General features: G+C 44.0%; 5 protein-coding genes, 1 non-coding gene and 1 pseudogene across 7 annotated transcripts; 4 read left to right on the forward strand and 3 right to left on the reverse strand.

Annotated features, from left to right (window-relative positions):
* Positions 1–5372: 5372 nt before the first annotated feature.
* LOC133923332 (U2 spliceosomal RNA) lies at positions 5373–5569 on the forward strand. Its single transcript, XR_009910590.1, has one exon. It is a non-coding gene; the product is annotated as a U2 spliceosomal RNA (small nuclear RNA).
* Positions 5570–5881: 312 nt separating this feature from the next.
* On the forward strand, positions 5882–10380 carry LOC133922639 (protein SCO1 homolog 1, mitochondrial-like). 2 transcript variants are annotated; one of them, XM_062368048.1, is made up of 7 exons: positions 5882–6291; positions 6399–6605; positions 6852–6942; positions 8555–8767; positions 9132–9221; positions 9363–9495; positions 10001–10380. In XM_062368048.1, exons 1-7 carry the CDS (start codon positions 6205–6207, stop codon positions 10104–10106), a joined length of 927 nt encoding a protein of 308 aa, XP_062224032.1. In that variant the 5' UTR covers positions 5882–6204; the 3' UTR covers positions 10107–10380. The 2 variants fall into 2 exon arrangements, with proteins under 2 accessions (XP_062224032.1, XP_062224033.1); XM_062368049.1 differs by having other exon boundaries at positions 5885–6291; positions 6402–6605.
* Positions 10381–18563: 8183 nt separating this feature from the next.
* LOC133922640 (uncharacterized) lies at positions 18564–22925 on the reverse strand. Its single transcript, XM_062368050.1, has 6 exons — positions 22538–22925; positions 22124–22256; positions 21763–21866; positions 20819–20963; positions 20595–20735; positions 18564–20491 (listed from the first exon to the last, which is right to left on the reverse strand). The coding sequence occupies exons 1-6, from the start codon at positions 22576–22578 to the stop codon at positions 18908–18910; spliced, it is 2148 nt and encodes a 715-aa protein (XP_062224034.1). The 5' UTR covers positions 22579–22925; the 3' UTR covers positions 18564–18907.
* Positions 22926–27621: 4696 nt separating this feature from the next.
* Positions 27622–29083, reverse strand: LOC133922641 (SNF1-related protein kinase regulatory subunit gamma-like PV42a). Its single transcript, XM_062368051.1, has 3 exons — positions 28877–29083; positions 28461–28800; positions 27622–28388 (listed from the first exon to the last, which is right to left on the reverse strand). Exons 1-3 carry the CDS (start codon positions 29041–29043, stop codon positions 27957–27959), a joined length of 939 nt encoding a protein of 312 aa, XP_062224035.1. The 5' UTR covers positions 29044–29083; the 3' UTR covers positions 27622–27956.
* A 12871-nt stretch (positions 29084–41954) lies between these two features.
* LOC133923254 (protein PECTIC ARABINOGALACTAN SYNTHESIS-RELATED-like) lies at positions 41955–46870 on the reverse strand (annotated as a pseudogene).
* A 132-nt stretch (positions 46871–47002) lies between these two features.
* LOC133922643 (uncharacterized) lies at positions 47003–51361 on the forward strand. Its single transcript, XM_062368053.1, has 2 exons — positions 47003–47303; positions 50810–51361. The coding sequence occupies exons 1-2, from the start codon at positions 47151–47153 to the stop codon at positions 51173–51175; spliced, it is 519 nt and encodes a 172-aa protein (XP_062224037.1). The 5' UTR covers positions 47003–47150; the 3' UTR covers positions 51176–51361.
* A 140-nt stretch (positions 51362–51501) lies between these two features.
* LOC133922642 (protein IRREGULAR XYLEM 15-like) lies at positions 51502–54058 on the forward strand. The gene is made up of 3 exons (XM_062368052.1): positions 51502–52022; positions 52099–53479; positions 53586–54058. The coding sequence occupies exons 2-3, from the start codon at positions 52758–52760 to the stop codon at positions 53842–53844; spliced, it is 981 nt and encodes a 326-aa protein (XP_062224036.1). The 5' UTR covers positions 51502–52022; positions 52099–52757; the 3' UTR covers positions 53845–54058.
* Positions 54059–69755: the final 15697 nt, after the last annotated feature.

Below are 69755 nucleotides of genomic sequence, written 5' to 3' on the forward strand. Positions count from 1 at the left end.
AGCAGCATGCGGCGACGGGAACTCGGGCACGACGGCGCTCTCGTCGGAGAGAGGTGGAGATCTCATCGTCGGGGCACAAGGGGTGACGATGAGTGGCGGAAAAGAAAGGAGGGGGCACGACAAACTCGTTTGAGTGCATACCTCGGGCGATGGGGCACGGGATGACGGTCGGCGGTGGGGTAGACGGCTGTGGTGCTCGGGTGCATGCCGGGGAGGGGCTCTAGTGGTTGGTGGGCGACAAGGAAGGGTCGACGACCTTGCTCTCGAGCTTGCGAAGCCGGAGAGCCAGTCGATGAGGGTGGAGTGGCGACGACACAAGCTTTGGCGAGCTCGGCTGTGGAGGTGACGACGGTGAGCTAGGGTTGCGAAAATAGATAAAACGAAGGAGGTGCAAACCTTTATTTAGGTGGGGATGACGCAGATCTTGCGGATAAACCAAGGGTTGGTTGGGATTCAGGCTCGAGAGAGGGGGCGGCGCTCGTATCCAACACGGACTTGGCTGGCTCGGTCTCGGGCGCAGCGGCGCAAGGAAGGAGACGGCTCGGGGGCGCTATGCATGGGCAAAGGCGAAGTCGGCCAGGGGCACCTACAGGGAGGGCGACAACGCGCAGCTGGGCCTGGCCTTTGGCTAGCCCAAGTGGGAAGGTGGGGTGAAGGGAAGGGTGAAGCGGGCTCGGCTTGGGAAAGGAAAGGAAACGAGCCAAAAGAAAAAAAAAGGAAGATAAAGAGAGGGGAAAAAGGAAATTCGACCCAAAGGAAAGAAAATGGGTTTTCTTTTATAAAAACATTTTCTAACCTTTCCAAAGTTCAAACGACGCTCCTCAAGATTTTCAAATTTCATTTTTCACTTCATAAAAACTCTAATGCATCTATTCTAGCATGAATGCAACACACTTTAATATAACCTAAATTAATTATTTAATTTAGAAAGTAAAATTTTCACCTAGGATTTTGAGACAAAGGCTAACACCTAATCTAAAGGAGAGATATTTTATTACAATTTCAAAAAATGGAAATTAGGGTGTTACATCCGCCTTGTTTCCTTTTTCACTCCTCGGCTGCCGTTCACACGGCCCCTCTCCTCTTCCATTTTCTTCCTCTTTCCTTTTATTCTGCTCATTCACACCCTTTTCAATGCGTGCTAATATTACGAAAAAGCATGAAGTGCCTTCTTTCCTGCTCTAATTTCCCGCTTGTTTCCGAGGGGATCTTCCATTTTTCCTTGATCCATGTGTTTGGTCAAATTGAGATAACTGTCGTCGGCCATAGTCGCTTAACTCCAAATGTAGAATAGCCGGTCCGGTCTATCCCGGTCTTTTTGTGGCTAGTTGGGGTGAAATGATAGTTGGAGAATTGAGCCTTGATCGGCTGAGTTGTGACTGAGCAAGAGTTGAGATCGGCCAGGGATGTTCTTATCCAACGAAATACGACGTATTATAGTGCCTAAAGCATTGGTCTAGTAAAAAATAAGGTCATAGATCATCTCCAAATTGGCTTGGCTTCAACCCTAGCTTAACCTAACTACAAGGGCGGATCAAAAGAGTAAAAACAAATAGCCTAAATCTGCAAACAATCACAACAATTTCACGACTACACCGAAATAGAAAGAAAAATAAAACAATTAGCCTAAAACTGCAAGCGATCACACCAATTTGATCCACGTCGAGTATAGTAATCCCTTCCCTTTTTTCTCATAACAAGAGTCGAGCATATATATGAAAAAGAAAAGACAACATAATGACTTACCATATAATCGACATGAGGATTCACGCGCTAGCGGCCGATGAGGACATCTCTATCAAATCAGCAACTACCGGATATTATGCGCTGATTAGGGTTCCTTTGAGTTCCTCGACTTCTAAAGAAGATATAGGAACTGTATAAGTGTGGGAAGGGATCAAATGGTACACGAAAAATCTAGGTGGGACCATATTTGAGAAGATGGTAATGTGCAAGATAGAATGATGAGGAGGCATAGGCAATCGAGGAATGAGATGGTGTAATTGGCGTGAATTGTGATACATCCTCGGACTTCGGAAGGAATGAATGGGTACTTATAGTTGGCTAGGAGACAAGCAGGCCATAGGATCTTAGATCTAATGGTTCCAGTGTGTTCATCCTTTACTGACAAAGACACAAGAAAAGTTTACTAGCAACATCTTTTTTCGCTTGGAGCTCCGACCACTTTTCATCTGGTTCTTTCTCCTTTTCTCTCCCAAAATTTCTTTCTCTCTCCCTTTCTATTCTGTTTTGCATTGGAAAAGTTCTTTAAAACCTTCGTAAGTCACATGATTTTCAATTCACCAGTATCCATCTCACTTTGCATAGTACTCTCTACAACATAATGTAACAAGCAAATACTTCTATGCCAAAATTTGACAATGTTTTTCTCTCTCTCTCTCTCTCTTAAAGTATACCATGAGAACGAAGGAGGTAGCTTCTATGGCGTGTTACTCGACGGCATCCTCTACCAACCAAGCAAGCGGTCGCTTCCTGACATTATTTCTCATCATTTTTTATTTTTATAATAGTGAAAAAGTTTCAAAAATGACTTGATGAGCCGACCGACTGTCTGATCTCGGATGGAAATGGTACCTGACGGCTTAATGACTCTATGTACAACAATGAACTAGATTTTCCAAACTCCTCCAGTCCACGTTGCTCACTGTTTTAGTGACCACACTGTCACAGGGAAGGACCCATCTGCCTCTCCCCGTCCCCGGCCGTCAAATTGTGCGACGCCTTTCATGCAAGGTGCTACAAGATTGTGCAGCTAATAGGTTGGTGAATTCTCACCTGAAACCAAGCCTAGCTTTAGTCTAGCCATGCCTTGTACCATCATATGCTATGTTGCTGCTACTCCAGTGGTTGAACATATGAAGTGTGAAAGTAACTACATCTTAGAATCTGCATGATTTGTATTCTTAGATGATATGAAAGGTCCAATTTGGAACGTGGGAAGAATTTTTCTGTTCCTACAAGAGTTAAATTGTTTCTGCGAAATTTGATTGTGCGAGCATTGAAATTAATACCCACGTTACTGAATTCTGAACAAGAATTACACACATGAAGACAGCAACAAGCCACTGCAGCGAGGCTTCCATACGTGGCATGTTCAAATCCAGCAGTTGCCTCTATGCCGTCTGTCCCTGTCGATCTTGGCCTTGGCCCTGCGCTGCCCGGGCCTTGTAATCCTTCTTCCACGAGCGGAAATTGGCCTCATTGGAACCATCTCTAACTCCAAAATTGGCTCAAGCCAAAAAGAGGTTAGATTTTGATTCCCCCACCCCCACTCTTGGTGCTTCAGTGCTTTTCAGATTTTGATCCCCCCACCCCCACCTTTGGTACGTCAGGGTTTTCCAAGAATTCCTCTTACGATACATGCTAAGAATCTCAATTGCATTTTCTCAGAAGTTGGAAGACATGTTTCAAGGACCTTTTGGTCTTGTGTGTTTCTTTGTATTAGGCTTCATGATATAGCAATCAGATTAGGAAAGCTCCAAGCAGAGTTCAAGGTGCCCGTGGATCCTGAGGAGTATGCACGTGATAATCTTAAGTTTGGCCTGGTTGAGGTTGTCTACGAGTGAGCAAAGGTATACACATCCTCATGGGAACTCATCTCCAAGATGAATGAAGGATTATAACGCTACTATTTAATATTTGTTACATCGATGTAGGAACGCTGTCGATGGACATATGCGACAAGTGACGGATCCAGAGCTACGAAGTAAGAGACTCTCTATCTTTTTCTTCCTTGTTCTCCTCCTCCTCTTCCTTTTTCATGCTAAAAAAATTGAAGAGAGGCTTGGGAGCTCGCAAGTGCTCCCGGGGCGTAGGGGGGCTCATGACCTCTTGATGGATCCGTCGCTGTATGTGAGCTGACAGTTGTATCTGAAGGGCTCATTGTAAGAACAATCGTGCGGCTGCATGAATCATGCAGGGAATTCAGGAATGCAGCTTTAATAATGGGGAACTCGGCGTTGTACAAGAAGATGGAGATAAGCGTGACATCGTGTTTGCGGCAAGCTTGTACGTCACAAGAATTTGATACCCGTAAGCTTGTAGCCTAGACATTTGCGCTGTTAGGGGATGTTGCTAAAGCTATTTGCACGTAGAGAAATTCTTGTGTTGGATGTCTAATTTGTTGGCGCAAGGCTGATCTCAGCAAGCACTCGAGAACTCGATACCATTGACGAGCATGCTGTTGTCATGATTGGTGAAACCGGAACCTGACGTGTGTGATTGGTAATACCACATCCTGTTGACTGAACATCGCACGATAGTAACATCAACCAGTGGCTTGTGGTAGGGATTTCAATTTCATTTTATATTTTTTTTGTTTACCAATGAAAAGATTGAAATTTGCATATTTTTATTGTAATTTTGATCATTTATCGTCATCTGTTTTGTGGGCCTCACATATCAATATAGAAAAATTCTGGAAAAAGATATTTTGTTTCCCTCTAAAATTTCCATAATTCCCGTAATTCGTGAAATTTTAATCCCTAGCTTGTAACAAGGTTGTTGGAAAAAAACGACGAAGACTATCCAAAGCTACACAAACCAGAAAATTGCCAAAGTTAGGAACCGGTTGCATAAACAAAAGTTCTCGATTTTATAATGTTTAGCTCTCTTCAGGCCCAAGAAGAAAAATAAAACTATATTTAGCCATCTTTCCCAGACTCTAGCAAATCTCATGTGCAACTCCTAGACATCGCTCATTCGCTCTCCTTCAATTGCTCATGTTTTTTTTTCCTTCACAAAAAAATCAAAACTATAGCTCCTGATTGCTCTCACTCTAGTCCTTTGTTTCGCAAGGAATGCTCTCAATGCCTGTCCTTGAAATTAGAGGACAAGATAGAAGAAATCCCGAGCAGCCAAGCAATGAAGCAATATATTACTTGCTGTATGTATGTTGCCTACATATGCTTGGATTTTTTATTTTCAAATTTAGTAATTTTAGGTATCCGTTTGAAAAAATAGCAACTATAGGCGTCTGTCTCCCGTTTGAATTTTTTTTTGGTGTAGACGATATCCGTGCTATTCTTTCAAAAAAAATACAAACGGGTGACATAAGTCTATTCGTGCTATTTTTTCCACGGACATTTAAAATTGCTAAGTTTGAAAATTTAAAATGTAAAAATAAAAAAATCACAAATGCCTGACCTTGACCCCTTAGTAGCTGGGCTGTCCGAGTACGTGGACCACTACCTCTTTACTGGGCCATCGGGGAAACATCTAAGGCCGAAGGGCAAGGGAGCCGCTGCGATGCGCCCCGCTTCTGGCTTCCTGGATAGTACCATACCGCTAGCTGAAGGAGGAGAGGCAGTCGCGCGAGCTATAAAACAAGGCGCAGGGCTCCGTCACAAATCATACCTTTCTCGGCCTTTTGGCTAAGATCAAGTGTAGTATCTGTTCTTATCAGTTTAATATCTGATATGTGGACCATGTGTTCACTTCGATATTAAATTTATTTATTGTGGGGGAGGGTCCACTACAGTGGCTTGCCACTGGGGCCCTCGCGCGTCGCCCGGTCGTTGCACTGCTGCTCGGGCCTGGCGCACCCCAACCAATACCAAAATAAAAATTTAAGTCTAAAGATTTATCTAGATAATTTATCTAGATATATATTACGCAGCTTGACCTTACTAATTACATTTATGCATTATCATCAATTGGTACTATAGTTTATTTGCGTGTAGTAAACTACGAAGGAAATCTATTTATTTTTATTGGAGATTAATTAGAGTCTTCTTCATAGAACTAACGATTAGCCCTCCGTTGGGATTTGCGAAACGTTTTTGCATTAGCAAAGCAAATTAGTAATGGATGGAAACCCCCCTCCAGAACCAACGGCGCCGCCGCAGCCACGACCACGAGGCGACGGCACCCCCTACTAATTACATTTATGCGTAGCCATCAAATGATTCTATAGTTTATTTGCGTGTAGTAAACTACGAACGAAATTTTATCTATTTTTATTGGAGGTTAATTAGAGTTTTCTTTATGGAACTAACGATTAGCCCTGCGTTGCGTTTCGTGAAACGTTCTTCTTGCGCCGGAAGCAAAGCAATTTAGCAAACCACTCGGTGGAAGGAAAACCCCCCTCAAAACCCACGGCGCCGCCGCAGCCACGACCACGAGGCGACGGAGCCGAGCACCCCCTTCCCCTACCCGCATACGAAGCAGTCCCCGATCCGGACGATGAGGGCGCGCGCGTCCCACCTCCGCGCGCTCCTCTCGCGGGCGCTCTCTCCCAGCCTCGCCCCTCCTGCTCGCCCTCGTGCTCAGGTACCCAAGCGTCTCTTCGCCCCTGCGTCCGCCGAAGCGCTGGATCTTCTCTCGTCGTCCTGCGAGTGACTGACGCCAAGGCGGCCTGATTGGGTTTTGTGTCGCAGCAGATCACTGGACCGTGTGGTGCGTCTCGGTTCGGGGCCGCGTTCCTGGGGCGCGCGCGCTTCTTCTCTAGCGACGCCTCGGCTCCGGCGCAGGGCGGGTCGAAGCCCCCCGCGGCGGCGGCGGACGGTGCTGGCGGCGGCGGAGGGGGTGATGGGCAGTCCGGGAAATCTGAGCAAGCGGACGCCGGGAAGCCCGTCCGAGGAGGGGTGAGTTATGACTTGTAACACCAAGTGTTTCTGGATTCTTATGCAGGGGGAAATCAACATAATTGCTCCGAAATGGTTAATTTGACACGAATTAGTTGAAATATTTAGTGCCCAGCTAGACGATTTCTCATTTCATCAGGGCATTCCCTCGTTTCTGGCCTGTTATGCCATGTCTGCGTGCTAATTGAGAAGCATTATGTTCTATAAGAAATTTGCTTCATCAACGGAATTGTTACTTCTTTGCAGCCGGTGTCGTGGCTCAGTTTTCTCCTGCTGCTCGTGACTGGAGGAGGGATAATTGTGTACTACGACAAAGAAAAGAAGCGTCACATTGAAGGTAGATTACTATGGTGAGTTGGGTGTTTTTGTTTGCTGTGTAGGAATGCGTCTAGCGATGAATCAAAATATCCTCATGGTGTTCTTAGCTGTACCAAGTCATACAACGGAGATAACAGCAAATAGCTGTTTACCAAATTTGAAGAGGTTATGTTGAGCCAAACAGCCAAAGGTGGGTTTTGCATAGGTCACAGGGGTTCAGTTAGATGACTTGAATCATCAAATATTTTTGATTTTTTTAAAAGTAGCAGTAATTTAGCCTAGTATATACCTCCGTTATACCATATTTGCACCTCAAGATAAATATCAAACTGTCTAATCCTGCATTTCTATGCGTCAACCCCATCTCAAAATTTGTGGCTACGCTGTGATGCTGGTGATGACCTGATGAGTTTAAAATGACATTGAAATTGTAGGAGATGTAGATTTTATTGGCCTTTCAGTCTTACTGATTCCTGATATTAATAGCTTCGGATTCCTAGCATGAGTACTGCACCTTGTATATACCTGATCACAAAAATGCGATGCCTTTGAAATGCATTATTAACAATATCAACACAATTTCTTGTGTTCATTTTTATGTCCACTTTATTTTGAGTGCTGTACTAGGAATTACAACCTTTATTTATTCTTCCTGAACCTAATTTTACATGTCTAGCAGTGTATTAATCTTTATTTCAGCATTTTATACACGTTCTATAAAAACTGTGTAGAGCATATACATCTGTTAAGCTGGAAAGTTTTTTTCTTTTAGCTATCAAATGAAACCATCATTAAGGGAAGTGATACCTTACTGAATTTGTGACAGCTATGGTGGAGCAAGCTAAGAAGTATCTATTTATGATTTCATACATTCTTTTTGGTTTCAACATGAAATGATTAATTTACATGGTTACATCTAAACAGAACCATCAAAGAAAATTAGAACTCTCTTCAACGCTTTCAGCATCACTGTATGTAAAATGGAGAATTATAGCCCCACCAGCTGTCTAAGCTTCCCCCACCCTACAAACTGGTTTGCCTTTAACAGCAACTTGACTACACAGTCTACACTAATGTGAAAATAAGTTGAAGAGCAATGATTTATTTACATTTTCTCTTTTAGCCACCATGCTGGCATTTTTGTAGCTGTTGTTTGCTTGTTTGTAAATACATATGATTAAGTTTCAAGTACATGCATGTTACAAAAGTTGAACAAGCCACTAAACTCGTTAAACTAACAGTATAAGGTGGTTGTTGCATCATGCTTCCTCACGACATCGGCGAAAAACCAAAAAGCCTTATATGGCCAGTGGAAACAATGTCAAGACACTTTGTGCAAATCATATCTGATATAATCTATTCCATTATCTAAAAAAAATATCTGATATAACAGCCTTATATTTTATTTTGACACTATTGCACTCTGACAAACTCCTTACCCAGGTTCAGAATCAGCTCTCCATTTACTATTGTATCAAACATTGCAAACATGTCCTTACTTTTACAAATGTAGACTAGTGCCTTTTGGAAGTGTTATCTGCATAGTAGGAAGGTATCAGCTCCTTGTAATCCCGTCAGCTGTTTAATTTCCCATGTTTGATTTTTTTTGGTTCCCGTTCAATCTTCCCCAGAATTGAAGAATAAAACAAGTGCTGCAAAGCCAGGATTAACAGTTGGCACTGCAGCCATTGGCAGTCCATTCAAGCTTCTGAATCATGATGGGAAGCCCGTCACCGAAAAGGATTTCTTGGGCAAATGGACTCTGTTTTATTTTGGATTCACACACTGCCCTGACATTTGTCCAGATGAGCTCCAGAAAATGGCTGCAGCAATTGATAAAATTAGTAAGTTAATTTGATTCTCTGGTTCCTTGCATACAATTATCTTGATAAATCATTTTTTGTCTGCTTATTGTCATTCAGTACATCTTCTTGTTTCATGCTATGTATAACAACGCTGTTATCTTTCATTAGATTTGTCGTCTAGAAATTAGAAGGCATCCTATTATACCAAAATGATATGGTACATGGGTATGCCAGAGTGAAATGTACACAAAAGTTATTTCTTTTTTTTTAGCTGAACTTGGTTAAAATTTCCACTGGAAGTGTATAATTTCCTTTCGTTGAAAGCTGATATGTCTTACTGGAGCTAGTAGACAGTTTCACTTAACACATTTTCAGTCATCATAAAATTCGTTATTATATGCAGAGGAGAAGGCAAAATTGGATGTTGTGCCAGTTTTCATTACAGTTGATCCTGAAAGAGATACCGTTGAGCAAGTTGGTGACTACGTTAAAGGTGTGTGTTTGTTCACTTATGTCCCTCAAATCTTAATGCTTATCATCTCTTAAAATTTGATGCGCTTTGAACTTTTCTTTAGCTTGCAGCATCTTTTTTATTTGATCGTCCATTGTTGATGAATTTGTTTGTGTTTCGCAGAGTTTCATCCAGATCTGATAGGACTAACAGGCACGACAGATGAGATAAGACAGGTTGCACGTGCTTACCGAGTTTACTATATGAAGACAGAGGAGGAGGGTTCTGACTATCTCGTTGATCACTCAATTGTCATGTATGCTATTCTTAATCTGTCCCCTCTTTGCACAATGACTTTGGTTAATTTTGATTTTGCTAATGTTGTGCAATTGAGATGGTCTAGTTTTAGTCATTTCTTCATTGTATGATATGGCATATCTACAACATGCAACCCAAAATGAAGAAATCTGTTACTTTGGCTTGGTTGCAAAAAACAAGAACCGTTAGTTTGGCCATTCCCCCCCCCCCCCCCCCCAACCTTTCTAAGTATTATCTCGTACCACTCCAGCAGGGATTTTCAATAGGAACTTTTGATGATATGCTCATTTTGATACTTTAGAGAAACTGTGGTTGATCTATTTTCTGAGGAAATACATGGAATGTCTCAACTCTCAACCCAAATTAAGAGACTGGCTGGCAGTTATATACCCTTTGGAAGCTTCTGATTTGTTAGTGCTGCTGTCATGTGCCATTACTGTGATAGTGTGAAAAATACACCTATGTCCTGTCAAAATACTGACTGGTTGCTCATCCACTTTCAGGTACTTGATGAATCCAAAGATGGAGTTTGTCAAGTTTTATGGCAAGAACTATGATACAGATTCGCTTGCTGAAGGTATCATTAAGGAAATTAAAGGGCATGTGTAAACAGTAGTTGAAATGCCACTTTTCAATTGGCAGTCTAGTTTCCGATTTTTTTTTAAGAATATGTCCATGTAAACAGAGACCAAATGACTCTCAAGGTCATATGGCCATTAGCTGCTGTTTGTTCATTCCTGAGGATTAGGATATTATGGTCTCGAGGCAGTTTATTTCAGCAGATTTTGGTGCACGTGTTACAATTTCGAGGCAAAAACTATCCAACACAAATAAAGAAGTATGCACATTTGCTACTGTTAATTATTATTATTATTGCAATAAAGATAGTGCTTAATTGATTACTCAGGAACACTATTACAATCTATTTGTTTGTTATTTTGTTATAGTAAAGTTCTGCGTTGATCACTTGCAATGTTCATTGCAGAATGTCATTCACTGGAGAAGTGTTACACTTCAAAAAAAAAAAAAACATTTAAAATAATTTACCTATTCCAGGTTGCTTTGACCTCATGCTTGACAGCACCTGCTGCTTAGAGCTTGTTAGCATTAGACTAAACTAAACCGCAAGGATCAAATAGCCTAAAACATGGACACTTGGAAATAATGTGGAATTAGGTTCATCTAACCGTTGTTGGGAGAAGCCATTGTGATGATCTCGGTCGCTTGGGGAACAATAGCGATAGGGATCAATATTGTGTTGATGTAGCCTCGCGTTGGTGATGCAGTGTTGAGGGCAAACTCTGGGTTCGCCCCGGCGGTGGCGGTGACAGCTTTTGTGTCATAACAACGACCTCATGAATTGGACCTTTAGGGCTTTGGGAGTGTCGGGGTGAGGCTGACCTCACGGGCGATCAAGTCAATCGTGGGGTGGCTGACTTCCCTTTTATTTGTGGCGCTGGCGACTTGGGATCGAAATCAATCGATGATTTTCATCTCCGATCAAGGCGTCTTCGTTAGCAAAACGTGAGTTGTAGTGGGTCCCAACCCCACGGTCATCTCGGTTTGTTGGTCGAGATAACAATATTTTAAATTTTGGCTACAAATTACTCTTTATATATTAAGTTTTAATATTTGAAAACGATAATGGTAGATTTGTCTCAAAAATAGTTTAATAATAATATAACTTTACTATGTTATATAATATATTATACTAAAAAGTAGCAATCAAATATGTGTTTTGTGGACCCAGTTGATGTCTAAAATGATATTTATTTGTGACTAGAGGAACTAGTTTCTTTGGAAGAGTAAATGTTTTTAGAGAGTTATTACAGTGTACACATGATGCACTTTACACAGGGTCACAATAGTGAGCAGCTACACGTGTTCCCTCTCGAGGAAAAAGCCATGTCGCCGGCAAGTCATCGTCGTCTCGTGTCATCATTGGTAGGAGCGAGTAGGCGCGGCAACCATGCTTTTCACTGCTGTTGATCGCTAGCTCCATCTTCCAGGAAGAAGATAAGAGCCGCACCTTTACGATGCTCGTCTGGCAAGCTGACAGCTCTGGAGCACCACCGCCATAAGTAGAAACTATATAAACCCATGTCTAGCAAGCTAAATTTTAAATTCGTGCACATAACCATTATCCCTGATATGATAAGAAATGACATCCGTATCCGTCACCCCTAGGCACGCCCATCGCCCCGCGCAATACAACTTCCTTATGTGGTGGTGCAATGTGGGGGCGTGGCAGATTTACCTGATAGCAGTGCGGCTTAGGTGTCCGGAGAGGTGGGGCAAAGGTGGGACGGATGGGGACGGTGAAGGGAGCGGACGGGGATGACGGTGCGACTCCGGTGTCTAGCGAGATGGGATGGACAGGCAAGGCGACGAGCGGCCAGCAGAGGGTGATGTGCTTGGTGGGTGGGGTGTGTTGTGGGCTATCGGCTGGGTCTAGGTGGGGGTTATGATGGGAATGAGATGAGAAAAACCCTAAGGACAATAGTTTATATACTACTAAATGATGTTTGGAGCAGGTACATGGGCGAAACGGATAAAGATTAGACTATTTCATGCATATGTCTCTACCCGTTGGTTTTAATATCAAATCCGCACCTAGATCCATAGGCGAAGAATACATACTAAACCTGTGCCTATTAAGGTTTTTGCCCGTGAACCCGTTGCCATCCCTAGGCACGACGTTCGCTCCTTGCGTGGCTGTGGTGCCATCCTTCAACGCGTCTAATCGATAGATGCTTAGGGAGGGAAGGCCCAGCGCCATCAAGTTCAAGCACATTTCACAATACAAATGATGATGCCGCCGAAGCCTGATGATCTGTTGCATCGCTTTACCAAGAGGGGCGCAATAGCCATTGAGCTGTCTCTCGTGGGCACCATCGAAGCACACAAACCACCACTGCAGTGCTCACCAACGCGGGGCATAACAGAATATGGGCTGTGTAGGGATCGGTGACGCTCTAAGAGGGGAGGTGAATTAGAGCACTTAGAAACTAATGGTTTTAAAAACTTTAAAATATAAACATATCTCAATTTCTATCTAAATGTGATATAGGTTTATCTAGTGTGTCTACTCTACCGCTCAAGAGGATTATAACCTACTCTCGTAAGGTAAATTGCAAATATACAAATGCGAAAACGTAAATAGGGTAGAGAGACAAACTCGGCACAAATGATTTTTATCTCATAGTATCAGTGGCACACAAGCCACCCCTAATCTACGTTGGTACTCCACAAATGATATGCTTCCCATCGCCAAGTCTCTTCCGATCACAACTCTTGAGCTATCAAGTCATCAAGATAAGGTCTCAAGCATGATGAGCCATCAAGCCACCAAGGCGAGATCTCACCACTAACCTCTCTTCCGGTCACTTGTACGTTGTCTTCACTCTGGAGTTTTAGTCACAAAGATAAGGGTCTCTGCGTCCACGCATAAACTTCTTACCGCACTCCACACCAAATCGGAGGGTCAACAAGTTACTGGCGAGTCACCAAGACTCTAAAACGTCGGCGTACCTCTCGATACATGGTTGGATCACTTCTTGATCCACTCTCTATATTGCAATACCTATTAACACCTCTCTTTAGGCCTATAAGTACTAATTACTCTTTAATGATGTGCTTAATTGTCTTGAATGAACATTTTTACCATTTTGATGGCTTGAATATCTTCTCAAGTGTATATAAGCTTCTCTGAACTCCAACAGCTTCAAATGACAGAGTGAGTGGGTATTTATGGTTTCAAACCCGTCAAATAGCCATTGCTCCAATGACTCAACTTTACTATGAACACCGGAAGATCCGATAATAATAGTAGTACACACATCGGACCATCCGGTGAGTACAACATCAGTAACTAGCCATTGGAACCTCACTCAAATATATTCTGAACACATGATTGTCCGGTGTATCTTTCACTTTCATTACCGGACTATCCGGTGTGTTGTCTTGTGCCAAACCAAGCCACTTCTTCTTTGTGCAATTATTCTAGTGTGTTAAACTCCTTAACAACGGACCATCCGATAACTTGAACTTTATTTTCTCTAAAAAAAAATCTAATGTTCTGTTAAATACTCCGGCATTCTTATTCTTCTAGCATCGGATCATCCGATGCACTTAACTTCCCTTCTGTTAAATACTCCGGTGTGCTTTTAGCTTCTATCAGCAGACCATCCCGCGGAGTCTTCTTATATCTGCACAAAACATAAAATTGCTCTGGTGTGTATAGCCCCCTGAGCGTCAAACCTTTCGGTGAATATAATACACCCAAGAAGAATATTCCGGTGTATACAAAGTCCTAAGTCTCGAACTATTTGGTGTAGTCATTTTTTCTAGATATTATTCAATTCAGCCCAAATTTTATCCCGACTTTAATATTTCTTTTTATGTATTGCATCCATAACAACTCATAATATATATTCTTGACAAACATATTAGTCTCAATAATTATATTATTATTAATCATTAAAATTATAATCATATACTAATAGGATCATTTTTCGGAACACACTGACTTTGAGGAGAGCTCCCCCGCATGCGGGTCCATCCTATCATGCCAGAAATGAGGTTGCCTTCCAAGTCCCAGACGACCTAGGCGATAAGAGCATTAAGGAGATTCGAGGCGCGACGCGCAAGCTAGAGAAAGTAGCTTGCTCGATTTGTAAGGGAACGAAAGGCTCTGTGGTGCTCGATTTGGGCGGAGAGATCGAAGGGAAAAGAGGAAGGGCATGCCTGTCTCGCAGGCGCTTCAGAAAGAGGAGAGGATTTTGTTCGATGAAGAAGAAGACGGAGGGGTGACTTGGAGCTGGAGCCGGTGGGCAGGGCTGAGCCCTTCGCATGGTGAGCATGCCACAAAACAAATCTAGTATGCCACAAAACAAACGGATACATGTCCGAAATCTAGTATTTACCAAAACAATTACCTCCCGCTATTTTCTGAAAAAGAGAAACTAAAAGAAAACATGCTGTAACACTCATCATATATAGAACTGCTGCTACACTCTTCTTCTTCACAGAAGAATCGCAGAAGCACTATCTCATTTCTTGCCGCTCTTCTTGAGCCCGGCGCCTCCAAGGGGGCCCTTCTGCGCCGCCTTGGCCCTCAGCTCCTTGAGCGCCTTCTCATCCGCTTTCTTCTTCTTCAGGTTCTCCAGATCAGCCTGCGGAGAAAAGAAAACGAGAACTGTCAGTACTAGTTGCTGCAACTCACACGTTTTCAACTTATAATTACATCACCACCGTACGTAGGTCCGTATGCAGACATAAAGTTTATAATCTGAACTTCTCAAGAACTACCTTAAGATGCAAATGTGCTTCCACCTACGTTACTTTGTTTAAAATATGGCAAATTTATGATGTTTCAGATTTCTTGTAGAACTAAAACTTTACGCTTGGTACGTTTACAGCGTGCTAACTGGCTTTTTCGAGGATACATACGCATAAGAGCTACATATTTTTTATTAAGAAGAAAAATTGTTACATAAAATCTACAGTCGCGAACTCATGTGGAGTCGCCTACTAATGGTTGCATCAGGAGTGGATTATACGTATGTAAGACACAGCCACAACGCTGGAAAGGACTAAACTACGATCAGTCTGGCAATCAGCATGATCAACGTGCCCAGGACGGCGTGCTAATATAACTGGCAACATCCAGTGCATGAACATCTGAAACAGCAACTATCAGAAATAGCTCTATTTGGTATCTGGCATCAACTATGATCAACCTTAGCAATCCAGACTCCAGTGTCCAGATAAATAAACAATAACGCTCAATACAACAAGAATTCCCTCGTAGCAATCATGCAAACCAAAAGAACATGCGTATCGACTATGCAATATCATCAGATTGATCTAGATTTATTTGATCTGTAGCGATCAACTAGAGTAATGGATGCCAATGCAGAGATGCGCAGAGCAATACGGATTATCGAGATCAGGGTTTAAAATTTCGTCAAATTTTTACAAATTTTAGAGAAAAATAAAAATCTAATTTCAAATTTTTCTTTCACTGACATGTAGTATCTATAGAACATACGATAAAAGCTGACCGAAATTTCAACCGTAAAATTTCAGCCTTTTCATCGATAAAAAAATAAAAAAATAAAATTGAAATCCCTTATCGCGATGCGGATCATGCACGTCGATTATTGGGTGGTGAGATCTGTGGCCACAGCACGTAGTCACGGCAAAATCAAAAGGCACTCCACTTGGTAAGAATCAATAGTAAGTACCTAGTCGTACTCCTTCTTGGGGGCCTTGAGAGGCTTCTGCTTGCCGCCCGACATGGCCGGCCGGCCGGCCGATGGCGATCGATGCTCCCCGTCCCGGTGCGACGAAGACCAAGCTCTGATTACCAAGAGCAACCAACCTAGCGCTAGCTTGAGGTGGCGTGGCGGAAGGGGAGGGTAGCCTTCGTGTGCGCTACGAATATACAGATTGATTGTGCCGGAGCGGAAGGCGATCGACTAAACGCTAGCAACGTACGAGTCGTATCGTGGTAGGTCTCCGTGACGGTTTAGGTTTCTGGCTCGGCTCCACGGGATACCATTACCATACATGGTTACAAACGCATGGAATCATCTCTTGGTTTGGATGTACTGTAGTAAAGGTGTGAGCTCTATTTATCAGATTTTAAATTTTGATGCTCATAATATATGTGAATTCTTTAGCCATAATTTTGATGCTCATAATTCTGTAGCCATGTGATAGAAGCGCACTTGCGTAAGTTGATGCGTGTGCATCGGAAAAAAATGAATGTCTCATTTTTTTTTAGAAACAGGGTGACTTTATTCGATCAGTACCAAACGCAGTACAACTAAAAACCTAAAAATTACATAGCAAAACGCACACATGTCCCGATCAGCATCACCTCGAAGCTTCATCGAATACCGCTGCCAAGCTGAATCGGAGGAGCCGATGCCGATACGTCCACCACCGATGAGATAGGGTCATTGAATGCCAATAAACTTTTTTGAGCCACCATCAGTAGCGCAAAGCGTTATTAGAACGCTGAACAAACCGAGCAACTCCGTCAGACGGATAGGATACACCTTCTCTTTTTGGAAGAAGTAGAGATAACGACACCATCAAAAATCAATACGACAAGCCAGTAGGTCGAAGAAAAGAAACCTCCTGAATTCCTCTTCATCCGAGAAATCAAGAAGGGACAAAAGGATCAATAGATCTATCCTTAAATTAAAAAAAACTATAATTTAATCTAACAACTAGACTAAAAAATAACAAACTACTAACTATAATAGTACTAATCACCAGAGAACCAGACCATCCTCCTCTACCGAAGCCGGCAAGCCGTCGGAGAGGGGCCGGCCGAACGCCGATCGACTCGGTGTCGCCTCCGAAACGCTTCCGCTCGGAAGCTTTCCAGAACTGACCAGGCCGGGTTTTTTAAACGAATGTCTCGTTTTGTTACGTCGTGTAGTCGACTGGACCGTCCGAAAGGTGTCCGGTGGGCCTTTCGATGCACTGGGCCGAGCCGTAACGCGTGAACATATCCAGAAGACTTGACCAGGCTTTCTGTTGCTCACTTTTGCGCGAGGTGCCAACTGCCAGCCCGCCATCCGGTCACCGTCGTCGTCGCCTCGTCGGCCTTTGCGACTCCGACGAAGAAAAATGGACGCGAGGAAGGCAGGAAAGGGTGAAGAATCTGAGGAAGCGGCGACGTCCAAAACCGAGAGCTCGAGCACAGTGACGAACGCGACAACGGGCGCCCGTCGTTGCCATCGCCAACCTCCCGCCAGATGGTTCCGATGCACGCCTCGTGTGTATATAAACACCCAACGACGAATCAATCCTCCGAATCTCACATGCACCATCGAACGCAGCTGGCCATAATCTCGTATGGTGAGTGCGTGATTTTTACTACATTACGTGGGAATAAATTTTTTTGTAGCGGTGTTACAGATACATACTTTTATAGACCGTCTGAATTGTTGTTATATGTTTTTAATGTAGATCTCAAAACGATGAACGAGATCTATTCAATATTAATCATATATATAAGTAATGAACATGTAAGATAATTTTTTATGTGCACTTAGCGTTTGCTTGTCCACCATTTTAAAATTCATGTTGAGAACGTGTGGTGGCTATCCAAACGGTACCGTAAAAAGGAGAGGTTTGCAGCAGGTTACATAGATTTTTTTTTCCATTCTGTGCTACGTGAAGAGCAGTTGCTAACGCGTCGCGTGCACGTGCAGGGTCTCCTGGCGCTATTCCTCCGGGCGGTCGCGAGGCTGGTGGCCTGCCTGGCGACCCGGCCGGCCGCAGCGACGGCGGCGACCGTCCTGTACCACGCCGGGGCGCTGCCGAGGGCCCCCGCGCTGGAGCGGCTGGTCTGCGACGACCTCCTCGACGGCAGCGGCGATGACTGCATCCTGCATTTTGTCGTCGGCGTGATGAGGTCCTTGGGCTAGCTGCGCCTGCAGTTATGCACGGCCAGAGTTCAGGTCACACGCTATCGATTTAGCTTTGCCTTTTCTCGTGACAACCTAATGATCTAGCCAACAGTTCATCATCAATTGTTTCTGACTCAAATTACAGAGGCAAAGAAGAAACAAAAAAATTGCAATTTGACTTTCTTTAATGTTTGGATGGATGAAATAAGATTGGTTCGGTTGACAATTTAGTACTACAGGGGTTGAATCGAAGATCCCCAAAAAAGAATACAACAAGCAGTGATTGATCGGTAATCCGGAAGAACGTGCTTAGAATTATTATGCAGCTCTGCTCAGCAGAGGCTGTCGGCGTCGGCACCGCTTGTTGCGGCAACCGTCACATGGTCTTTCTAGGATAAATATGAAAGCAGTCAATGCCATGCTACCAAATTTTGCTGAAGAAAATGGCATCTGATTAGCTCCAGATGATGGGTGGTCTGATCAGACAAAACTGACAGTAACCTCTACAGTTGGGAGTTATGGTACTCAACGATTCATGGATGAATCACTTCACAAACAAAAACAGGGTTCAAGGCTTCAAGCCATTTAGACAGTGAGGCTCGACAAATATTGTAAAATGCAGGGAGAAATGAACTGTAAAAAAGAAGAAAATCATATATCATTATAGCCCCATCAATGGCATCTATACACCGACAATAATTGTTCTATGAGTACAAATAACCACAACCAAATCAATGTAGTATGGTATGGTATCCTATGAATCGCCATTTAACTGCTCCTGCCAATACTCTACCAAGACACCGAGAGCAACACTAGCAAGTATACCACCAAGAAAGGTTGCAGGAAGCAGGCAACTATCTCAGATGTCCTCTCTCATTCCTGCGACCCCAAGCAGGCAGGCACCATCAGATATCAGATGCTACTTTGATAGAAGTTCCTGAAAGAACAAGACAATGCTGAAGACAGTCCTGTGGCTGCTCATGCGTTCCTCAGCGCTCTGATCCGCGCAGCCAGCTCGTCAAAATCTGGCATTCTTGGGTGCACATTCCCTCTAGACATTTCTGGCTGCATGGACATGGACCGAGCAGGGGCCTTCGGCTTTGCCTTTGGGTTTGCAGACTCTGAAGGTAGAGATACAGCTATTTCAGGACCCTTTGGGCTTGCAGACTCTGTAGGTAGAGATACAGCTCTCTCAGGACGATGCCTAGACGCCCCTTCTTTGTTAGACAGTTCTCTGACACCATCAGCAGGTTGCTCAGCTCGAGGTCGGGGGATCCGGGATTTCACTCTTTCTTTGCGCTCCTCCCTATCCAGCCCTTTCTTTCTGTAATGCATGAGGAGCTTATCCATCATCCTTTCTTCATCATCACAGCCTCCCGTGCGGGGATCAGCACTCCGACTTCTATGTTTCCGGTGTGAACTAGGGGCTCGGGGCAGAAGATTGCCAAAATCAATTGCAGTGTTTGCTTCATCCTCCTCCGACTCGCGGTCTTCAATGGCCCCATTGTAATCACTGCCACTTGCCGATCCATTCTGCCTGCTTCTGTGTTTTCTCTGTTCACTAGGAATTCGGTGAAAAGGCCTCGCATTATTGATATCATCATTGACCCCCATGCCTTCTAGGGGTCGCACACCACCACCTTTCTGGTCATGATCATCATAGGCACCATTCAACTTGCTTGAATGTCTTCTTCGGCTATTGGGTGTTTGGTTTGTCATCTTTTCCTCATTAGCCATTCCATCATAATCATCAACATGTGCTGGTTTTGCATTCTTCCTTCTGACGGAAACAGGATGAACTGTATCATCATAAACAGGTTCACCCCTCAGGTGGCCTATTTCTTCAGCACCAGTATGCTTGTAACCATTCACAACTTGATTTGTATGCTTTTCAAAATTCGGCTTAACATAAGGAGGCTGCATATTAACTGCCTTCTCTGGGACAAGCTGCCTATCTTGTATTGGCTGTCCAAACTCCCCCACATGCTTTGGTCTATCGTACAAATTCTTGGTATTTTCTTCAGCAGACTTCGCACCCATTTCTCTGTAGGGCTTAGAATAAGGAGGAACCTTGTTCACTGTTTTACCATTCAAGGTGCAAGCTGAATCAATTCCTTGCTTTTCTAGGTCCAGGGTTTTAAGCCCCAAATTAGCATGTCCCCAACTACATTCGGGACCACCAGCAGGTTTCACTGCACTAACCTCCTGTTTCTTTAAGCCATCGAGGTCTAACTCCTCTGTGTTCATCAGCCTTTTGTCATATTTCCTCATTTCCTTCTCACCATTCCTTTCTTTCATGTCCAAAGGAGGGACAGAATTACCCGTGTGCCTTTTCTCATCAGATTTATCTGAGTAGTTCTTCCTGCTTTTCTCGCCTAACTGACCAATGCCATCAGGAATCACATGGATATCTTTGGGCTTTATCTTCATTTCTTGCTTCTGTTCATAGCCTTCCGGCGTAGCTTTAAATTTTCTTTCATGCACATGCCTATCAACCTTCTGTCCGTTGCGTGCTGATGCTTCTACTTCTTCCCGTTTACGTGGACCCTTCTTTGGAAGATCCTGATCAAATAATAGTTCAAGATTAGATATGAATGACCCATATATGCTTGGAAAATCACTATTTGAGTAGTTAATAAAAAGGTTAAGATCACTAAAAGTTTACATGTTTATTTTGAGGTACACAAGTTATCTTCCATTCCAATGCCTTGCTGTCAAATGGGACTGAGAATTCTTCAGCGACGCTTTTCATCACTTGCAACTTCTCTTCATTAGTAAATGACTTATTCTGAAGCTTCTGAACAAACTGTCCACAAAAAGGTTAAGTCAGTGTTGGTACAACAAAGAAGATCACCTCAAACACAAGGAAAAGGGCAGAATTTTAAGCACCTCTGAATTAACTAAAGGCTCAATGGAACTCCCATATTTCTCTGTGAATATATGTCTGAGGTCACACAGTTCAGGCAAATCGGGAAATCTAGCAGTAGCAAATATTAGAGTTGACACAGCTTCCAAAGCTTCCTGAGGGCAGTCACTGTTAATGGACATCACAGGTTCAGTGATCAAAATTGCAGAAGAAAGAATGTATTATGTGTGATCTTAATTGAATGAAACGAGAACTAGAACTAACTTTTGTTAGTGCCACACACTTCATTGATCTAGCAACAATAAAAAAGAATCATCTAATTTCAATAGTTTGCTACAACCAAAATTTCCAACTTATCCCTAACTATGAATATTGGGCAGTTTACATGATACAAAAAAAAAGGTGAAAAGCCTAGTATAGCAATATATGCAGCTTTGCAATTTCCAAAGCCTGTACAACCTTGGAAATACTATGCAAACAGCTAAACCAGAAAAGTTAACAAAATCACTAATTAGCTGCTACCTTGATTGAACTTTCATATTAAGTCTTTCAATCTTAAAGAGGCATTTGCAACAGGAGTATGGTAGGCCTTGATCTGAACTGAATGGGAGACTCAAGCTATAGCTATACACTAAAGCAGTTATCTCTACACAATCCACATAAGCTAAGAATTCACGGAGAACTCAGAACTGCTGTCAGTGTGTAACTGAATGTTCAGAAGCGAACATATCTAAGCCATCCTAATCAGCTACAGCAGACTAGAAAGATATTTCTAGGTAAGAAATCTGAACTATTATGATATTCCCTTTTCTTTCCTAGCAAAAACACAAACAATGCAGAGCAGATGTGTATGTGGCAAAAACTGGCAATGATCAAATGAAGCATATGATGGCAGGCGATGTAAAACAGATAATTGGCAGGTTGAAAATAGTGCATCACTTGTGATAGCAACAAGGGTCACAGTTACCTCTCTTTCTGCAGCATGTTGAGCTGCTTCACTATATACTCGCAGTACTGATCGATCATATCGTAGCAGGATGCTTGGTTCATCTCAATAATCAGGCCTTCCATCTGCGGTCCAAGGGGGGAATAACAACAGCAATCAGGAGCGTATCACTACAGAAACCATCTTATGGTCCTGCATTTCATCATAGATTTCTCTGCACAAAGCACTATTTTTTTAGCTGCACCTACACTCCTCACGCCACCAAATTAAACGAGTACGTCCAGGTTCTTTGTCTTTTGAGGAAAACAGGTTCTTTTTTCTTAACACAATTACTTCCAAGGTCTAACAATGCGAGTTGTCGCCTTGAGCGTGCAGACAGTACCCGTGCGAAGGCGTGCGATTCTAGGCCGTTGGTGAGGAGGTCGGCGACGTCCTTCTTGAGGAACTTCGCCATCGCTTGCTTCTTCCGCCGCAGCAGATCCAGCCGGGTCCGGGTGCATTTTATCGCTTGCTTGCTGCACCAAACAATAACAACCCTTGAATTCGCAAATAAAGATCAGAAGTGGAGTTAAGCAGTCCAGAATCCGTGCAACTGAAGAACGGCAGACGCAACAATCCAAGTAAGCGTATTTTCGCGAATTGAAAAGCTGAACAAATCATCGACAGAAGAGGGCTCAAGTAATTCGATTTGGGACTCGACTATTCGCAAGAACAACCACGGCAACTAGAAGAAACAACCGGCCCAGAAGCTCGCCAATCACGAACCAAACTGAATCAACATGACAGATTTATGTACCATTTGTTGTGGAACTTGGAGTTGAGCAAGCTATCAAACATCTTGCTCCTCTCCTCCCTCCTCCTCCTCCTCCCTCCTCCTCCTCCTCCCCCCTCCTGCGTTTCTTTCTGTTCTCTTCTTCGGCTCTTCGTCCACCGCTCCTGCCTCTGCTTTAATTAGTGGCAGAGGAGAAGATGGGCGACAGAGCAGGCCAAAGCTGCGAGCGGTGGCGTCAAAGCATCAGAAAGAGAGGAGAAAAGGAAAGAAGACGGTAGGAGAGAGAGAGAGATGAATGTGAGCTGTTGCTGAGGAGATATGAATGTGAGCTGTTGCTGAGGTGGTCGAGAGGAGGTCTCATTCTGCTGCAGAGGAAATGGCTGAAAAAAATTTGGGTGCGGAAAAGGGTCAAAGGAAGTTTTAGTAGTGATAATAGTTCTTACAGAGAGAAGAAGAAGAAGAAGCAGTAGTAACTTCTTTGGGAAAATTAAATTCTTCAGTTGCCAATTTGTGGTGCAAACTCTTCAGCTGGTTGTGAAAAACTGCAGAAAGACTAGAAAAGAAATCCAAGAATTCATGTGTCCATGAGTGTTTTTTTCCTCTCTAGTGGATGGGTGATTTTGGATATTATTTTTGCTCTTAGGACATTTTTATTGTAACTGTAGCCCTTGAGATCAAATACGTGAGCCTGTTTCTCATGAAGTGTTGCAGAATTCTTATAGAATTTTACAATATTGTACTATTAAATAAGGTACTTCATCACCGTGCTATATGGCCAAAATAATAAAACATTGGTAGGACACAAGTACTCTTTTCTCATGGAGTTTTGCATGACCTGTCTTCCTTTTTTGCTGAATTAATCAATAAACTCACTTTTCCGTGCCTTTCTCATGAAGTAAAACCACAAAAAGATAAATGCATTCAATAAGGCTCTTGTACAACTTCTGTACACATGATTAGTGCTGCACTCACCAGATTGTGGGCCCCACAGGCTAAAATAAAGGCCAGCAAGACTCTGGATGTGCATCAACCCAATGATGCCCACTTTGATGTTCAGTCCTACTCCCGCTTCACATGTAATGCATGTAGGTGGAGAATCTTAATCACAATTATAGTTTAGGGATAGGCGTGAGGAATAGATATCAAAATAATTAGTTAGTTAATTATGTTAAATTAGAGTGGATTATATCATAGCTAGCTCTTAACAAGGCTGTCACCAGTACTAAGTATATGGCATAGATTACAGTGGTAGTCCCACAATATTAGACATCTCCAACTATTATTCCTTCATTTCTTTCCTACATGATTTTCTTTATTATTCTTTTTTCTTTTTTCTTATATATAATAGATTTTTTTCAAAGAGATTTGTGAAGGAAAAGGAGAGAATACTGAAGTGAAGAAAATAATCTTGATAATCTCTTGGTAAAGAAAATCGTAAGGTAAAATCGTTGGAACACTTAAAAAAAACCCTTAGTCTTATCTCTACTCCACCAGACACATTTCTGACTAACCCCATCAGATGGAATAGTTTAACTGACAAGGTACAGTTTCTTTCACGTTATTACGACAGCCTAATCCAACCATTAGATGCCATCTGCAAGCATGTACATGTCTGGACTGGTATTTAGTGCATTGAAACAGATACGTCCGATCATCTGCGTACACCTACATGTGTTTCGGTGTTAATGGCAGCAGAAACTCGGATTAAGCTTTGCTAATTGTGACCTGCGAAGTGGAGTGGCTTCACTAACACTCAATGCATCGTGCAATGTACAGCACGATTAGTTGGAGGAGGCGCAGTGATCATACGAATTAAATAGCCTCCAGGCCATGGCAAAGGAGGTGAGGTTGTAAAGTACTCTCTCCCTCTGTTCAAAAATATAAAATATATTCAAAAATAAACTTTGAAGGTTAATTTTTTTATAATGTATTATCAATTACTATAAAATCGATATCATATTAAAAGTACTATAATTAAAATAAATTTTATATGCTAAACATATATAATTTAATTAATTATCGGTTAAAACTTATAAAAATTTGACATTGTCGAAACAAAAAACGTTTTCCATTTTTGAACTGAGCGAGCAATACAGTAGGAGTGATCTAGTGATCCAAAGTATTACTACTCGATTGCTAACCAACTTTGTAAATGAGCCCCTGTCAGGACACACACACAGGCCGCGTGACAGACAGATAGACAGGGTCTCAGCAGGATACTCGCCTTGCTGCTGCCACATGCTCTGGCACAGTGTACAAGCACAACTACTACTACGAAGCATGCAGCTCCTGACTTCCCTTCCGATGCTTCTTTTAGACTGCTTGCCAGAAGATTCATTCATACGGCCAAATGGCAAATACCCGTAGGATGAGGTTTGAGGGCTCAAGCCCTCCTACCGACTGCTACCTCGCTATAGGTGACGAAGAAGGAGAAGAAAGATCAGCTCATCTTCGTAGCTTCGCTGCGTTCACCACTGTTTATATGTGCCGGCGTGACTTCTACAGGTGTAAATGGCTGCACACAGCACACTTGGTCTGGGTGGATTTGGAGGGCGGACGAAGAAACTGGAAAGACATTACAACGTACGGTACGGCAACGGTCGAGTCGACCCGGGCCGCCGGAAATGATCGAGAGGCAGGGAAAGGGTGGTCCCGGACAGGAAAACGAGCAAAAGGACGCCGGGCTCTCTCGGCTTTGGCTCTAAGCTCTATCCAGTCCCGCGCCGCGTGCACGTCGCTGACGGACGACGGGTGGGCACCTCGGCGGGGCTAGTGGTGTGGTCCACCGCCGCCACTCGCGTGGCGTGCGGGGGCAGCACTCGCTCGCTCCATTCGTCCGTTTCGTCTCGGTCACGAGCGGATCATCGACCCGCGAGTCGCCGGCAGCCGGGTTGGATGGGTTCGTTCGCGCGATGGTGTGGTAGTGGTGGTGTCCGGCTCACCGGCTCCACACGGCCGGGGAACGGTTAGGCTTCCTCTGCTCCTATCTTTCTTCCATTCGCGTGCACGATCACCCAATCAATCACATCACCCATGGGGTCACCCGCGTCCGTTTCCGCCCGGGTGGAGCCGGCGGACCGACGGCGATGGGTTAGGCGCGCGGCAGCTGGCTCTGGCTGGCCCGGCCGCCTGGACAAGCATGCATGATGTATCCTGAACACGGCGCGCAGCGGAACTGGCAGATGAGGGGTAGAGCTAGATACGCCGGCAGGGGCATGGAGGGCGTCTGTAACACATGCGCCACGCAATGGTTGCTGCTGCTGGCAGCCGCTGATCGATTGGTTGCCAATGGCATGCTCTGGATCCGTGAACACCATGCTCTGGCTCGGTATGCGACCATGCAGCTCGTGAATTTAGATGCTTCTTTCCGGACAATAAGTGTAAGTGCGTGGTTGTTTCGAATTATAGATTGTGCTCCGTAATCAAATTATGCAAGCAAATGAATGAATTTTGAAAATAGATTGTAACAATTAAAATCTGAATTGTGACTTAATCTATAATACACTTATAGCAGCTTTTATAATCTATAATACAAAATCTATATTCTTACAATCTACAAGAGAAACAAACAGATTTAAAACTCTATCCGTAAGCACGCCAATATTTCATGCTGGCTTTGACGTTCTAAACGGAGAGCCTCACTCTGTATGAGCAGTGCAAGTCACACAGGTCAGGTGGTGTAACCGATTTGGATTTGGAAGGTCTGCACACTTGGTCTGGCTGGATTAGTGGATTTGGAAGGAGGACGAAGAAACTGAAAAACGACGCTGCGCGCAACGGTCGACCCGTCCCCCCGGAAATGATGCGTGGGGCGCGCCCGAGAAAGGCCAGCGAGCGAGTGGTCCACGGCCACCACTAGAGCGCGCATCGGTTTGATTCTCGCGTGGCGTGCGGACTGCAGAGGCGGCACGCGGCAGCGCTCGCTCGATTCATCTTGGTGGTCACGCACTCGCGCTCGGACCGAGCGATCCAACTCAACAAGTTCCTGGCCCGGGCCGGGTAGCTGCCGAGTTGGATGTAGGCAGGGATCAAATTTTGTATTTTTTTTCTCATTAAATCAATCTAAAATTAAAAAATTAATTAGAGATTCACTTTCACCTAATTAAATTAAGAAAAAAATTAAATAATGATCTAAAAATACTTATTAGGTCCCCGTTTACATACCTATATGTAGACGTGCTTCCTCTTCCCTTTTCAGATCCAGTTTCACTTAAACCTGTTAATGTGCTCAGAACCAACTCAAAATCGAACCAAATCACTCCAAACCATTTCGATCCCGTTTCCTAGATACAGTTTCTGTCCTACAGTTCTACTCATAGTTTTCCTCTTCCGCACCCGTGTGCTCTCTTACTTGAACCAAATATTCAAATAAAAAATCTGAAAAATACGATACGTGAGATACACAAAAGCCTCATTTCACTCAGGAGATCAAATACACATCCTAAGTTCAGAGTAAAATGAACTAGTACACACGAGGTAACCATGAATTAAAAAAAATCGCACTGAAGGTAACCATGAACAAAACCAACAAGTACATAGGAGGTAACAAGTGCACATCCTAAATGATACATGAGAGCATCGTACCATCTCAGAACAAACCAAAAAGTGAACCAAACCATTTCATCCATTCGAGATGACCATTCTGAATGAAACAAACATGTACAATATTCTATTACATAGATTTGAGCATTTCTCAATCTGATTTTTATGCGAGCTAGCATAAAGCTAGAGGCAGAGTTGTAAGAAACCTTTGCTGATCACACAGTCCTTGCATCCCCATATACCAACTGCTTTCCTCCTCACAGCAAAATGTAAACCAACAATGGCGTCAGAAACGACGATATCTAGGATAACAGGATAGTGTGCTCATAAAGCTACTAGGATCCGCCCCAAAATAGTGGTTCATGCGTAGAATGACCGGCGTCCCGACCCACCTTGACCCGAATTTTCTTGGCCTGATGGGTTTATTGGGTGGCCTGGCCAGGAATTTCAGGCCACAAAAAAAAAATCAGGCTTTCTGCAGGCCCGGCCCCAAAATGCTCGGGCCTATGCGCATCACGTCGCAAATTAATAACTTAAAAAAACGAATAGCATACCCTAATCCACTTACTAGTTCTTTTGAGATGTTTAGGAAGTACAATTTTCGGCCTAGACGCCAAATAAGCACCAACAAGACGTGTCAGACACGTCTAGGATGTACACGGCATTCAAATTTGCTGAAAGAAAACTCGAACATAACTCAAACATAGATGATTTAAGCATATATCTACGCCCTCAGTCGCTAAAAAAGCTGAAAGTTGGAACATCGTAATACCCGTCACATTAGACGCTACCTAGCAAACGCCAGCGTCAGAAACATATGCGTGATGCTGGAGGTCTCGGAGACTCGGGACACCGATTGTCACGAGCTAATCTTAGAAAGCTACGACATCAACTTATAGTCCTAGGACGACACGATGCAGTGCAGCTCCCGGTCCTCGCCGAGGGCGGCCTCCCTCACCGCCCGGAGGATGTCGGTCAGAGACACGATACCGACCAGCAGCCCCTCCTCGTCGACCACCCACAGACGGTGGACGTGCCTCGCCGCCGCCGCCTCGATCGCCTCGCCGAGGGTGCTCTCCGGGGAGCACGTCACCAGCAACTGCTCTTCTTCATCGGTGGCATTGGCAGTCACGGTAGTGTCCGCGTCGTCGACGGGGACGCCGGTGTCCGTGGCGTCGGCACCGGGGACGACGGGCTTGTTGCTCGCCCGGTACTCGGCCACCTTCTTCTTGAACTCCGTCACGCTGATCCCCAGCCACGGTTGCAGCCGCGCAACCGGGAAGTCCCGGAGGTCCGTCGCCGAGAACGTCTCGATCGCCTTCTTCCCCCTCCCCTGCAAAATGCAACGTGCAAGCCATGAGCAATTGAAGCTTCATTTGGACAGGAAAACAAGAGGTAAACTTACATCTTGGAGTGTCTCTGCATCCACGGCGGCGTCCACGACGGGCACGGCGGTCAGCGACGCCGCGCGCATCGCCTTGATGGCCTCGATCACCTTAGTGCCACTCGCGACCGCGAACACGGTCTCGTTCACGGCGCCGAGTTCCCGCACGGTGCGCGACAATACGCCCTTCAGCTCGGCGCCGTGAGTGCTCAGGAACCTGGCCACGTCCATCTGGGTGAGCATCCGGTACCCCGGGGCGGACTCCACGAGCTCCACCGCCACGACGTTGTCCGCTGAGCTCTCAAGCGGCACCAGCGCGCGGTGCACGCCCTTGCTGAACGCCTCCACGCAGTCCAGCACGCTGGTGCACACAAATGCAAGAACTTTCTTGTTGCAGATGTGCATGATCGATTCAAGAAACGAGTGCTTGTACATACCTGGTGTTTGGATGGAGCGTCCACAAGGTGAGTCCCTCAAGTGAGTGGCCGATGACGGAGGACACCGGCACGGCCATGCAGCTGTCGAGGTCGATCGCCTCGTCGTCGGCCTCTGCGTCGTCGCTGGCCTCCGCTATGTGGGCGAGGATGTCGAGCATGTTGACCATACCTATGTAGTGCTTGCGGACGGCGCCGGTGGCCGGGTCGGTGTCGGACCCCTCCTTTGGGGTCACCTCGTGTAGCTCATACCAGTCCCTGGATCAGTAGCTGGTACGCACGAACTCCAACAGAAGTAGACATCATAGTCATACATTGGATAAATACGATAATAAGGCACAATACAGAGTTCATTACAAAAGAAGCCCGAAGGCATAATCTTACAAACTCTCAGAACACAGCGGAAATACACAAAAGCGACCCAAGCCCTACAGGCAGCTTGAGTGCGGACGAAACCGGCTTCTCTAGTCTTCAGCTCCTTCTTCGGCGAAGTCGGGCTCTGGATCATCTGGATCCACAATAGCAAGTATGAGTACATAAGGTACTCAGCAAGTCCTACCTTAAGGGGAGAAGTTAGATGCTTAAGGGTAGTTCAAGGATAAGGCTGTAGAGTCTTTTAGTTTTTGCGGAAAGCTAGTTTTATTGATGCAGGGTTCATTTTGCAAAGACTAACTTTTAATAAAAACACTTTCAAGAGGGATACATAAGTTGAGCTTATGGGGGTTGACGGCCCTGGGGGAGGTACACCCGTCCCGCCAGTTCCCACAAGACTTTGCCAGCGGACACACAGTCCAGGAGGCTTAGGGCACAAAGCCAAAACCATTCTTTTAGAAAACACGGGCACACAGCCCACTCACACGCCAAGGAGTTACTCACGCCAAAAGCTAATCATTGTGACCAAACCATAGCATGTCCTTGACCGAGGACACGGCTATCCGGATAGGTTTAACACTCTGCAGAGGTTGTACACTTTACCCACAAGATATGCACGGGCTCCCACCTTAGCAACTGGTGAAGCCGTCATAACGAGACATAACGTCCTCTCAACGAAGCCACAATATCCACCCATGGGGCACTAAGATACCAGGGGCTTTAGAAGAATTACGGGAAAGATCACTTAGCAATCCCAAGGCTTGACTTAGCCTCAACAATATCACCAGCCGGACCTTGGGCTACACACTACCCAGGTCTTCTCCTGGTCCCCATTGCCACTACCGGCCTCCGGGTGGGTACCGCACTAAGTTAGAGGGGTTAGGTCAAGTCCTGCCCATACAGGCCATGTGGTTGTACGAGAGGATACTAGGTGAGATGTCACAGCGAACCGGTCCTTATATGACCGAGGAAAGAGTCTCCCAGCAAGAACACCACAAAGGCGAACCTTGCTCCAAGGTGGCTCCCACCTTTGTGGGGCACCTTACTCACCCTCGTCAACACTACTCTAAAGTTTTCCCAAGAACACAAGTTTTACACGCACAAAGCACCAAGCTCACACCATTCATTTTGTAAAGCATGATCATCATATGTAAATAATCTAGTTCTTTCTTTTGAGCAAAGCAATCCTAAGCATACTAGTAAACAAGCAATCTTCCAAACAATCATTATAGTTGATGTTGGGAATCTTCTAGGGTTTCAACGAAGTAATGGTAACAATGACAAGGCATGGGATAAACAAGCTGGGTTATAACTATTCTAGCATTTCTTTAAGAATCATAGCTATTAATCTAAACATGCATACTCCTATTTTTTGAATCAATGGCTCTACGGGTTGTGTTTAAAAACATGGGATCAACATGGTCAACGGTTGTAGGACTTGCCTTCGTTGAAGTCCTCGCCTGCTCCTTCAAAATCCGGGTCCTCGGGGTCGTCCTCGAATGCTTCTTCCTCTAATAGCCGCAACAACGACAAAGGCACAAGCAAACAATCGACCAAACAACTTACAAAAATTATGAAATTGACATGATTGGATAGATCTCGAATTTAGATGAATATCGGTGGAAGAATCGACGAAAACGGAGTTAGGACGGAGGAGAAACGGGCTTCGGAAGTTTTGCCGGGAGAAAAATTCAGAAAAAGAAAAGAGGGAGAATATTCCAGGAATATTCCACTGAGTCGGCTCGGACTGGACTCGGCTCAGGCTCGCGGGTCGGCTCGGGGATTGGCTCGGCTCGGGTTTTCGGCTCGCGGCTCGGCTCGGGGATCGGCTCGGCTCGGGTTTTCGGCTCGGCTCGGCTCGGTGTCGGTGGGCTCAACAGCCGGCTCGGCTCGGCTCAGGGAACCGGGCCCACCTGTCAGCTGCACAGGGAGAGAGGGTATAAAAGAGAGAGAGCTGAGCAGAGAGAGAGAGAGAGGCGGCTCGGGCACACAGAGAGATCGGGAGGGAGAGAGGGGCGGCTCGGGTGGCGGCGGCGCTGGCGCGGCGGCGGGGGCCAGCGACGGGGTGCTGACCGGAGGGCGGCGGCAGCCGGAGGGAGGCGGCAAGCCTCGCCGGCGGGGCTGGCTGACGGGCGGCCGGCGGCCCGGCGGCTCGGGGACGGGCAGCGGAGGCCGGCGACCGGGAAACGGCGGCGACCGGCGTCAAGGACTAGGTACGCTTCGGGGAAGGGAAAAGAGAGAGAGAGGAAGGGAGGGGAGCTCACCGGCGGCGGGGCTCTCGGAGCGAAGGCGGCGGCGGCACGGGGAGCTCGGGAGAGAGAGAGAGAGATGGCGTGAGAGAGTGAAGTGAGGGAGAGGCACTGTTCACCGCTATAAATAGCGGCCGGCGGGGCGGGAGCAGCGCGCGGGACGAGGAGAGGCGCGCGGGACGAGGAGAGGCGCGCGGGACGAGGAGGCTCGGGGCTCGGAGCGGCGCGGGGCGCGAGGCACGGCGCGGGGCGCGAGGCTCGGGCACGGGGCGCGAGGTCTGCCGGCTCGGCGACGGGACGGCGAGCGGCGCTGCGCGCGGCGATGGGACGGCGGGTCACGGGGAGAGAGAGAAGAGAGAAAGAGAGAGAGAGAGAGAGAAGGGAGAAGGGGGAAAAAATTAGGGATTTGACAAACCTACCCCACTTAGGAAAATCTCGTCCTCGAGATTTGAGGTTCATCTTCGAAGAGGTAGGGGAACTCCTTCCGAAGATCATCTTCACGCTCCCAGGTAGCTTCAGCCTCCGTGTGGTTGCTCCACTGTACTTGACAGAATCTGACCACAGATCTTCTAGTTTGTCGTTCTGTTGTATCCAATATTTTTATGGGTCGCTCTTGGTACCGTAGGTCCGGTTGAAGGTCCATCACTTCTATCGGTACTTGCTCTTCAGGAATCCTTAAGCACTTCTTCAATTGTGATACATGGAAGACGTTGTGGATGTCTGCCATTTCTTCTGGAAGTGCGAGGCGGTATGCCACGGCACCAATCCTGCTTAATATCTTGTATGGTCCAATGTATCGAGGTGCTAACTTCCCTCGAATCCGAAATCGTCGTGTGCCTCTTATCGGCGATACCTTCAGATACACATGATCTCCTGTCTCGAACTCAAGATTTCTTCTTCTAGTGTCGGCATAACTCTTTTGTCTGCTTTGAGCTGCTTTCAAGTTCTCTCTTACTTTGGCTACATGCTCTTCAGCCTCCTTTATCAAGGCTGGTCCATAGAGACAGCGTTCCCCGACTTCAGACCACATAAGAGGGGTTCTGCACTTTCTCCCATATAATGCCTCGAAGGGTGACATCTTCAGGCTTGTCTGATAGCTGTTGTTATAAGAGAACTCTGCATAAGATAAACTTTTCTCCCAATCTTTTCCATATGTGAGCACACAAGCTCTTAGCATATCTTCCAGGATTTGATTTACTCGTTCTGTCTGCCCATCGGTCTGCGGGTGATAGGCTGAGCTGTAGTCCAACTTAGTTCCTAAGGTGGCATGTAGGCTCTTCCAAAATCTTGCGGTGAATTGGCTCCGCGATCTGACACAATTCTACTCGGGATACCATGAAGCTTGAGGATGTTGTCCACATACAACTGTGCTAGCTTATCTCCTCCATATGTTACTTTTACTGGTATAAAATGAGCTACCTTGGTCAAACGGTCTACTATGACCCATATAGAATCATGTCCTCTTTGAGTACGGGGCAATCCCACAACAAAGTCCATCCCGATTTCATCCCACTTCCACACTGGGATAGGAAGTGGTTGCAACAGTCCTGCTGGTTTCTGATGTTCTGCCTTAACCCTCTGGCATATGTCACAGCATGCGACAAATCTAGCTATGTCTTTCTTCATCCCTGACCACCAGTATTTCTCTTTTAAGTCCAGGAACATCTTTGTCGACCCAGGGTGGATCGAATAGGCAGAGTTATGGGCTTCGTCCATAATGAGTTTTCTAAACTCTTCTTTATTAGGTACACAGATCCTATCTTCGTACCATAAGGTTCCTTGGTCATCTATTCGAAATCCAGGTGCCTTGCCTTCTCCGGTTTGAACCTTAATTTTCTGTAGCTCTTCATCTTCTTCTTGAGCTTTTCGGAGTTGGCCTTCTAAGGTAGGTTGGACTATCAAGGTATTGACACAACCTTCATTGACTATTTGGAGGTTTAGGCATTGGATTTCCTTAAGTAGCTCTGGCCTCCGTTTCTGAACTCTTAGGTTGTAGCAATGAGCCTTCCTGCTAAGGGCATCTGCTACGACATTGGCCTTGCCTGGATGATACTGAATATCCAGATTATAGTCCTTAATCAACTCCAACCATCTTCTTTGCCTTAGGTTTAGGTCTGGCTGGGTAAAGATATACTTCAGACTCTTATGATCTGTGAATATCTCACACTTATTTCCAATTAAGTAGTGTCTCCATAGTTTAAGGGCATGCACTACGGCTGCTAGTTCCAAATCATGTGTCGGGTAATTCTTCTCATGCTCCTTCAACTGCCTAGATGCATAGGCAACTACCTTACCATCTTGCATTAGGACACATCCTAATCCTTGCCTAGAGGCATCACAGAACACTGTGAAATCCTTGTGAATATCTGGCAAGGTTAGCACTGGGGCTGTGATTAATCTATCTTTTAGCTCCTGAAAGCTCTTCTCACAAGCCTTGGTCCATTGAAAAGGTTTTTCCTTTTGGGTCAGTTCAGTCATAGGTTTTGCTATCTTCGAGAATCCTTCTATGAACCTCCGATAATATCCTGCCAATCCAAGAAAACTTCTGATTTGTGTTACATTAGTCGGCGGTTTCCAATCCGCGACTGCCTTAACTTTAGTAGGATCCACTGCTACTCCTTCTTCCGTTATGACGTGTCCAAGAAAAGCAACCTTCTTTAGCCAAAATTCACACTTGTTGAATTTGGCATAAAGCTCATGGGCTCTTAACCTTTCTAGGACTATTCTTAGGTGTTGTTCGTGCTCTTCGGCACTCTGAGAGTAGATGAGTATGTCGTCAATGAAGACTACGACAAACTTGTCTAACTCTTCCATGAACACCCTGTTCATTAAGCTCATAAAGTAGGCAGGAGCATTGGTTAATCCAAAGGACATTACTGTGAACTCGTATTGTCCATACCGGGTCACAAAGGCTGTTTTAGGTATGTCACTTTCCCGAACCTTTAGCTGGTAATACCCTGACCTCAAGTCAATCTTAGAGAAGAACTTGGCTCCTTGCAGTTGATCGAAGAGGTCATCGATCCTGGGCAGTGGGTATTTATTCTTTATTGTGACTTCATTTAAGGCTCGGTAGTCTACACACATCCTAAGACCACCATCTTTCTTCTTTACAAACAAGACAGGTGATCCCCATGGGGACGAGCTAGGCCTTATATATCCTTTCTCCTGCAACTCTCCTAGCTGTTTCTTCAATTCCACTAGTTCATTTGCTGCCATACGGTAGGGTCTCTTGGCCATTGGGGTTGTTCCGGGGACAAGATCTATGATGAACTCTATTTCCCGGTCAGGTGGCATTCCAGGTAGTTCCTCTGGGAATACGTCTGGGTACTCCTTTACTATGGGCACTTTGTCCGGAGTGATGGCTTCCAAGTTGCACAACATGTGCTTGGGTTTTGGTCCTTTAGGCTGGCATTCTACTTTAATGCCATGGTGGTTAACTAGGGTGACCTTTCGGGTGCCACAAGCTATGTTGCCTTGACATTTGGCTAACCAATCCATCCCAAGGATGATATCTATTCCATCTGATTGGAGAACCACTAAGTCTGCTAGGAACTCTACCCCACTTATTATAATTTTCACCCGGGGGCATCCTAATATGCACTTAATTTCCGCTCCGGGAGAGCGTATCATAAGGGGGGTCTTAAGCATGACAGTTGGAATTCTATGCTTAGCAACAAACTTTGATGATATGAATGAATGCGAAGCTCCAGAATCAAATAGTACTGTTGCTAGAGTTGAATTGACAATGAACTCACCGAAGACGACGTCCGGTGCTTCCTGGGCATCATGAGCATCGATGTGGTTGACACGGCCTCTTCCAAAGGATTGTGTTGTCCTCTTCTGCTGTCCTGAGGCTTGGGGTCCACCACGTCCAACTCCCGACGCTGCTGTCCTAGCACTTGCTGCGGGGTTTGTCGGGGCTCGTGCTGCGGTAGGGTTCTTGTGTGGGCAGTTGGCTATCATATGCCCGGGCTCTCTACAATTGTAGCAGACTCTGTCCTTGTTTCTCTCTGTCACTTGTGCAACAGTTCCACTGCTATTCTGCTGACTTACTGGGTGCTGGCTGCGGTAGGCTGAATTTGCTGGTTGGTTATATCCCTGAGACCGATACTGCATGGTTGGTTGGTATTTTGGCTTCTGGTGGTAGCTAGGTCTGGGCCTTGCAAACCTCTCTTGCTGCTTCTGCTTCTGTGCCAAAAACTTGCGCTTCCGGTCATTGTCTCCTTCAGTCTTGGCCTCCTCTACGATGATGGCTCGATTCATCATCGTATTGAAGTCCGGGTAGGTACTTGCGGACAAGTGTGTCTTCAGGGTACTGTGCAGTCCTCTTCTAAAACGGTCCTGCTTCTTCTTATCTGTGTTCACATCCTCAGGGGCATATCGAGAGAGCTTTGTGAACTTGCGGATGTACTGATTCACGGTCATGGAACCTTGCTTTAAGTCGCGGAACTCTGCTGCCTTCATCTCGATGATTCCCTCGGGAATGTGATACCTCCTAAATTCCTCCTGGAATTCCTTCCATGTGATGGCACTAGCATCTTCTACTGCTTCTTGGTAGTTTTCCCACCATTCTAGGGCTGCTCCTGTTAGCTGGTGTGATACCAAAAGAACTCTTTCATGGTCGCTGGGGTTTACAACATCCAGCTTCCTGTTTATGCCCCTTAGCCAATCATCTGCTACCAAAGGGTCATCTTCAGTGTGGTCAAAGGTGGCTGGTCTCAGTCTCATGAACTCAGTCATTTTGGGTTGTGGCCCCTGACCATGTCCACGATTGCCTTGAATGCCTTGAGCTATGGCTTCGGTCAGCCGATTTGCCATCAAAGCCACGAGTTCCTCCACCGACGGTGGGGGTGGCAGTTGTCCCCTTAGTTGGTTGTTTTGGCCATAACCTTCTGACTCTTGGTTCACTTCTTCATCATGGTCTAGCTCTTCCATGAGTCTTCTTTGGGCTTGGGGGTATAGCGGAGCTTGCCTAACCCATCCGCCTCGGTTCTGATTTCCTCCCCTGGTCCGTGGTCTTCCCCTGGGTTGGAGTCTCACTTGAATCTCACTAGCGGCCTCATATCCTTCACGAGCTTGACGCCCTTGGCGTGGCTGGATCCGAGCTGTCCTTTTAGGCGGCATCTGCTTGAAGGTAGAGAAAGGTAACGCTCCAGAGGAGACGGCTGACCAAAGGCTACTAGGGTTCTTTAAGGGCACTCGATTAACTAAGGCACACATCATTAGCACAAACATCAATCACATAGCATTACATTACACAAGATTCAGAACAAACACGAGCATTGGAGCTAAGGCTCCAATCAACACAGATCTGCTACAAACACAACACGCTACTACACTACGATACAAGGGTTACATCACTGGGCATACTACTGGAAGTCTGACACGCGGTCGACTGGCGGTTCGTTGATCTTGATGGCGCTCCTGAATTGCGCCGCTGCTGAAGGGGGCTTCAAGGGTGGGTTGCACTCCACTCCGCTGCGAGGTCAATATCATCATGGCTAGCTAGCTCCAAGTCGTTCATCTGACTAAAGGTTCTAGCCATGTCCTCCTCGTAACCATCCAAGTCAATGTTGTTCTCCCCCATGGACTCCTGGCTATCCTCCGAGTTGTCGTCGCGCACAAACTCGCGCTCGAAGGGTTCTTCTTCTTCTTCTTCTTCTTCCTCGGATCCTTCTTCATACATCGGGCCTTCTGGCTCTGCTCCGGGAGCGGGTGGAGGTGGTGGCGGCACCGCGACCGGTGCGGGTATCACTCTGCCAGACGCGATTGCGCTGGCGACTCCTGGGGGCAGGAGGGGAACTCCGGGTAATTCCAAGCGTTGAACGCTGTCAAGAGGAGGCAAGTGGAATGTCCTTTTTCTCGGGGTGAGCTTGCGGTGCGGTCCTCCGTGCGCCCTGTGGCATGTCAAGTAGGCTTGATTGAGCTCCTTGACATAGTGCTCGGAGGTCTCCATAAGGGCCTTGGTCACATCTTCGGCACGCCTTTCTGCAGCTGCGGCCTGCTCTCGGACTTGCTGCAACTGTCTCCGCAGGGCTCTTTCCCGAGTCTCTGAATGCTCTGCTCTTTGAATACTTGCCCTCCACTCGAAGCGGTGGCTTTCGTACAGCTGGTCTAGTGCAAGAAGGTATTTCACTGTAGCAACTAAGGTGGGGTCATCCTCTCGCTGACCCAAGCCTTACAACCTTCTCATCCTGTTGCGCCACACTGGGCGGGACTGGTCACTTACTGGGAAGAATTTCACCGGAGTACGTCCGGTGTCCTTCTCGTGCTTCTCGCAGAAGTGCATTAGGGCTTTACGAGCTGCTGCTTGGTAAGTGTCACTGTATTCTGCCCCATAGGCAACAACACTCCACGGTTGCCAGTCTGTATGCTCGGGTGTCTCGAACACAAGAACATGGACTTCACAATTGCTGGTACCGTGCTCCTGGTACTCCCGCCCACGGTACTCGGGACGCTGAGTATATCCGAACCTCATCAGGGTCTCCCAAAGAATGAGGGGGAAACCCTGCACGTCCAGGCAGTATGTGGCGGTCCATCCTTCTCCTTCCATCTGCCAAGGTTTTAAGGAACAGAAGTGAGTCGGGATTGAGTAAAAACTTTTGTTAAATGAAGCATCAAGGTATATAGGCAATAGGGGTAAGGAAATTTTGTCAAAATAATTTGTAATAAAATTATCACTCGGCCAATCCTAAGGTTTCGCCCTACAGTCAAGCATGGCTCTGATACCACTCTGTCGGACCCCTCCTTTGGGGTCACCTCGTGTAGCTCATACCAGTCCCTGGATCAGTAGCTGGTACGCACGAACTCCAACAGAAGTAGACATCATAGTCATACATTGGATAAATACGATAATAAGGCACAATACAGAGTTCATTACAAAAGAAGCCCGAAGGCATAATCTTACAAACTCTCAGAACACAGCGGAAATACACAAAAGCGACCCAAGCCCTACAGGCAGCTTGAGTGCGGACGAAACCGGCTTCTCTAGTCTTCAGCTCCTTCTTCGGCGAAGTCGGGCTCTGGATCATCTGGATCCACAATAGCAAGTATGAGTACATAAGGTACTCAGCAAGTCCTACCTTAAGGGGAGAAGTTAGATGCTTAAGGGTAGTTCAAGGATAAGGCTGTAGAGTCTTTTAGTTTTTGCGGAAAGCTAGTTTTATTGATGCAGGGTTCATTTTGCAAAGACTAACTTTTAATAAAAACACTTTCAAGAGGGATACATAAGTTGAGCTTATGGGGGTTGACGGCCCTGGGGGAGGTACACCCGTCCCGCCAGTTCCCACAAGACTTTGCCAGCGGACACACAGTCCAGGAGGCTTAGGGCACAAAGCCAAAACCATTCTTTTAGAAAACACGGGCACACAGCCCACTCACACGCCAAGGAGTTACTCACGCCAAAAGCTAATCATTGTGACCAAACCATAGCATGTCCTTGACCGAGGACACGGCTATCCGGATAGGTTTAACACTCTGCAGAGGTTGTACACTTTACCCACAAGATATGCACGGGCTCCCACCTTAGCAACTGGTGAAGCCGTCATAACGAGACATAACGTCCTCTCAACGAAGCCACAATATCCACCCATGGGGCACTAAGATACCAGGGGCTTTAGAAGAATTACGGGAAAGATCACTTAGCAATCCCAAGGCTTGACTTAGCCTCAACAATATCACCAGCCGGACCTTGGGCTACACACTACCCAGGTCTTCTCCTGGTCCCCATTGCCACTACCGGCCTCCGGGTGGGTACCGCACTAAGTTAGAGGGGTTAGGTCAAGTCCTGCCCATACAGGCCATGTGGTTGTACGAGAGGATACTAGGTGAGATGTCACAGCGAACCGGTCCTTATATGACCGAGGAAAGAGTCTCCCAGCAAGAACACCACAAAGGCGAACCTTGCTCCAAGGTGGCTCCCACCTTTGTGGGGCACCTTACTCACCCTCGTCAACACTACTCTAAAGTTTTCCCAAGAACACAAGTTTTACACGCACAAAGCACCAAGCTCACACCATTCATTTTGTAAAGCATGATCATCATATGTAAATAATCTAGTTCTTTCTTTTGAGCAAAGCAATCCTAAGCATACTAGTAAACAAGCAATCTTCCAAACAATCATTATAGTTGATGTTGGGAATCTTCTAGGGTTTCAACGAAGTAATGGTAACAATGACAAGGCATGGGATAAACAAGCTGGGTTATAACTATTCTAGCATTTCTTTAAGAATCATAGCTATTAATCTAAACATGCATACTCCTATTTTTTGAATCAATGGCTCTACGGGTTGTGTTTAAAAACATGGGATCAACATGGTCAACGGTTGTAGGACTTGCCTTCGTTGAAGTCCTCGCCTGCTCCTTCAAAATCCGGGTCCTCGGGGTCGTCCTCGAATGCTTCTTCCTCTAATAGCCGCAACAACGACAAAGGCACAAGCAAACAATCGACCAAACAACTTACAAAAATTATGAAATTGACATGATTGGATAGATCTCGAATTTAGATGAATATCGGTGGAAGAATCGACGAAAACGGAGTTAGGACGGAGGAGAAACGGGCTTCGGAAGTTTTGCCGGGAGAAAAATTCAGAAAAAGAAAAGAGGGAGAATATTCCAGGAATATTCCACTGAGTCGGCTCGGACTGGACTCGGCTCAGGCTCGCGGGTCGGCTCGGGGATTGGCTCGGCTCGGGTTTTCGGCTCGCGGCTCGGCTCGGGGATCGGCTCGGCTCGGGTTTTCGGCTCGGCTCGGCTCGGTGTCGGTGGGCTCAACAGCCGGCTCGGCTCGGCTCAGGGAACCGGGCCCACCTGTCAGCTGCACAGGGAGAGAGGGTATAAAAGAGAGAGAGCTGAGCAGAGAGAGAGAGAGAGGCGGCTCGGGCACACAGAGAGATCGGGAGGGAGAGAGGGGCGGCTCGGGTGGCGGCGGCGCTGGCGCGGCGGCGGGGGCCAGCGACGGGGTGCTGACCGGAGGGCGGCGGCAGCCGGAGGGAGGCGGCAAGCCTCGCCGGCGGGGCTGGCTGACGGGCGGCCGGCGGCCCGGCGGCTCGGGGACGGGCGGCGGAGGCCGGCGACCGGGAAACGGCGGCGACCGGCGTCAAGGACTAGGTACGCTTCGGGGAAGGGAAAAGAGAGAGAGAGGAAGGGAGGGGAGCTCACCGGCGGCGGGGCTCTCGGAGCGAAGGCGGCGGCGGCACGGGGAGCTCGGGAGAGAGAGAGAGAGATGGCGTGAGAGAGTGAAGTGAGGGAGAGGCACTGTTCACCGCTATAAATAGCGGCCGGCGGGGCGGGAGCAGCGCGCGGGACGAGGAGAGGCGCGCGGGACGAGGAGAGGCGCGCGGGACGAGGAGGCTCGGGGCTCGGAGCGGCGCGGGGTGCGAGGCACGGCGCGGGGCGCGAGGCTCGGGCACGGGGCGCGAGGTCTGCCGGCTCGGCGACGGGACGGCGAGCGGCGCTGCGCGCGGCGATGGGACGGCGGGTCACGGGGAGAGAGAGAAGAGAGAAAGAGAGAGAGAGAGAAGGGAGAAGGGGGAAAAAATTAGGGATTTGACAGTCGGACTCGAGGATCATGGACCCGCCGGCGCCGATCCAGTGGCCCGGCGGCGCGGCCAAGGCGACGGCGGAGACGCGCGCGGCGAGGAGTGCGTTGGCCGTGTGAGCGAGCGTGGCGGTGTAAGGGACCTCCACCAGCCGGCGCTTGGCGCGCGCCAGCTCCGCCACCTTGCGCTCACGGAGCACGCCGCACAGCCCCGCGCGCGCCTTCTTGTTGCTCTCGTTGCCGCCGCCGGCGACGACGTCCTTGTCGCCGCCGTGGTCGTGCAGAGCTTCCTGCTGCCGCTGCTCATCTGCGGGTGCTCTCAGCTGCGCCATTGCTGACCACTCTTCTACTCTTTTGTGCGTGAGATTAGCGAACTAGTAGCCTTCTTCGAGAATGGAGCAAATAGCTTTCGAGTTGGAGTACGTGGCGAGGAGGGAGGGTGCATGGCTCTGCCGAGCTGCCGCGTGGAAAGAAACGTTACGACTAGCGAGTTCAAAGACGGGTTCTCTAGTCCACATCATGTCTGAAGAAAAAATCTAGGAGTACTTGTATGTTGTATCTCTGCAAAATTATGGAATGATTTCCTGGTTGAGTTTGGCAAATCCAAAACAGGTTCTGGAATGGAAAGCATCTCGCTAATATTATTTGTAAGGAACAATTTGTTAGGTATAATTATAAAAATTAAAAAATACTATTGCTACGAAGATGACACGTGAATCCTAATCAAGATATCATCCTTGCAAACGGTGTTATTTTTCAATATAAATATTTTTACAAAGCAAGTCAAGAACTCATCTATGTGAGACTACAGTCTACAGATAAGGTCGACAAACTATCTAAGAAGTAATAAACAAAACCGAAGAAAAGAAAAAGAAATTGCAAGTACTGAACAGGTTAATGGGCTCGCTTGAGACGGTCTCGCTCAGGCTCTGCACATGCAAGGGGTGAGCGGGTTCTCCCAGAGGTCGTAGCTGGGAAAGGTGGGCTCGGGGAGGCCGGTGCGTGACGACGACGTCCTCGGCGAAGGAGGCCCAGCCCATGTCGGGGTCGCCCAGGGACTTGGACATGAGTCCCTTGTCCGGCTTCACCGACTTAGAGCCGGTGCCCCGCGTACCGCCGCGCGCCGACGATGAGCTTGGCGAAGTTGCCGCCGTGCGTCATCACGAACACGTCCGACCGCAGGCACACCAGGAAGTCCAGCGCCGCCAGGCTCGTCACGTGCCGACGGAACGGCGCCAGCTCCTCCTTCGTCACCTGCAATGCACAATGCTCAATGCAGGTCATGGCTGGCTGGTTTAAGCTCGGTAGAATAGAATGGGAATGGTTCAAGCAAACACATAGTTTTAGACAATGTTTTTGCCATGCTTTTTTCCGATGAAGGCAGCGAAAAATATGTCGCTATTGAACTGTGGATTTGTGCTTACCAAGTTGGGGACATGTTCCTAAGGGGGCCATCCAATTTTTGCCACCATACATTTGCCCTGACACAATATATATCTATGTTCTACTTGTATATCTCAGTGCTCCAAGGATGATAGCTCTCTCACCCGCCTCAAGAGAGCAACGCCCTTCTTTTCTCTTCTATAGTGCCAGTGGGCATAGATGAGATCTATTCTGCATGCGAAATTGCAAACACAAAAAGAAATATATTTGTTAGAATGATATAATATATGCTTTATGTCTTCTTTTTAACTCAAACACAACAATTTTTTCAAGACTAGCGATACCTTGTAGCACCTTGACCATTCTTTATGCATGTAAGCGGCCATCATTGCCTTCTCCTCTAGTGTGCCAGCAAAATCACAGAAGGAAAGACCCACCATTCCTTTCTCAAATCTCAAATGAAGAGCCCTTTAAAAGGAAGTGACAATATTTGATTATGAAATAAACTTATGACTGTCAAGTGTCAACTTCAACTAAGTTGGATAAAATACTAGCTTGCATGTATGGATTTACGCTGCCAGTTCGATTCCTCATTCTAGTTGCAAGCTTATCATACCTAAAATAATATCGAGTAGGAACTTTAGCGCGTGATAGTTAACTCTGCATCTGAGCCGGTTAATCTCCATTGTAACATTATCATACCTAAAATTGAAGCTTTACATTAGCTTTAGTTTGTTCAATTCCTAGGGGAAAGATATAACAAATTGTACAGCCTCCCTTTACAACATCATAGAAGCTGATAGGATATTCTGAATTACAAAATTAAATAAACAAAAAATTGCCAAAATAGCTGCATTCAAAAGTTTACTTACCCTAACCTGTCGACAAATGACTTAATAGATATTATTTTTTTCTCTTTAATCCTCGGAAGTACATTATCAATATAAAATTAGGTACATGCATACTTTGGGATGTTTTTTACAATACACATGTTATAGATATGTAATTCAATATTCATTCAAATGGAGTGAAAAACTCAATCAAATAAAAGATGACTATAATAGAGTCGGTTGATCCCAAACACTCAAATTACTCTGTTAGAAGCAAGTATGCACAATGGGATTTTAAAAAAAAGTTGACATGAAATAAGACAAGGCAAGGCAATAGCTAATGAGAAACAAAAACAGTACCAACAATATATGAGTCTTCATTTTCACTTTGCAAGAAGGAAACCAACAAATAGGTGTGTTGATCTACATGTTGGTCAAGCCATGTAAAAACAAATTGTTTGAAGATCTGTTTAACTGGTTATGTATAATTCACTCCATCCAGTTAGACATGAAAACACACTTTGTATAGTGATTTTAAACACTCTCAATCCAATTGAACAATTAATGTGAACATGTCATGTCTTACCTATATTTTATTTTGAGAAAGAAAAACATTATCATCTGAGGAAAGGCTATCTCAAATCTTTAAAATAAAATAAATGAGTCTTGAAAAAATCAGCTAAGAATACACGAGCAATTGAAAATGACACTATAGCAACATCAACAGACTTAAATTTTCCCACACTTAACAAGATGATATAGCCAAAATCATAAATAAGTACTCCTGATGACAGAAAATAGTCTAATAATAATATAAAGTTCATTATCAACAGTATTTGCACATTGTAACATCAATTTCTGAAAGTTTAGGTAGTTATGACAATAAGTAAGCCAAAATGTAGAACCTATTTTATGCTAGTGAAAAGCTCATCTTTCTCTATGAACCAATTAGGGATGTCTCGCACAATACGTACACCATCCTTCAAATAGTTTATAAAATGTTTAACATCAAGATATCTTTAAATTTCCTGCAGAGTGTATAAATGTTCTCCACAATGAAGGCAATATGGTATAAAGCAAAATGCAACACATATAAGGGCTAAAATCAGGTGAAAGTTCTTAAGGGAATTGTGATTCTTTGTTATATGATATCCCCTAGCAATTATTTATGTGTACAGTTCCCATTATGGGATCAAGAAATTTTCAGACCTACTATACATGTTATTGCAAACTTCTGGGTTTGCAAGCTTCACAGCCACAAGAACTACTGAAAACGTGCCAAAAATGATAACTTGGAGTCCTAGTCTCTATGATCTAATATACTAGTTTAGATGCATTTCCATCACAGAATCAACATAGTTTCCTTAGCTGATTTATCAACTAAAAATTGACTTCTATCACAATGACTACGAATTTTTCAGGCAACAAATACATTGTGGCACGTTTGGTAGGATCAAATAATCAACTATGCATATATCTTTTCTTTTTTGCCAAGCAATCATCACTTCACTAGTACAGCATCATAGGGGATTTGCCCACGATGAGGATATTCCATGACAAGACAACACTATAATCATAAGTGAAGCATGAGAAATGAAGCAATGATGTCTAGAAGGGCATACTTTGATGATTCAGTAATAGCATGACAAATATAACGATCTTCTGAAAGAAATTAATACTCACTCATGATTTATATTACACATATAATCATTCAGTGTGGGTACTTAGCTAATGTATAACCATTATGGATATTTGGAACAACGTTGGGGTTTCTGACAACTAGCAAGAAAGACCTAAAACAACCTTTTCAAGTTTCAGCAACTCTGACAAGATTACAGATTTGTTGAAATAATAGTTGTTCCTTTTAACATCCTAATTGAATGCTCAATTTATAGAAAACTAGAGTTCTAGTGAACCAGGTTTTATAGAACTATCTAGTAAATAACAGTAAGGAAATAGACGTAAAAGAAATCAAAACATGGAATAACACTTACGTCTTGTCTTTCCATATTTGGTCCTACTTTAGAACCGGTAAAATAAGTGTTGCGCTTATTATCTTAGCAATAGCAACAATATTACATATCTGTAGAAGCCAGAACACCAAATATGGAAAATTAACTGATGAGTCTTTGATGTAACTAGAACCTCTTTCATTCTTTTTTTCTTTTCTTTTGAAAGGAGTAGTTGAAACTCTATACCATCTTAGAAAGCTAATAAACAAAGCTCAAGAAATAGACATGATTTTCTTAGAAAAGACCCTAATATGTATTAAATAATAGTTTTTTATATAAAAAATCAAGCTTTAGTAGGTAATGACAAACACAAGCTATCAAAAGGAATCCGACGTAAAGGGGACTCAAAGCTATCCTTCGTCGACTCTAAGTGGTCGTAGAAGCTATTGTCGGAGAATCCGACATAAACATGAGCCCGAGACATGATTAATCCTGTGAAATAGAAGAAGGCTCCTACCTGATGCGTCAACTGTCGAAGATTAGTTCCTGACAATATGTCCGTAAATTGATTGGGTACCTTCGAGTGCAGGGATTAATCACGAGACGAGACAATCGATGTATATAAGTTCGGACCTCTGATTGGAGTAATACCCTACGTCTTGTGGGGGTGTTATTGCCGTATATTGATGATCTTGAGTACAAGCAATGTGGCTAAAACTATTACAGAGAATAGATCAGATCTAATCTAACATAAGGCTAAAGTCACTGAATATCTTCTCTGCTAGGGTCTTGATTCTTGCCTCGAGTTCTCTCGCGTGTTTCGTGTTGTTCTCCCTCAGTCTTATATAGGGTGAGGTACCGACTCCTATCCAGTCGTAGTCGAAAGAGAGTTATCTTTCTTAACGTCCAAGTAGATAAATCTGTTTTGAATACTGATCGTATCGGGTTGGGTAACCAATCTAAACCTTCATGATATGTACTTCCTTAATTCCTGGTATATCAGATACCGCTGATTCAGTTCCGTGATATTTAAAGCTTCATAATATTTGTTGTACATACCCTGTCTATGTGTGATATACTCCTTATGCACATATACTCTAAAAGTTAAATATTCGACAGATATCCCGTTGCTAGTAATAAAGTTACTTGGTTTTTGTTCGCATAATCTAAGCAGTCCGTGATTAAGTGACACATAGAGTATAGATGTTCCGATCGTGTTGCCAGCGAAAGAAGGGTAGTGTAAGGGCATTTGATTATTTTTACCAATCCTACAGAGCGGTAATTACTGATATGTGAAGCCATTTAAGTCTCTGATAGTGGGTTAGAGTCGAATTTTTGTCACACAAGAGAGTTATAAATTACTTCTTTCGACTATAAATACTTATTATTTTAATCAAGATCTATTTGAACTTTTAGAATTTTAACCATTAATAATTTTTAAAATATTTAGTTTAGAAATATAAAAATCACACGTATAGATTTATTTTTAAAAATATTTTTATAATATTATATTTTTATTAAATATCATAACTATATTTAAAAAAATAATATAAAAATAATACAGAAAAAATTAAAAACGATAAATATTTATGATCGAAGAGAGAATTAAATTATCCTATCAAGAGGGTGTTATTAAAAGTGGCGATAGAATGGCTTACATGTTTGATCTGCATTCCTTGCTACGAATTTTCCGAAACTTTTTGCTCCTTCTCAAAATTTTCCAATAAAACGTTGAAGTTTTATTAAAGGAATACATGCGGTCATTTCCGTTCTCGTGCGTCTTTTTCTGGAAGTGGAGTAGCAGCCGAACATAAAAGCCGCCACCCACACCTGGAGGCATCTGGAGGCGAGTGGCGTCGCAGCCGCAGCCGCAGCCGCAGCCAGCAGCGACCAGCTCCCCGCGGCGGCGAAGCACAGGAGCGAGGGGCGTCGAGCGAGATTGAGGCGCCGCCGATGGACCCGCCCGACGTCGAGATGGAGCCCGCGCAGTCCCAGCCCCAGCCTCCGCCGGCGGCGCCGGCACCGGCAACAGGGGAGGGGTGGAGCATGCTGTCCCGCGCCCGCGCGCTGCTCGAGGAGGGCAAGCCGTCCCTCGCGCTGCAGGCGGTGAGACCTCTCTCCGTCTCCCTTCCTCGTTCCGTCTCCATTTTGCGTGATTGTGTGTCGTGCGCTCGTCTCCACCATCTCCAGGTCATGGGATGGGGAATCGTCGGGGTTTACGTCGCTCATCTTACCCGTCGGAGGTTGATCGATCGCTCGGTTAGACGATCGCTTCGGGTTTTCTCTGGTTCGATCTCGGTTAGGGTCGTCCTTTCCATGGCGTCTTCCCGGCTTGAGGCTTCGCACGGAGAGAGCGGAGGGGATTTAGGTGTGATCCGTTCTAGGTCTTAGGGTTTGGAATTAATTAGGTATGCTTCATTCTAGAGGATGCTATGGTTAGGTGCTTGGGTGCCTTCCTACTTTTGCACCTATTCCTTTCGGGTCTGCTGTCTACCTGTTTTTAGGCTACCAAAAAGGAGTATTCGCCCGCTTCTCCTCAAGAGGAGGAAGAATGGAACCTCGTCGATTTATGCACACATCTTGACTACCGCTGTTCTCCCCTCTCTGGAGCTCTTGTAACTTTTGCTCATCGAAATGTGTGGTTCCAGAATCCGTACTTCCAGTATGCTCGCTGCTCGTGGTGTTGAACAGGCAGCATGTTCCTCACCATTTCAATGTGCAATTCGCAAATGAATTATCAGTAGGATAGTGAGTAAGCACTGAAGGCATTGCGTACAGACACATGCAGTGTAATGAAAAGCTATTATGCTGATCCTAGTCAGCTCATCTGTCAGATTTCCTTCATACTGTTGATTTGAGTACAGTAGCTGATAAGACCTCGCAAATTGCATGCCTAACTCTGTTGGTATCATATGCATTGATAATTAGGGTCTGTTTCTGATACAGTTTCCATTTTCACTATGTCCTTTCCATTAGATTTTGTTCCCCTAATTTGTTTGCAATCCAGATAATGAAAGGTCGTGAAATGTAGTGGCTATCATTAGTAATCCTATTATCCATATGGCTTTAAATTTAGGAAATGTGGCTTACAGCTAAAGTTAATTTGTGAAAGATAATAACATTTAATCAAGCTTGTCTGAAGTGGAAAATTGCCTCACCTTTCCTCGCTCTGCCATAAAATTTGCTATTTATAAAGGTCCACATGAATTACATCAGTTAATGCTATCCATAGACTTTGCATGCTTCTAAAAGTTAGTCTTTTGTATTTTTTCTTTAGGACTTCCAAGGATATGGCACTCATCCAAGCTTAGGATGAGACACTACCACTCCCATATCTCACTGAATTGTGGCCCCATATTCAGCATGTCAGTGAGGCATGTAGTAGCACATTCTGAAACTTGATTTAGTGGAGTTGCATATCGTGGAAATCCCTTTTCCTTTCCCCTCTATTAACATGGAGATTTATTGATTTTCCCTTTTTGTAAATGCTATGTTTCTGATGATCGAACTATTGAGATTTTATCAAGCCATATTGATTTAAATAAAATGCTTAACATGCATTGGAGCATGATCTTAATTCAATGACAGCTTTGATGCACCTCAGCTTGTGCAGCCTCTTATATTCTTTGCAAAACTGGTGGTTTCCTATCTTATATGGGCAGAGTACACTTGATAATGTTTATTCTTCCACAATGTCAACCATTTTGGCCTTTCAAAAATGACCATCAAGACTAGGGGCGCAAGTGGGGCGGGCTATGCCGCTAATCAGCTGGGTCAGCCTGCACCGCGAGCCCACATTGCACCGCGAAGCAGGCTGCTTCGCTGAAGCGGTTTATGCGGGCAGAACTATGGGACCCAGCGGTGCTGTAAGCCCGCAACAACCATGAAACCTCAACTCGATGAGCGGAGGGGAGCTGCTGCGGAGGGCATCTATGCAAAGCATGGTGAGCCCCAGCCGCACCGTCGCCGACGAGTCCGCTGCCGCCCTTCTCGTCCATGCACCCTCCGCCTCTGCCCCCTCCAGATCGATTGGAACGAATCAATCCGTGAGCAGCGTGTGCAAGAATGGAAGGATCAAGCAAGCAAGCAACCTTGAAAGAGGCGGCGGCAAATGAAGAGAACAAAAGCTCGATCGGCTTCCATCCCCTTCCCTCTTTCCCAGTTCCCTGTGTAGATTTTTTAATTTCCAATTTCTCTTTTTTTCTTTTGTCCTTCTCCCTCTGCTAGTTCTCCAGCTGAGATGAAGAAAACTTTGTACTTCTGAAGCTAGGCATACCAACCAATACGCAGAGCAGAGAGTCCAGTAGGATCATCTCAAGGGTTGTTCTTGCATCCTCAAATTAAATTCATTTTTGTAAAGAGATTCCAAAAAAAGGATGAATCAATGAGAGAAATCATTCATTGTTTCTTGCAAAGTAGCTAGACTTCGCTCAGTTAAGCTCTAGTCAGTATTTTGATACAATACTCTAATCTAATGCTAGTCTGTTAGTATTAGCAGATGCTAATTTTTGTTGCGTTTGTTTGGGTTCTTGTTCAGGGGAGGGAGGATTAGAGAAGGCATAGAGCCATGGACGAAACATAATTACGATATGCTTACCTCGTCTGCAGCTAGCTGCAAGGCATGCGACGCTTTAGTGGGCCGCCGCGAAACCTGCAAAAACCTTTGCGGTTGCGTGGGGGTTGCCGCTTTTGTCCGCGTAGTGCTCGCGACTGCTGCGGAAGTGGGGCGAGCAGCCGCAACCCGCCCCACCTGCATCCTTAATCAAGACCTTTTACTGATGGTTAAGAGTAAAACTAAACGATAGAGCAGAAAAGGATTGAACGAGAAGAATTAGTGTTTACTACCTTGATAAAACTATTTGAGTCTACGGTGCTAATTTTTGACAGGGAGTACAGGAAAATATAGGTCTAAAGTAAATCTTACTACATATTTATTAGCATGCAATGTAGTATTAAAATTTTCATACCTGTTTGCATTGAACATCTATGGCATCGTACCTGATGCATCAGATGGATCCAAATGGAAATGCTTGACCTTTGTGAGGGTCGAAGTAGAAAGCTAGTGGAAAATGCTGTACTTCCCAACTGCAACAGTGCAGTACTTTGTTAGCACTTCCTGCCTGCTTCATAGCTATGTAAATGGAACTGACTTTTCACACTGACCACTAATAAACCTGTGCAAATTGTACCAGCAGTTCTACAATGTAATGTTATGCCCTCTTTCAAAAATGTAAGGTTATGCCCTTGTGGCCTGTGAGATCCCACAATTGTGGTGATGTGTCCCCATTATAAGTTTATAACATCGTAAGATTGGTTCCGGGTAATGGATCTAACACTTGCAATGTGACAAGTTAATCAAACATTCTGTTTGTATTTTAATGGAATTTTCATTTTTATCCTTTTTTAAGACTTCTGTTTCACTGCTTTTTTCTTACGTATCTCATTGAGTGAGACTGACTGCTGCTTGTTTGTGATGTATTATGATGGGACCTGTGATAATTAATGCTAGCCGTTCAAGCTTTCCTTGTTTCATGAAGGCTCATTTCTCTCTGTTATTTTTTTTTGGCAGATCTTTTCTCTGTTATTGATTCTGAAATTCTAAATTTATGCAGGTTCTCCTGGCCATAAGATCTCAAGGTGGTGAACAAGCTCTCGTCCAGACATTGAACCGTGCGCGTGAACTCTATACTCAGAGATCGCAGGCCACTGCTAGTGTTGATGAGCTCGCCTCTTTGCTTGCACAATGTGCTATAGCAGAGGCTCAGTCAACAAATGCTCACCCTCCACAAGGACCTGGATCTGACCCTGTCATGATGTTGGATTCTGATGAGGCTTGCATTCTTGCTGAGAGTGGAAGGAAGCAGATCATCTTGGATGCGTTTGCCGATGGAAGCAGCTTCATTTGCTTGAAATGTGGTGGGCTATTTAGCACATCTCGCAAAGATGAGCACTTGGCCTACTGGTGCGGGACTGCATGATCCTGGTGACATATCTGTGGTCACCCCAAGCGATGATCATGATACCCGTGAGATTTTGTAAAAACATCTTTCTCTTCCGATTACCGCTCCTTTACTACTGGGATGCCAGAGATGCATCTTCTGTTCACCGTAGCAAATGCATTGCCAACGCCAAACATTATGAAGTAAAAGAATTCCATCCCTATCCTTTGTATTGTTTTGACCTTTTTGCTGATGGAAGGTGTTGAGATGTTTGGCATGGTCGTTAAATTCCAATAGTAAATTTCTTGTGGTTAACTTGGACAACGCAAAATTGGGTACCTATAAACAAATCTGCAAGGAGGTAGAGCTTTGCTATCCCTACCTGCTGCGATGAACAGTTTGTTTTGGTTTTATGTTTTACTTCCTCTTTACCAACTCCCTTTTGCTTGGAGGACCAACCCAAGCTTATATGAGTTTGTTACTGCTGTGAACAACCGTATTTTGCAGGTTAGAATTACTTCATGTGAATGCGAAATAGTTCAGAACTGCACAAAGTGTAGGCAGCGTGCGTTTCATGTCCGTTTTTGCCGAGGCTTCACTCGAAGGCAACAGAGAGGAATAGACTGACAGCCACTTCACGTCTGCAACTTTAGTTCATGTCACGCCTGTGGCTTAAATTCTAAGTGTTTGCTGATATAATCTTGCTATCAGTAAAGGGATTCCAGTCTTCTTTTCTTCAACATTTTTCTCACCAAACCTGATATATTCTATTGGCTGCTTCTGTTTCATGTCTGGTGATGGACAGAAGGCTGCTGATTGCCCTTCCAAAATGTGGAGCCATCTTCTGTTGCTTTTCAAGCAATTAATGGTGCCCTTCTATCATCAGGTAATGGCAATTTGGTACAGTGTGTTCCTTACCAAAAACCATGAGTCCTTACTAATCCTAGTAGTGTCATGACTAGGTAGCTATGAGACAATGCACAGTAAGTTCTTTCCCGCTCTTGGGCTGTTTGGAATGCAGGAATTTCACAGATAATTTGAAGAAATTTATAGGAAACAATTCAAATCAGGAATTGAGAAAAATTCTCGCATTCCAATCGGGCCTGTATGGCCACTGAACAATCTCTGGTTGAGTTCATTTTCTTGTTTTTTAACTGAATGACTGAGCTAAAATGAATATGTGTGTTGCTGTTAGAAGTTAAAACAAGATTTGGTACATTTTATCTTCAGAGAAAGACCTGGTGTCTAAATCAAAGGAGTGCCATCCAAACCTACCTAAATTTGAGCACCTCTGAAGCAAACCTGCAGGTTGCAACTCTCAAGCAATTTTTAACCTAGCTTGATTTCCTGCCAAACATGCCAACTACTAATCCAACACAGGCTTATTTTACTTTGCTTAATTAAGTTAGCTTAGCCTGTCAGTCAGTCTGTCTGTCTGTCCCAACCCCCATCCCATCCCAACCTCCATTCCTTCCTTCCTTGCCACACACACACACACACACCTGAACATGTCAGTGTGAGTGATCCTTCTATCTGCACCACCTCATCCTCTAAACCTTATTAGCCCCACAAGACAAGCACGCAGAAGCAGAGGAGGAGGAGGAAGGAGAAGGAGAAGGAGATGAAGCCAATGGCCGGGCCGAAGCTGCTCGTCGTCCACACGTCGTCGAACAAGGCGGTGAACGGCGTGGCGTTGACATCGCCGGCGTCGCCCATGCCGTTTCTTGGCTCGTCCCGGTGCCTGTGGCTGGTGGTTTTCCTGGCTTTGTTCACCTGCGTGTCCCTCCTCACCGTGTTCTCCACGGCGCGCGCCTCGGCCGGGGCAGCGTACCAGGCAACGCTGCTAACAGTCAGCGCCGTCGCTTCGGGTGGTGGAGGAGGAGGTGGCGCGGCAGAGGTTGGCCTGCCGGGGTACGTGTTCGACGCGCTGGTGCAGTACGCGGCGGCGGCGGGGAACTCGACGGCGAGCATGCCGGAGGCGGACGTGCGCGCGATCGCGTCGGTGCTCCGGCCGCGCGCGCCGTGCAACCTGCTTGTGTTCGGGCTGGGCGCGGAGACGCCGCTGTGGCGCGCGCTGAACCACGGCGGGCGCACGGTGTTCCTGGACGAGAACCCGTACTACGTGGCGCACCTGGAGGGCGCGCACCCGGGGCTGGAGGCCTACGACGTCGCCTACGCCACCGCCGTGCGCGAGCTGCCGGACCTCCTCGACGCCGCCCGCGCCGCCGAGTGCCGCCCCGTCCAGAACCTGCTCTTCTCCGAGTGCCGCCTCGCCATCAACGACCTGCCTAACCAGCTCTACGACGTCGCGTGGGACGTCATCCTCGTCGACGGTCCGCGCGGGTACGTACCGTTGCACGCATTGACTCATGCATGCTGCATCCATCGTACTTTTCATGGACCGATTAATGAAGCGAACCAAGCTGATAATGATTATTGTGATGTGAAGGTACACGGAGGGGTCGCCGGGGCGCATGGCGGCGATCTACTCGGCGGCGGTGATGGCGCGGACCAAGGGCACGGAGACGGAGGTGCTGGTGCACGACTACGAGCGGGAGGTGGAGAGCACGTGCGGGCGGGAGTTCCTGTGCGAGGAGAACCGGGTGACAGGGACCAGCACGCCGTCGCTCGGACACTTCCTCGTGCGCGGCGGCGCCGCCGCCAACCGTGAGGCGTTCTGCGGGCCGCCCGCCGGGAACGCTAACTAATAATCTAGTCATTTTTCCGTTTAGTTTCGTAGTCCTTTTTGTGATGATGGGAAAAGTGTTAATGCATGTGATGTTCTGTAAAATTGAATCCCGAGCAATCTTCCTCGTCCAAACAAAAGGTAAATATAATTTGAGAGAAGAAGAAATAAACGGGGATTTATATATCTTGCACGGAGTGAAAGAAATGGGAATGGAATTCACTCGCACAATTGAATCAATTCAGCACAAAATTGTCACGCTTGACATTACATCATATTGTCATGCCTTTTCTACTAATAGTACGGATCTCATGGATTTATTGTGCGTCATGAAACGCGAGAGGAGCTGGTGTCCGGATGGCGTCTGATTTGGTGCTGCGCTTAGGATGGCTCATGCTTGGACCTTGGACGGGAGGCTAGGCCAGATAGAATTGATATTCTGCAAACTGATCTTGCCGTGAGGGGGCCAGGGCATGTGGTACACAGTGGTCGTCTATAATATTCATTCATATCATTTCTAGATAATAATAAAAGTAACTCATATAATATACTACCTATAAAAGTTATGTGTAAAACTTACTTGCAATGCTATAGATGTCAGGAACTGTCTATACAATGATTTAGCCGGTAGTAATTTGTCTAATAGATATTTGTTAAATATTAGACGGTATTTTTCTCTCTTTCTTCTCTCCCCTTCACATCACTTAAAATCTCATGTGACATTTTTTATAGACAGATCATATCACACTATTGTACATGTCCTTAGGATAGCTCATGCTTGGACGGGATCGAGACCGGTTATTCTAGAAACTAATTGTGCAAGATGTGTTACAACACTACAGTATCTTGGCATTGACCATTCTCCGTATGCGACGATTGTCAAAGTTTCAAAAGAGCTCATGCCTGCATTGGGAGAAGTCAACATCCCCAAGGTAACAGAGATCAAAATAGGGTAGCTCATCAACTAGCCTAACATGCTCGGCGTGTCGAAAGCTAAGTGGCATGGTAGGCAGGTATCCCATACAGAGTCAACAAATGCGTTGGAGGTCCGAAATGCATCCCTCAACGGTTTCGTGGTTTTCACGAATATCAAAAAATGCAGTGGAAATTCGATAAGAATTCGGTTAAATTAGATCTAATCGAACATTTGATAACTGACTGATATCAACTAAAAGCCAATTGAATTCTACCAAAAACTAACCGTATTTCTCACATTATATTTGTGATTGAAAACTACTCGAATTCCATCAAAAACCGTTCGGTTTTATCGAATTTAAGTAAAGTTTATGAAAAAAATAGCTCAATCTTGTAAAATCGATAACTAATTCATCTGAGCTTCAAATCACGTGAAACAAATTTTGTTGGTTTCCTTGTAACATGGTCTACATGATAAAAGTATTTATACTCATGAAAAAGTTGTATATTTTCTATGAGAAAATATATTTTCTAAACCTAGTTAAGTTCATAGTTAATTATTTGCTAATCCAAAAATCATGAAACTAATTTTTTTACTCTTCTTATATGATCCTTTATATTTAAAAATATATGAAATTATGAAATAGTTATTGTAACGTGCATGATTGAGTAAATGTGTTACAACTAGATTAATTCATAACTAATCCATCACACCTCAAAATTAGTGAAACCACTTTTATTAGTTTACTTAAACAATGATTTGTGTAGGAAAAATAATGGTAGATATGAAAAAGTTAATTATGATGCTTTTTCTTAACATGTTCACTTTATGCTTGTGCACTTTGTAAAAATCATGGAAAAATTAATAAAACTCTAAATGAAGTGAAACTAATTTTATAGATCCTCTTAAGGTAAACCCTACACACACAAATATGTATTTTCATGTTAATATTTTCATTAACATGAGTTAATAAATGAACTACATGCTTTTTAAAGCATGCTTTTTCTTTTTTTTTTCCCAAACTTACTCTTTATGAAATATGATGCAAAAGACATTGTTTTTGAATTTTTTTTCCACGGAAGATATTAGAATTGTCTCTAATATTTTTATGATTTTTTTATTTTTTAATTCAAATTCGAAAAAAGGTTAAATTCATAATTTGGTGGAGGCCGAATTGACCGGTTTTCAACATATTTGTTAACCCTGATCCCATATTGCATTGATCATTGGTGCTCCAAGATTGTAACCCTACTCTTCTTTAATCAATGAAATCTCTCTTACCCGAAAAAATTGTGCGGATCTCATATAATTTTTTTTAAACATCTCATTGCAATTCAACACAATAGTAGTACATGCGGTCACTTACAAAAGAGTCGCTATTTTTGTGTCCTTGCCCAGGGAAGCTTAAAAAGGGTCGCTACCTATAGGAATTTCTAGGCCTACAAAGGGAGCGGGTCGAGGCGAACCGTTGCCTGACCCTGCGGCCCCTTCGTTTACAGGGTGGGTCAAGGGTCAACCCGCCCCTGTCGTTTGGTGCGAACCAACGAACCCAGGGTCGACCCTCTTGGAGGAAACTTGCATGTGGCTTGCTGCTCTGCGGAGCTAGAAACTTGAACACAGCTGCAAGTGCATGCGTGTGAGCACCCAAATACAGAACCAAATACCAATAATGCAATTGAATCATTGAATAAATGTGTAGGAACAATATCACGAGAAAAGAGAAAAAAATAAAGAACCAAATACCAAATACTGAATAAATACATATACCAAATACCAAATACCAGGGGCGGACCCACCATGATGCATGGGTATTCAGCTGAATACCCAACTTTTTTGAAAAAAAATGATTATATAGCAGCTATACTACGTATATATATCTCTAGTTAGGTCAACTTACTTGTTTGCTGCTTCAATCTATCAGACCACCCAGCAAATCGTGAGCCCAAGCTACTATCCATCCTCCACTCGTTGTTCAGTGAACCAACCCGATCTTACAGGTTCAACAAAAGTGAAGAAAACAGCAATAGAACGAACTCCAAATAGATGCAAACATGTGCAGACTATCACCGCACCTAAGACCATGAACCATGACACATAAGTTAAAACGTTATAACCAAAGTCTCATGCACCAGAACATTACAAGCTTGCTATTTTCGAAACACTCTGTAAACACAGAGGAAGCTCAGGTAAATTGCCACCAATTCTTCTAAGCTAAATATAAATATAAATAATGATAGGTATAATTTGGAGAGACCAATTCTTCCAAACTTCTGAAGGAGAGACTCCCGTGATTTGCTCTGGGTGAAATCTCAGAAAAAGACCACTTAAAAACCCTAAATATAAATAATGATAGGTGTAGCTGTAGGGGGGTCTTAAAAAAGGAACGGAGACTTTTTTGAGGGAGTTGATTCAAGATCAACAGATTGATTTTATTGGCTTGCAAGAAACCATGAGAAAAAGCTTTGGAGATAAAATTTTTTTTAGAAAGATTGATGCTAAAAAAATCCTATACTTGGCATTGGCCGCCCTCCTCTGGCAGGTCAGGTGGCATCTTATGTGCGATAAATCTAGATAGATTTGATGTTGACTTTTTCTCTTTTGGAAAATTTTATTGTCTTGCTAATGTGACTGATAAAAAAACCAAGATGAAATGGGCAATGGCCACTGTGTATGGCCCTGTGCAGGAGGAAGAAAAAGAACAGTTTCTGCTCAAACTGTCCATTTGTCCAACATCTGTCACAACAATAAACTTCCTCTGTTAATTAGAGGAGATTTTAAGATTCTTAGATTCAGTTTTTTAAAAAACAAAAAAATTCAAGTGAACATGAGTACTGATGTGTTCAATTCCATTATAAACTCGTATGAACTTAGAGAACCGTTCATGTCTGGGGGAAATACACATGGAGCAATAACAGAAGAAATCCAATCATTGAAAAACTAGATAGAGTCTTGATGACTAAAGATTGAGAACAAATGTTTCCCCTAACTTTCCTTACAAAGATCCCCAGAAATACGTCGGGTCACAATCCACTTGTGTTGAACACTGGTAATGAACCTAACAAAAGCCTAAAACCTTTTTGCTTTGAATTGTCTTGGCTCTCTCTTCCTAATTTCAGGCCTAAAATTGTTGAAATCTGGGGTAAATCAGTGAAGGCTAAATCTAGCTTGGATGTGTGGTCAATAAAAGAGAAAAGAGTTAAGAAATTCTTGAAAGGTTGGGGAAACAATATCAGAGGAGAGACCAGGAGAAAAAAAAAGAACTTAATGAAGAATTGCTTGGCCTTGAAATTAGTGAGGAGGAAGCGAAGTTCAAAAAACCGACGGTAACCGAGCAAAAATTGTGATAACTGACCATCTCGGTCCGGTTCGGTTTCAAAAACCGAACGGTAACCGAATTTGAATTCAAAAAATTCGAAAAAAATTAAAAAAAAATCCAATTTTTTTTGAAAAACACTAGACACAATTCCAAGACCTTCTGTGAAAACAATTTTAAAAAATAATATCGTTTGCATCATATTCTATAGGGAGGAAGTTTATAAAAAATGAAAAAATTGAAGCATGCGGCTCAGTTATTAACTCATGTTAAGGAAAAATTTAACATACAAACACATATTTTTCTTATGTAAAAAGGATATTTAAAATTGATTTCACTTTATTTAGAGTTTTATTAATTTCTCTATGATTTTTACAAAGTTCACAAGCATAAAGTGAATATGTTAAGAAACGGCATTGTAATTAACTTTTTCTTCTCTACTATTATTTTTCCTACGTAAATCATAGTGTAAATAAACTAATAAAAATGGTTTCACTAATTTTTGAGGTGTGATGGGTAAATTATGAATTAATCTAGTCGCAACACATTTACACAATCCTGCATGTTACAATAACTAATTCATGAGTTCATGTATTTTTAAAAGACATAGGATCATGTAATAAGACTAAAAAAATTAGTTTCATGATTTTTGGATTAGCAAAGAGTAAACTATGCATTTAACTTGGTTTAACAAATACATTTTCTCATAGAAAATTTTGAACTTTTTATGACTATAAATACTTTTATCATGTAGATCATGTTAAAAGGAAACCAAAAAAATTTGTTTCACTTGATTTGAAGCTCAGATGAATTAGTTATTGATTTTACAAGATTGAGATAATTTTTGGGTTTTTTTGCTGAACTTCACTGAAAATCGAGAAAACAGCTCGATAAATTGAGAAAACCGAGCGGTTACCGGCAATACGGAAAATTCGAGAAAACCGCTCGATAAATCGTAAAAACCACTCGGTAACCGGTCCAAACCGACCGGTTACCGAGCAGCTAAAATCGCGATTTTTTCCCCAAATTTCAAATTTTGCCAAATGAATTTTGTCCGATTTTTTTTGAATTTTCGACCGGTTACCGCGGTAACTGCGACTTTTCGGTTACCACCGGAGCTTGGTAACCGAGCTCCGATCGGTAAGCCGAACCCTGGGAGGAAGATACTCTGGATGATGCTCAACTTAGAAGAAAAAGTGAAATCCAAGTTGAGTTTATGCATATGTTGGAGGAAGAGGAAATATACTAGAAAAAAAATCCAATTTTTTCATAGAATTGCAAATGGTAGGAAAAGAACGAATACTATCTTCTGCCTCCAGCAGGATGATAGAATTATTGAAGGTGATGAAAATCTACTCCTCCATTCCACTGTGTATTACAAAGAACTTTTTGGCCCTGGAGAGGAACCCCTTTTTTATTTGGATGAGAACTGCTGGAAAGAGGAGGAAACAATAAATGATGATGAAAATGTTGCCCTAACTAGACCCTTCACTGTAGAAGAAGTGAAGTTTGTGTTCTCAATGGAGAAGAATACAGCTCCGGGGTCTGACCACTTACCTATTGAATTCTACCAAGAATGTTGGGATTTTATTGAGTTTGACTTCATGCAGATGTTTCATGACTTCTATGATGTGAGGAACCATCCAAATAATATTCTAATTAATCACCAGGAGGATCATTATTCATAATCACAACCTCGACGATTAACCAGAATATCATCCCGGTAGTCCCGGCACGTGTTTTGTGCCCAAGATCGGAACACATGCCCTTCCAACATGTACATCACAACAAAGCTTAAGAAAGAGCGAGTAATTAACATTATATTACAAGTTCTTAAGCATGCAACAAGTTATCATAATTTACAGTAAAAGAGAAATAGGGGAAGACTAAAACCTGCTCAACTCCTAACCAGCAAAAGAACTAAACAGCGGAAGACTAAAAGCAATACAACAAAAGGATATGGAGCCATATGCCCTTAGGCTCCATACCAGAACACTGAGTTCGGAGTAGAGTGTGCTACTCCTGCCCGCCACCCTGATCGGCAGGCACAAAGTAGCCAAACACCGCCCCTTCCTCAACGAAAAGAGTACCTGAAAGCGCAGGCATGAGTACGAAGGTACTCGCAAGACTTAAACTATATAGAGCACATATACATAGCTCGACTCCAAGGATTATGCATTGATTATTAGCAAGGATGAACCATAGGTTAAGTAAAACACATGCACTAAGCATCCTAGACATATGTGTGAGCGACTGAAACTTTACCAAGCATATGAAAACTAACCTGCATCTAACAACTGAAATATGTAACTGTAACAACATGTATATCAATAAGTAACAAGTGCCACATCACCATCTCCCACATACCAAACCACAAACCATACTTGAAACTCTACGATCGGGTGCAAATGAAACAATAGCATACTCATAACCGAGAGCGCGACAGTTCGAACTGTTTATACACCCTGCATGGGGATACTCTTGGACCTACACGACACGAGGACCATACGGCTTGTGCCACCCGCTAAAGTACACACAAGGGGGTACCCGTGACACCCTTTCCTAACCAGCCCCAACCGTGTGCGACATGTAACGCTCGGCGTGGCGGTACCAGAACTACTCCCGAAGCAAACTAGTACCGCTTACAAGCCTGCCCGCTCACACTGTCGTTGTTCAGGCCCCACAAAGCCACAGCTACGAAGGTATTTGGCTCGCTTTACCATTAGATCGGCATGTGGTGAGTAAGGTAAGTACTAAAGTCAACTACCCCGACGATCGGCCTTAAACGATGCAAGCAGTCTACGGTGTCCGATCTTCCTCTACCAGCCTACCCAGGGGAACTCCACATCCGGGCAGGACAAAACACCATTCTAGCACCGCCCACATATCGTCTCATACTCACCACTCATACAACCATCCCAACCTCAACAAGTGTGCATAGCCATAAGTAGGTCCTATGCTCGCGAACAACGGAACGCGCCGTCGTTCGACTTCTACCAAATGACCTAAGCATGGCTAAGCATATAAATCAAACTCGTGTCTACAAGGAATGTCAATACACAAGTATTCAAGGTAGAAAAATGCAATCGACATAGGTTCTACCCATTGGTACCCGACACTGACTCACTAAACATGCATATATACATAAGCATAATTTATCAATTTTAGACTTATCCAATTACACAAGAGGGATCAATATGCTTAGTTGTTTGCCTTGCTGTTCAGGTGTCTGCCCAAAATTTTCTTCGCTCTCCTGGAACACCGGCTCGATGTTTGCTAAAAAGAATAACACATGCAATACCATGAGTATGGATGAAATGCAACGATGCATACCACAGGACGCGCAAAACATGTTAAAAGTGCAAACATGCGAACTAGAACAAAATTGAGACTCAAACCAATTTGAAAAGTTACTGAAAGTGCGGAACCTCTGGAGAAATCTCCGGAACCTCCGGACATATGCGGACTATCCGCAAAATTATGCAGAACATCCGGACATTTGCGCAGCTTAGGAAAACTCCGGACTATCCGGAGAATTCTCCGGATACTCCAGACATGTGCGGACTTTTCGGACTTTGTCCGGACACTCCGGACATTGACAGGAAATGTGTTTTCGCTGATTCGTTGATCGATTCAACTTGAATACTAGACACACTTTACCTAAACATGGTCATACACTATATAAGGGGTTTAGATCCAATTAATTACGCAATGTTAAAGATTGAAACTATTTCAATGACTCATTAAACCTTAGCGCGTATTTCATTAACCAACAGAATTCATACACTCATCTCATGGCTCATAGTATTTTTAATGTGTAGAGCATGTTAATACAAGGCTAACAAAAGTGGTTTCATAATTTTAGGACATGGCAACAACTAACCGTGACCTAAACAAGCCGAAACACATTTAATTAACTCACTAATTCTCAAAAATATTTTCTGGAGTTCCAACATTTTTAACACGTAGTTCACACTCATACGAAGCTAACGCAACTGGTCTCACATCGTTTGGATTTCGGATGAATTAATTATGAATTTTACAAGCCTCAACGCGTGTGATGAATAGTAACTGCGGACCCTCCACACTTTTCTGCGGAACCTTCGCACTTTTGCGGACTATGCGTACTTTTCTGCGGAGGTTCCGGACTGTGAAACCTCTGGATAATTTTTTGGAGGTTCCGAACTTTTCAGAACTGCTCCTATTTGAGGGGAAACTTTGCCAAATTGATTTGCGATCTTTTCCACTCCAAAGGGGGATATGTTTGGGAGAGTTTAGAGAGTCTAAAACTCAACTAACCACCTAGTAACTCAATTTCTAAATCAAATCTCATCTAAATCCTCATTTTGGTCCAAAACCTCAAAAATTCATGAACTTTGCTAAAACTCGAAATCGACCAACCAAACCACGAATTTTTGCCATAGGGAGCCTAAGAGACTTACTCAAGATGCTTGTGGAGCTGGGTGACCGTTGAGGAGTGGAGGAAATGGAGGGAAATCAAAGAACTTCGGTGTTTCTTGTGCTTCAACCATGAACACCAAAAGACATCAAATCCGGTTATAATCTTTCGAGAAAACAAAAATGAATTGGATGGATGAGTAGCTTATGAGCTCTAGAATGCAATGGTACCCTATGCTTACCTCCAATCCTTCTCTAGAGCTCGGATTTTGGAAGAAATGGAGAGAGGGAGTGAGAGGGGAGTGAGAGCTCTTGCTCTCCTTGCTTAGGCCGGTTGGAGCACGGGAGTGAGGGTGGGAGCAGGTGGGAGAGAGAGAGAGAGAGGGTAGGTGAGAGCTGCCCACTAGAGTGGTTGGAGGGTGGGGCCACATGTGGGGCCCACAGGTAAGTGAAAAGGAGTCCGTTTTCGCTGCGAAATCAATTCTTTTCTCTTCCGTATTTTTTTCTCTCATCCAAATGATTTTATACGAATGCATTAATATTCCGATTTATAATTACGCAAAAATTAAACATAATGCTTCAAAAACATGATTATGATTAATCGCGTGATTAAGAATTTGGGTCGTGACATATGACCATGACCTAGACATCTGTAGACTTAATTATGGGATTATTACCCTCTTGCCCAATCTAAAAGAGGCCAACAAAATTCAACAGTATAGACATATCTGCCTCCTAAATGTAAGCTACAAGATATTTATCAAGGTGCTGACCTTGAGACTAAAAAAATACATGCATAGACTGATAGATCAGCATCAGAATGCCTTTATAAAAGATAGAAATATTATGGAAGGGATTATGTGCCTTTATGAAATACTGCATGATACCAAAATTAAAAAGAAAAATAGTTTGGTGTTGAAACTTGACTTTGAAAAGACATACGATAAGATCAATTGGGACTTCCTATTCAAATGCTTGGAACACATGAGGTTTAATGACAAATGGTGCATTTGGATGAGAGCTGTGGTGACACAGGGTACTCTCAGTATAAAAGCGAATGGAAAAATAGGGCCCTATTTTCAAAGCAAAAAAGGGATCAGGCAGAGGGATCCTTCGTTCCCCTTCCTTTTCAACATTGCAGCTGACACCCTTGCTAAAATAACTGTTGTGGCTAAACAGAATCATCTTATTAAAGGGTTGATACCTGACTATATTGAGAATGGGGTTGCTGTTCTTCAGTATGCAGATGATGTTATATTGCTCCTAAAAGACAATGAAGAAATGGCAATCAACCTAAAACTGCTCCTGTACAATTATGAGGCCATGTCTGGTCTACAATCAATTTTCAAAAATGCGAAGTCCTCATGATTGGTAAGGAGGATGAAAAGAAGCATTTTTTTTTTGCTGAAATGTTCAATTGTGTCATTGGGGAATGACCCATTAAATACCTTGGGGTTCTTGTATCCAGCAACAGACTCCTTATGACCTATTGGTTACCTTTGGAAGAAAAATTACTAAAGAGACTGTGTAGATGGCAAGGCAGTTCCCTTTCCCTTGAGGGTAGATCCACCCTGGTCAATTCTAGTTTGAGCAATGTGCCTATATATCACATGTCCATGTATCTCCTACCTAAAATCATTCATGAAAAACTAAACAAAACTAGGAAGAAATTCTTTTGGTAGGGAGGGAGAGTTAAAAAAAATATCATCTGGTCAAATGGCGAAAAATGTGTAGTCCCATGATGAAAGGGGGATTGGGTATTCAAGATCCCAGAAAATTAAATATTTGTTTATTGTGCAAATGGTGGCGGAAACTAGAAAATGAAAATGATATCTGGCAACAGATTGTAGAAAAAAAGTACATCAAAGACAAATGTGTTTCCTAGCTAAAACTTAACCCTAAACAGTCCTCTGTGTGGAACGATTTAGTTAGGGTTAACGATTTTTACCTTGCTAGAAAAATGAGAATTGGAAACAACATGAAAACTGACTTTTGGATAGATGCATGGTGCAATGAAGTCTCTTCCATTAACAAATTTATGGAGCTGTTTGAGATTTGTAATGACCAAAATATGACTGTTACTAATGCTGCCACTAAGCAATAGAATTTTTCTTATAAAATATGGTTTAATGAAGAGCTGCAATGTCAGCTAAGAAGATTGAGAGATGTCCTAATGACATGTGCTATGTCCCCTGAGAAGGACAAGCCCATTTGGTGCTGGGGGGACTCTAGGATGTTCTTTGTGAAATCAATGTACAATCATCTGTATAGAAACCAGACTGGTATCCAGTATAAGATAATACGGAAAGCCAAACTTCCTTTGAAAATCAAAATATTCAAGTGGCTGTTACTTCAAAACGCCATACTCACTAAAGATAATCTGATCAAAAGGAAATGGAAAAGGGATCCTAAATGTGTGTTCTGCTGTGAATTTGAAAACATCAACCACTTGTTTTTTCAGTGTATCATGGCTAAATATATCTGGAGTTTAGTTGGGTTGGTGATTGGGGCCAACTGCAGGCCAGTAAACATAAACCAATACTTTCTTTGGGTCAGACATTTTCTTCTTGGAGGAGAAAATTTTTATATGATGGGTTTAGCTGCTATGGCCTGGGCTATTTGGAGAATGAGGAATAGAGTAGTGTTTGAGAAAAAAAAACCCAACTAGATCTCCTACTGAGATTATGTGATGTGCCTGTGCTTTTCTTCGTTATTGGACAGGTCTCCAAGATGGTCAGCACAAGGACATGCTGTTGGGCGACGTGCAGATGCTACAGGCGATGGCACTCCTCTTTCACCCCAAGAAGCAGAATGAAGCTGAAAAAAATCGCAAGGATGCACGGCAAGGGAAGTATTCAAGCTGGTGCAATCGTTGAAATCAACTAGAAGGGCCGCGATGGTGGGCGGCTGATTGAAAGGGGACTTCTGTATCATCCGTTGATGGATTTCTATTGTTTTACTGCCTAGATTGGCACTCCTTTTGCTCCTAGCAATTTGTACTATGTTGACCATTGTCGCAGTTGTAATGGTGAACGCATATGTTGGTCTGTTTGGCATATTCTTTTTTGGGGCAGCTCTCTGAGCTGTGCTACTGATGCTGGATGTCATTTTTTGGTTGGTTTTAGATCAAGGGCTTGTAAATTTGTAGACTTGAATGGTGGGGTGGTTTGTAATTTCGTTGCGCCTAAGTAATTAAATTCGGGGATAACCCGTTTTGGGAAAAAAATTCTTCTAAGCTCAAGTAAATACAATCAGCACTTCTGGACCGTCTCAAGGCTTTTTTTATCCTCCAAATCAAAGCCTACAGCCAAGTAGATGACAAATAAAACTATAATGTTAATTCGTTATTTTAAGATCAACATGAGTGGTAATAGAGGAGGAAAAGACCGAAAGCTATAGCACACTGCTTGGTTAGAAGTTACAACAACATTGATTTGAACTATCAACTGATCAAATGCATACCATAGGTTTCTTCTTCTTATTCTTCTTTTTTTGGCATCTTCTCTTTCAATCAAACTTGGTAAAAGTCATACTTTAGAGGAAAATGGCACATACAGGATAAGAATCCAATCTAAAGATGCAGCAGAATGGTAATGCACCCAATATTCAGAATAAGGAGTCCTAAAAAATGTTCAGAATAAGTCGTCAGATCCAGTGGTCAATGGTACTAATTGCAAATGGAAAAAAACACATTTCAACCTAAAGCTTCAGCTCAATCGGCATATTACCATAGCAACCAACAAAGCACTCAAAGCACATACCTGATTGCATAGCTCACATACCAATATCATTGCAGACAACCTCATCATGGATTGATGCCATGCTAAATTCAGTAGAACCTACAGTTTAGATAATTATAGAAGATATGATAGTGTACATTAAGCATGAGTGACCAGCTACTATAGCTAGCACTTCTAAATGAAACTAGACAACAAAAATTACATTACCTGCTGCTCGGTACAAATCCTGCAAGCATATGAGCGCTTCAATAGTCTCGGGTGCCAAGCTACTACAAAAATCACCGATGATTCTTTCTCCTGTGCTGAAAGCTAACTCAGATGCTACAGAAGAACCTGGAATGGTTAGCACATCCCATGCTATACGAGCAAGGATCAGATACTTGGAAGAGTTACCAATCCACCATTTTAATATTTCAAACTCCTTAAACCGTGGAATTAGGTTCTCATCCAAATATCTATCGAGCTCCGTAGACACTTGAGCTTGAAGATCAATGGTAAGTTGTTGATCCCATGTAACCCATAGGTCATTTGTTGTTGCACATACCTCATGATTAACCTCACCTTGTTGAGTAGAGTCAACATTCATATCATTAAGCAGAGAAGAGTATTCTGAAAACAGTTGTCGAACTAATCTTTCCACTCTATCAAGTTTTTTCTTAGTTGTCATAGGAAAGGAGTCATAGAAAAGAAATCCAATAAACTTGAGCTTGTACCTTGGGTCAAAAACCACAGGAATATATAGTGATACATATGATTTCTTCCAATATTTGTTGAACTTCTTTTTAACCCCTTTTAACACCTTAGCAATTTCAGCACCTACTTCAGGATCCTCTTTTTAAAAAATTAGCTTGATCTTCCACATCTCATGGAAGTCGAGGTTTGAAGTGGGGTACCGAGGGCCATAAATCACTTCTGTTGCGTCAATGAATACCTCCAGCGACTCACAAAGAATGTTAGCCCATTCCCATTCTTCAAAAGTGGGTGCATATGTGTACTTTTGATCCTCCGATTTGAATGAGTCAAATGCATTTTTAAACTTTAAGGCTGTCTGAAGCATCAAACATGTGGAGTTCCATCGTGTGGTCACATCGAGGGATTGTTGCTTTTTGCATGCGATGCCTTCTCGTCCAACAATTTCCTCGAAAATTTGTTTTATAGATTGTGAAGATATAATGCACTTCACTCTTTCACGAATGTTGACAACAACCGGTTCCACAAAGTTCAGCCCATCCTTCACAATGAGATTGATGACATGCCCTGCACAACGATGTTGAAGTAATTTCCCTTTCATAGGTAGAACCTTCTTGTCCACAAGATTCTGCTTCAACAAGCCGATCATTGAATCATTCGTTGCAGCATTATCAAGTGTGGTCCCAAATAGTTTATCTTCAATACACTAATCTTGGATGCAATTGAGAATATTGTTGAACACCTCAGCTCCAGTGTGGGGTGTCATCACATCTATGAACTTAATAACCCTTTTCTGCAATTTCCAATCATTGTTGATGAAATGACATGTAACACAGATGCAACCTAATGTTTGAATGTTGGTCCACATGTCAGCTGTCAGTAAAAAACTACCATCTGAATTCTTAAAGACCTTCTAAAGTTCTGATTTCTTCTCAATAAAATCTCTTATGCAATCGTTCCTAGATGTAGTCCGAGAAGGCACATTGAACAATGGGTTCAGACTTGCAACAAATTTTCTGAATCCATCATATTCCATAAAGAGGAAGGGAACCCCATGTAAAGAAATCATTCGTATGAGCTCACATCATGATACATCTGGGTCATAGCTCCAATCCTTCAGAAGAGTATCATTGGGAGACCTTAATGTGGAACTCAAGTCTTGCACAATCTTGAGAGCCTTACTCCATTTCTTACATCTTCTCAAATGGTTCAACAGAACACTTGTTCCTGAACCACGCCTGGCACCAATCATATCATCACAATGTTTGCATCTTCCTTTTACAACTACTCCATCAACCACTATTGGCTCAAATTCTTTCTAACACTTGGATCTGAAGTTTTTTGTAGCCTTTGCAATTGCTATTGCAATAGATGGATCAATTCCATCAATATCGGCTTGTTAATTGCTATCATCATCATTGTTGTCATTTTCCCCATCAACATCATACATGTCAACATCTTTGTTGGATCCTATCAACAAGAACAATGAATCTGAATTTTCTCTCTTCCTTCCAATCTTTTCTAGAAATATAATGAAAAAGGTCAGGTAGGAAAATAACATGGTGCTTCTTGGAAACTTTTATGGAAAAAGAAACAATGAAATTGAACTAAGAGATGCTTGGAATCTCACCATAAGAGGTGCCTGTGCCAATTGTTGTTGTGGGTGTTCGGAATCCAAATGACGGCGAAGTGACAGCTATCGGAGACCTCATGTGTTCTTCCATTGCAAGATGCATTGAATCATGTGTTTTTGGACTTGACATGTGGGACAACAGAAGGGACGAGCTTGAGGCCAGAGAAAGGTTTTTATTAGTGTCACATATACACCAATCAAATAGAATGAAGTGTGTATATGCTTAAATTAAACTAGATTTTTGCAGTTCTGCTAAAAGCAGTACACTATGAGATGTAACACATGTCAGGACTCAAGAGATATGACCAATGTGCATAAATGAAATGCTTCTTAAAAAACAATTGAGATACTGGTGTTAAACAAGCATAAGAAAAGGAATTTGCATTCCTGAAAGGCTCACCATCATGACCTTGTGAAACACATAACAAGGATGTATGAACTCTACATCAACTAAAGTAATTGACTCCTACTATCACGATTTTGATTGAAGAGGAATGAAGGATATTAAGATTCTTCTTTTTAGAACTCCACTTGCATTACCCTCTTGTACTAATAGTTGTTTCTAAAAAATTGCAGAGAAGAAAATTCATTAATATTTGGCATTGTGATTGTGAAACACAAGAAGATAAGTAAGTATACTAATGGTTATTTGTACATAATACATAGAAGAATTATTGCAATTTAGTAACAAGGGGAACCTATCTCAAGTTAGAAAGGGAACACAAAGAGCATAGCTGTAAACAATATAGTAAAAATGGATGCATACCTCTTAGCAAAAATAGAATGAAGTGTCTCACAATGGGTCAAGATGCGAGGGGAGAGGGTTTGGCTCCCGGCTGCGATGTTGCTCGTCGTGGCGGTGATGTGATGTGCCTGGGGGGCGAGTAGGCTGGAGACAAGACTAGTGGCGAGGGAGCTCCAACCATCGAGACCCACTAGCCTCACCTTCCCGGTGAGGAATTCAGACACCCCGAGCGCGATGGCAGCGTCATCGTCCGACTTCAACCCTTGGTCCAGTAGCGGCGACAGATTCTTGCGCTTGCCGCCACCGTGAAAGTGCATCTAGGCCCCTTATGGGTTTTGGCTAATTGATGACAAACGATTAAGGGACTAATGAGTTTATCAAGTTTATGAATAGGTTTTAGTATCATTGAAAAAGCTTAAAAGAAGTCGACGTCCCTCAAAAAGAAAAGAGAAGCGGCATGAAGAAACTCCTAGGGTTCAATTTATTTTTCTTTTGAAT

This window comes from Phragmites australis, chromosome 6 (assembly GCF_958298935.1).
Source record: "Phragmites australis chromosome 6, lpPhrAust1.1, whole genome shotgun sequence".
NCBI lineage: Eukaryota > Viridiplantae > Streptophyta > Magnoliopsida > Poales > Poaceae > Phragmites > Phragmites australis.

Coding starts and splice junctions, on each gene's coding strand:
- LOC133922639 (XM_062368048.1), top strand. CDS start 6,205: ATGAGGGCGCGCGCGTCCCACCTCCGCGCGCTCCTCTCGCGGGCGCTC. Junction 6,292..6,398: donor CTGCTCGCCCTCGTGCTCAG/GTACCCAAGCGT, acceptor TTTGTGTCGCAG/CAGATCACTGGACCGTGTGG. Junction 6,606..6,851: donor GGAAGCCCGTCCGAGGAGGG/GTGAGTTATGAC, acceptor ACTTCTTTGCAG/CCGGTGTCGTGGCTCAGTTT.
- LOC133922640 (XM_062368050.1), bottom strand. CDS start 22,578: ATGTTTGATAGCTTGCTCAACTCCAAGTTCCACAACAAATG. Junction 22,257..22,537: donor TCCAAGTTCCACAACAAATG/GTACATAAATCT, acceptor TGTTTGGTGCAG/CAAGCAAGCGATAAAATGCA. Junction 20,736..20,818: donor AGCCTTTAGTTAATTCAGAG/GTGCTTAAAATT, acceptor TTTTGTGGACAG/TTTGTTCAGAAGCTTCAGAA.
- LOC133922641 (XM_062368051.1), bottom strand. CDS start 29,043: ATGGTCAACATGCTCGACATCCTCGCCCACATAGCGGAGGCCAGCGAC. Junction 28,801..28,876: donor ACGCTCCATCCAAACACCAG/GTATGTACAAGC, acceptor TGTGTGCACCAG/CGTGCTGGACTGCGTGGAGG. Junction 28,389..28,460: donor ATGCAGAGACACTCCAAGAT/GTAAGTTTACCT, acceptor TGCATTTTGCAG/GGGAGGGGGAAGAAGGCGAT.
- LOC133922643 (XM_062368053.1), top strand. CDS start 47,151: ATGGACCCGCCCGACGTCGAGATGGAGCCCGCGCAGTCCCAGCCCCAG. Junction 47,304..50,809: donor CGTCCCTCGCGCTGCAGGCG/GTGAGACCTCTC, acceptor AAATTTATGCAG/GTTCTCCTGGCCATAAGATC.
- LOC133922642 (XM_062368052.1), top strand. CDS start 52,758: ATGAAGCCAATGGCCGGGCCGAAGCTGCTCGTCGTCCACACGTCGTCG. Junction 53,480..53,585: donor CTCGTCGACGGTCCGCGCGG/GTACGTACCGTT, acceptor TGTGATGTGAAG/GTACACGGAGGGGTCGCCGG.